Source organism: Leptosomus discolor, chromosome 22, assembly GCF_034619465.1.
Source record: "Leptosomus discolor isolate bLepDis1 chromosome 22, bLepDis1.hap2, whole genome shotgun sequence".
In the NCBI taxonomy this organism is placed as follows: domain Eukaryota; kingdom Metazoa; phylum Chordata; class Aves; order Leptosomiformes; family Leptosomidae; genus Leptosomus; species Leptosomus discolor.
The window spans coordinates 8800586-8872674 of NC_141412.1; positions in this window are offsets into that span (position 1 = coordinate 8800586).

Genomic DNA, 72089 nt, shown 5'->3' on the forward strand with positions numbered 1-72089 from the left:
GACGTAGAGCTGAAAGTTAGCTAACTACAGACGTAGAGCCCAACGCGCGTCCCGACGTAGAGCCCAACGCGTGTCCCTACGTAGCGCCCAACGCACGTCCCGACGTAGAGCTGAAAGTTAGCTAACTACAGACGTAGAGCCCAACGCACGTCCCGACGTAGAGCCCAACGCACGTCCCGACGTAGAGCCCAACGCACGTCCCGACGTAGAGCCCAACGCGCGTCCCGACGTGGAGCTGAAAGTAAGCTAAATCCCGACGTAGAGGCCAATGCACGTCCCGACGTAGAGCCCAACGCACGTCCCGACGTAGAGCCTAACGCACGTCCCGACGTAGAGCCCAACGCACGTCCCGACGTAGAGCTGAAAGTTAGCTAACTACAGACGTAGAGCCCAACGCACGTCCCGACGTAGAGCAGAAAGTAAGCTAAATCCCGACGTAGATCCCAACGCACGTCCCGACGTAGAGCCCAACGCACGTCCCGACGTAGAGCTGAAAGTTGGCTAACTACAGACTTAGAGCCCAACGCACGTCCCGACGTAGAGCCTAACGGACGTCCCGATGTAGAGCTGAAGGTTAGCTAACTACAGACGTAGAGCCCAACGCACGTCCCGACGTAGAGCCCAACGCACGTCCCGACGTAGAGCCCAACGCACGTCCCGACGTAGAGCTGAAAGTAAGCTAAATCCCAACGTAGAGCCCAACGCACGTCCCGACGTAGAGCCCAACGCACGTCCCGACGTAGAGCCCAACGCACGTCCCGAAGTAGAGCCCAACGCACGTCCCGACGTAGACCTGAAAGTAAGCTAAATCCCGACGTAGAGCCCAACGCACGTCCCGACGTAGAGCCCAACGCACGTCCCGACGTAGAGCCCAACGCACGTCCCGACGTAGAGCTGAAAGTAAGCTAAATCCCGACGTAGAGCCCAACGCACGTCCCGACGTAGAGCCCAACGCACGTCCCGACGTAGACCTGAAAGTAACCTAAATCCCGACGTAGAGCCCAAAGCACGTCCCGACGTAGACCCCAACGCACGTCCCGACGTAGAGCCCAATGCACGTCCCGACGTAGAGCCCATTGCACGTCCCGACGTAGAGCTGAAAGTAAGCTAAATCCCGACGTAGAGCCCAACGCACGTCCCGACGTAGAGCCCAACGCACGTCCCGTCATAGAGCCCAAAGCACGTCCCGACGTAGAGCCCAACGCACGTCCCGACGTAGAGATGAAAGTTAGCTAACTACAGACGAAGAGCCCAACGCGCGTCCCGACGTAGAGCTGAAAGTTAGCTAACTACAGACGTAGAGCCCAACGCGCGTCCCGACGTAGAGCCCAATGCGTGTCCCTACGTAGCGCCCAACGCACGTCCCGACGTAGAGGCCAACGCACGTCTTGACGTAGAGCTGAAAGTAAGCTAAATCCCGACGTAGAGGCCAACGCACGTCCCGACGTAGAGGCCAACGCACGTCCCGACGTAGCGCCCAACGCACGTCCCGACGTAGAAGCCAACGCACGTCCCGACGTAGAGCTGAAAGTAAGCTAAATCCCGACGTAGAGCCCAACGCACGTCCCGACGTAGAGCCCAACACACGTCCCGACGTAGAGCCCAACGCACGTCCCGACGTAGAGCTGAAAGTTAGCTAACTACAGACGTAGAGCCCAACGCACGTCCCGACGTAGAACCCAACGCACGTCCCGACGTAGAGCCCAACGCACGTCCCGACGTAGAGCCCAACGCACGTCCCGACGTAGAGCCCAACGCACGTCCCGACGTAGAGCTGAAAGTAAGCTAAATGCCGACGTAGAGGCCAACGCACGTCCCGACGTAGAGCTGAAAGTAAGCTAAATCCCGACGTAGAGCCCAACGCACGTCCCGACGTAGAGCCCAACGCACGTCCCGACGTAGAGCTGAAAGTAAGCTAAATCCCGACGTAGAGCCAAACGCACGTCCCGACGTAGAGCTGAAAGTTAGATAACTACAGACGTAGAGCCGAACGCGCGTCCCGACGTAGAGCTAAAAGTTAGCTACCTACAGACATAGAGCCCAACGCGCGTCCCGACGTAGACCCCAACGCACGTCCCGACGTAGAGCCCAACGCACGTCCCGACGTAGAGCCCAATGCACGTCCTGACGTAGAGCTGAAAGTAAGCTAAATCCCGACGTAGAGCCCAACGCACGTCCCGACGTAGAGCCCAACGCACGTCCCGACGTAGAGCCCAAAGCACGTCCCGACGTAGAGCCCAAAGCACGTCCGGACGTAGAGCCCAACGCACGTCCCGACGTAGAGCTGAAAGTTAGCTAACTACAGACGAAGAGCCCAACGCGCGTCCCGACGTAGAGCCCAACGCGTGTCCCGACGTAGAGCTGAAAGTAAGCTAAATCCCGACGCAGAGCCCAACGCACGTCCCGACGTAGAGCCCAACGCACGTCCCGACGTAGAGCCCAACGCACGTCCCGACGTAGAGCCCAACGCACCTCCCGACGTAGAGCCCAACGCACGTCCCGACGTAGAGCCCAACGCACGTCCCGACGTAGAGCTGAAAGTAAGCTAAATGCCGACGTAGAGGCCAATGCACGTCCCGACGTAGAGCTGAAAGTAAGCTAAATCCCGACGTAGAGCCCAACGCACGTCCCGACGTAGAGCCCAACGCACGTCCCAACGTAGAGCTGAAAGTAAACTAAATCCCGACGTGGAGCCCAACGCACGTCCCGACGTAGAGCTGAAAGTAAGCTAAATCCCGACGTAGAGGCCAACGCACGTCCCGACGTAGAGCCCAAAGCACGTCCCGACGTACAGCCCAACGCACGTCCCGACGTAGAGCTGAAAGTTAGCTAACTACATACGTAGAGCCCAACGCACGTCCCGACGTAGAGCAGAAAGTTAGCTAACTACAGACGTACAGCCCAACGCACGTCCCGACGTAGAGCCCAACGCACGTCCCGACGTAGAGCCCAACGCACGTCCCGACGTAGAGCTGAAAATTAGCTGACTACAGACGTAGAGCCCAACGCACGTCCCGACGTAGAGCCCAACGCACGTCCCGACGTAGAGCTGAAAGTAAGCAAAATCCCGACGTAGAGCCCAACGCACGTCCCGACGTAGACCCCAAAGCACGTCCCGACGTAGAGCCCAACGCACGTCCCGACGTAGAGCTTGAAGTAAGCTAAATCCCGACTTAGAGCCCAACGCACGTCCCGACGTAGAGCCCAACGCACGTCCCGACGTAGAGCTGAAAGTTAGCTAACTACAGACGAAGAGCCCAACGCGCGTCCCGACGTAGACCTGAAAGTTAGCTAACTACAGACGTAGAGCCCAACGCGCGTCCCGACGTAGAGCCCAACGCGTGTCCCGACGTAGAGCCCAACGCACGTCCCGACGTAGAGGCCAACGCATGTCCCGACGTAGAGCTGAAAGTAAGCTAAATCCCGACGTAGAGGCCAACGCACTTCCCGACGTAGAGGCCAACGCACGTCCCGACGTAGCGCCCAACGCACGTCCCGACGTAGAGGCCAACGCACGTCCCGACATAGAGCTGAAAGTAAGCTAAATCCCGACGTAGAGCCCAACGCACGTCCCGACGTAGAGCCCAACGCACGTCCCGACGTAGAGCTGAAAGTAAGCTAAATCCCAACGTAGAGCCCAACGCACGTCCCGACGTAGAGCCCAACGCACGTCCCGAAGTAGAGCCCAACGCACGTCCCGACGTAGACCTGAAAGTAAGCTAAATCCCGACGTAGAGCCCAACGCACGTCCCGACGTAGTGCCCAACGCACGTCCCGACGTAGAGCCCAACGTACGTCCCGATGTAGAGCTGAAAGTAAGCTAAATCCCGACGTAGAGCCCAACGCACGTCCCGACGTAGAGCCCAACGCACGTCCCGACGTAGAGCCCAACGCACGTCCCGACGTAGAACTGAAAGTAAGCTAAATCCCGACGTAGAGCCCAACGCATGTCCCGACGTAGACCCCAACGCACGTCCCGACGTAGAGCCCAATGCACGTCCCGACGTAGAGCTGAAAGTAAGCTAAATCCCGACGTAGAGCCCAACGCACGTCCCGATGTAGAGCCCAACGCACGTCCCGATGTAGAGCCCAAAGCACGTCCCGACGTAGAGCCCAACGCACGTCCCGACGTAGAGCTGAAAGTTAGCTAACTACAGACGAAGAGCCCAACGCGCGTCCCGACGTAGAGCCCAACGCGTGTCCCGACGCAGAGCCCAACGCACGTCCCGACGTAGAGGCCAACGCACGTCCCGACGTAGAGCTGAAAGTAAGCTAAATCCCGACGTAGAGGCCAACGCACGTCCCGACGTAGAGGCCAACGCACGTCCCGACGTAGCGCCCAACGCATGTCCCGACGTAGCGCCCAACGCACGTCCCGACGTAGAGCTGAAAGTAAGCTAAAACCCGACGTAAGTCCAACGCACGTCCCGACGTAGAGCCCAACGCACGTCCCGACGTACAGCCCAACGCACGTCCCGACGTAGAGCTGAAAGTTACCTAACTACAGACGTAGAGCCCAACGCACGTCCCGACGTAGAGCAGAAAGTTAGCTAACTACAGATGTACAGCCCAACGCACGTCCCGACGTAGAACCCAACGCACGTCCCGACGTAGAGCCCAACGCACGTCCCGACGTAGAGCCCAACGCACGTCCCGACGTAGAGCTGAAAGTAAGCTAAATGCCGACGTAGAGGCCAATGCACGTCCCGACGTAGAGCTGAAAGTAAGCTAAATCCCGACGTAGAGCCCAACGCACGTCCCGACGTAGAGCCCAACGCACGTCCCGACGTAGAGCCCAACGCACGTCCCGACGTAGAGCCCAACGCACGTCCCGACGTAGAGCTAAAAGTTAGCTAACTTCAGACGTAGAGCCCAACGCACGTCCCGACGTAGAGCCCAACGCACGTCCCGACGTAGAGCTGAAAGTTAGCTAACTTCAGACGTAGAGCCCAACGCACGTCCCGACGTAGACCCAACGCACGTCCCGACGTAGAGCTGAAAGTTAGCTAACTACAGACGTAGAGCCCAACGCACGTCCCGACGTAGAGCCCAACGCACGTCCCGACGTAGAACCCAACGCACGTCCCGACGTAGAGCTGAAAGTAAACTAAATACCGACGTAGAGTCCAACGCACGTCCCGACGTAGAGCTGAAAGTAAGCTAAATCCCGACGTAGAGGCCAACGCACGTCCCGACGTAGAGGCCAACGCACGTCTCGACGTAGACCTGAAAGTAAGCTAAATCCCGACGTAGAGGCCAACGCACGTCCTGACGTAGAGGCCAACGCACGTCCCGACGTAGAGCTGAAAGTAAGCTAAATCCCGACGTAGAGCCCAACGCACGTCCCGACGTAGAGCCCAACACACATCCCGACATAGAGCCCAACGCACATCCCGACGTAGAGCTGAAAGTAAGCTAAATTCCGACCTAGCGCCCAACGCACGTCCCGAAGTAGCGCCCAACGCACGTCCCGACGTAGCATCCAACGCACGTCCCGACGTAGCATCCAACGCACGTCCCGACGTAGAGCTGAAAGTAAGCTAAATCCCGACGTAAAGGCCAACGCACGTCCCGACGTAGAGGCCAACGCACGTCCCGACGTAGAGGACAACGCACGTCCCGACGTAGAGCTGTAAGTAAGCTAAATCCCGACGTAGAGCCCAACGCACGTCCCGACGTAGAGCCCAACGCACGTCCCGACGTAGAGCCCAACGCACGTTCCGACGTAGCGCCCAACGCACGTCTTGACGTAGAGCTGAAAGTTAGCTAACTACAGATGTAGAGCCCAACGCACGTCCCGACGTAGATCTGAAAGTTAGCTACCTACAGATGTAGAGCCCAACGCACGTCCCGACATAGAGCCCAACGCACGTCCCGACGTAGAGCCCAACGCACGTCCCGACGAAGACCTGAAAAGTAAGCTAAATCCCGACGTAGAGCCCGACGTAGAGCCCAACGCACGTCCCGACGTAGACCTGAAAGTAAGCTAAATCCCGACGCAGAGCCCAATGCACGTCCGGACGTAGACCCCAACGCACGTCCCGACGTAGAGCCCAACGCACGTCCCGACGTAGAGCTTAAAGTAAGCTAAATCCCGACGTAGAGCCCAACGCACGTCCCGACGTAGAGCTGAAAGTTAGCAAACTACAGACGTAGAGCCCAACGCACGTCCCGACGTAGAGCCCAACGCACGTCCCGACGTAGAGCCCAACGCACGTCCCGACGTAGAGCCCAACGCACGTCCCGACGTAGAGCTGAAAGTAAGCTAAATGCCGACGTAGAGGCCAACGCACGTCCCGACGTAGAGCTGAAAGTAAGCTAAATCCCGACGTAGAGCCCAACGCACGTCCCGACGTAGAGCCCAACGCACGTCCCGACATAGAGCTGAAAGTAAGCTAAATCCCGACGTAGAGCCCAACGCACGTCCCGACGTAGAGCCCAACGCACGTCCCGACGTAGAGCTGAAAGTTAGCTAACTACAGACGTAGAGGCCAACGCACGTCCCGACGTAGAGCCCAACGCACGTCCCGACGTAGAGCCCAACGCACGTCCCGACGTAGAGCTGAAAGTAAGCTAAATCCCGACGTAGAGGCCAACGCACGTCCCAACGTAGAGCCCAACGCACGTCCCGACGTAGAGCTGAAAGTAAGCTAAATCCCGACATAGAGGCCAACGCATGTCCCGACGTAGAGGCCAACGCACGTCCCGACGTAGAGCTGAAAGTAAGCTAAATCCCGACGTAGAGCCCAACGCACGTCCCGACGTAGAGCCCAACGCACGTCCCGACGTAGAGCCCAACGCACATCCCGACATAGAGCCCAACGCACGTCCCGACGTAGAGCTGAAAGTAAGCTAAATCCCGACATAGCGACCAACACACGTCCCGAAGTAGCGCCCAACGCACGTCCCGACGTAGCGCCCAACGCACGTCCCGACGTAGCGTCCAACGCACGCCCCGACGTAGAGCTGAAAGTAAGCTAAATCCCGACGTAGAGGCCAACGCATGTCCCGACGTAGAGGCCAACGCACGTCCCGACGTAGAGGCCAACGCACGTCCCGACGTAGAGCTGAAAGTAAGCTAAATCCCGACGTAGAGCCCAACGCACGTCCCGACGTAGACCCCAACGCACGTCCCGACGTAGAGCCCAACGCACGTCCCGACGTAGAGCTTAAAGTAAGCTAAATCCCGACGTAGAGCCCAACGCACGTCCCGACGTAGAGCCCAACGCACGTCCCGACGTAGAGCTGAAAGTTAGCAAACTACAGACGTAGAGCCCAACGCACGTCCCGACGTAGAGCCCAACGCACGTCCCGACGTAGAGCTGAAAGTTAGCAAACTACAGACGTAGAGCCCAACGCACGTCCCGACGTAGAACCCAACGCACGTCCCGACGTAGAGCCCAACGCACATCCCGACGTAGAGCCCAACGCACGTCCCGACGTAGAGCTGAAAGTAAGCTAAATGCCGACGTAGAGGCCAACGCACGTCCCGACGTAGAGCTGAAAGTAAGCTAAATCCCGACGTAGAGCCCAACGCACGTCCCGACGTAGAGCCCAACGCACGTCCCGACGTAGAGCTGAAAGTAAGCTAAATCCCGACGTAGAGCCCAACGCACGTCCCGACGTAGAGCCCAACGCACGTCCCGACGTAGAGCTGAAAGTAAGCTAAATCCCGACGTAGAGCCCAACGCACGTCCCGACGTAGAGCCCAACGCACGTCCCGACGTAGAGCTGAAAGTTAGCTAACTACAGACGTAGAGCCCAACGCACGTCCCGACGTAGAGCCCAACGCACGTCCCGACGTAGAGCCCAACGCACGTCCCGACGTAGAGCCCAACGCACGTCCCGACGTAGAGCTGAAAGTAAGCTAAATCCCGACGTAGAGCCCAACGCACGTCCCGACGTAGAGCCCAACGCACGTCCCGACGTAGAGCCCAACGCACGTCCCGACGTAGAGCTGAAAATTAGCTGACTACAGACGTAGAGCCCAACGCACGTCCCGACGTAGAGCCCAACGCACGTCCCGACGTAGAGCTGAAAGTTAGCTAACTTCAGACGTAGAGCCCAACGCACGTCCCGACGTAGAGCCCAACGCACGTCCCGACGTAGAGCCCAACGCACGTCCCGACGTAGACCTGAAAAGTAAGCTAAATCCCGACGTAGAGCCCAACGCACGTCCCGACGTAGAGCCCAACGCACGTCCCGACGTAGAGCCCAACGCACGTCCCGACGTAGACCTGAAAGTAAGCTAAATCCCGACGTAGAGCCCAACGCACGTCCCGACGTAGAGCCCAACGCACGTCCCGACGTAGAGCCCAACGCACGTCCCGACGTAGAGCTGAAAATTAGCTGACTACAGACGTAGAGCCCAACGCACGTCCCGACGTAGAGCCCAACGCACGTCCCGACGTAGAGCTGAAAGTTAGCTAACTTCAGACGTAGAGCCCAACGCACGTCCCGACGTAGAGCCCAACGCACGTCCCGACGTAGAGCCCAACGCACGTCCCGACGTAGACCTGAAAGTAAGCTAAATCCCGACGTAGAGCCCAACGCACGTCCCGACGTAGAGCCCAACGCACGTCCCGACGTAGAGCCCAACGCACGTCCCGACGTAGACCTGAAAGTAAGCTAAATCCCGACGTAGAGCCCAACGCACGTCCCGACGTAGAGCCCAACGCACGTCCCGACGTAGAGCCCAACGCACGTCCCGACGTAGAGCTGAAAGTTAGCTAACTACAGACGAAGAGCCCAACGCGCGTCCCGACGTAGACCTGAAAGTTAGCTAACTACAGACGTAGAGCCCAACGCGCGTCCCGACGTAGAGCCCAACGCGTGTCCCGACGTAGAGCCCAACACACGTCCCGACGTAGAGGCCAACGCATGTCCCGACGTAGAGCTGAAAGTAAGCTAAATCCCGACGTAGAGACCAACGCACTTCCCGACGTAGAGGCCAACGCACGTCCCGACGTAGCGCCCAACGCACGTCCCGACGTAGAGGCCAACGCACGTCCCGACGTAGAGCTGAAAGTAAGCTAAATCCCGACGTAGAGCCCAACGCACGTCCCGACGTAGAGCCCAACGCACGTCCCGACGTAGAGCTGAAAGTAAGCTAAATCCCAACGTAGAGCCCAACGCACGTCCCGACGTAGAGCCCAACGCACGTCCCGAAGTAGAGCCCAACGCACGTCCCGACGTAGTGCCCAACGCACGTCCCGACGTAGAGCCCAACGCACGTCCCGACGTAGAGCTGAAAGTAAGCTAAATCCCGACGTAGAGCCCAACGCACGTCCCGACGTAGAGCCCAACGCACGTCCCGACGTAGAACTGAAAGTAAGCTAAATCCCGACGTAGAGCCCAACGCATGTCCCGACGTAGACCCCAACGCACGTCCCGACGTAGAGCCCAACGCACGTCCCGACGTAGAGCTGAAAGTTAGCAAACTACAGACGTAGAGCCCAACGCACGTCCCGACGTAGAGCCCAACGCACGTCCCGACGTAGAGCTGAAAGTTAGCAAACTACAGACGTAGAGCCCAACGCACGTCCCGACGTAGAACCCAACGCACGTCCCGACGTAGAGCCCAACGCACATCCCGACGTAGAGCCCAACGCACGTCCCGACGTAGAGCTGAAAGTAAGCTAAATGCCGACGTAGAGGCCAACGCACGTCCCGACGTAGAGCTGAAAGTAAGCTAAATCCCGACGTAGAGCCCAACGCACGTCCCGACGTAGAGCCCAACGCACGTCCCGACGTAGAGCTGAAAGTAAGCTAAATCCCGACGTAGAGCCCAACGCACGTCCCGACGTAGAGCCCAACGCACGTCCCGACGTAGAGCTGAAAGTAAGCTAAATCCCGACGTAGAGCCCAACGCACGTCCCGACGTAGAGCCCAACGCACGTCCCGACGTAGAGCTGAAAGTTAGCTAACTACAGACGTAGAGCCCAACGCACGTCCCGACGTAGAGCCCAACGCACGTCCCGACGTAGAGCCCAACGCACGTCCCGACGTAGAGCTGAAAGTAAGCTAAATCCCGACGTAGAGCCCAACGCACGTCCCGACGTAGAGCTGAAAGTAAGCTAAATCCCGACGTAGAGCCCAACGCACGTCCCGACGTAGAGCCCAACGCACGTCCCGACGTAGAGCCCAACGCACGTCCCGACGTAGAGCTGAAAATTAGCTGACTACAGACGTAGAGCCCAACGCACGTCCCGACGTAGAGCCCAACGCACGTCCCGACGTAGAGCTGAAAGTTAGCTAACTTCAGACGTAGAGCCCAACGCACGTCCCGACGTAGAGCCCAACGCACGTCCCGACGTAGAGCCCAACGCACGTCCCGACGTAGACCTGAAAAGTAAGCTAAATCCCGACGTAGAGCCCAACGCACGTCCCGACGTAGAGCCCAACGCACGTCCCGACGTAGAGCCCAACGCACGTCCCGACGTAGACCTGAAAGTAAGCTAAATCCCGACGTAGAGCCCAACGCACGTCCCGACGTAGAGCCCAACGCACGTCCCGACGTAGAGCCCAACGCACGTCCCGACGTAGAGCTGAAAATTAGCTGACTACAGACGTAGAGCCCAACGCACGTCCCGACGTAGAGCCCAACGCACGTCCCGACGTAGAGCTGAAAGTTAGCTAACTTCAGACGTAGAGCCCAACGCACGTCCCGACGTAGAGCCCAACGCACGTCCCGACGTAGAGCCCAACGCACGTCCCGACGTAGACCTGAAAAGTAAGCTAAATCCCGACGTAGAGCCCAACGCACGTCCCGACGTAGAGCCCAACGCACGTCCCGACGTAGAGCCCAACGCACGTCCCGACGTAGACCTGAAAGTAAGCTAAATCCCGACGTAGAGCCCAACGCACGTCCCGACGTAGAGCCCAACGCACGTCCCGACGTAGAGCCCAACGCACGTCCCGACGTAGAGCTGAAAATTAGCTGACTACAGACGTAGAGCCCAACGCACGTCCCGACGTAGAGCCCAACGCACGTCCCGACGTAGAGCTGAAAGTTAGCTAACTTCAGACGTAGAGCCCAACGCACGTCCCGACGTAGAGCCCAACGCACGTCCCGACGTAGAGCCCAACGCACGTCCCGACGTAGACCTGAAAAGTAAGCTAAATCCCGACGTAGAGCCCAACGCACGTCCCGACGTAGAGCCCAACGCACGTCCCGACGTAGAGCCCAACGCACGTCCCGACGTAGACCTGAAAGTAAGCTAAATCCCGACGTAGAGCCCAACGCACGTCCCGACGTAGAGCCCAACGCACGTCCCGACGTAGAGCCCAACGCACGTCCCGACGTAGAGCTGAAAGTTAGCTAACTACAGACGAAGAGCCCAACGCGCGTCCCGACGTAGACCTGAAAGTTAGCTAACTACAGACGTAGAGCCCAACGCGCGTCCCGACGTAGAGCCCAACGCGTGTCCCGACGTAGAGCCCAACACACGTCCCGACGTAGAGGCCAACGCATGTCCCGACGTAGAGCTGAAAGTAAGCTAAATCCCGACGTAGAGACCAACGCACTTCCCGACGTAGAGGCCAACGCACGTCCCGACGTAGCGCCCAACGCACGTCCCGACGTAGAGGCCAACGCACGTCCCGACGTAGAGCTGAAAGTAAGCTAAATCCCGACGTAGAGCCCAACGCACGTCCCGACGTAGAGCCCAACGCACGTCCCGACGTAGAGCTGAAAGTAAGCTAAATCCCAACGTAGAGCCCAACGCACGTCCCGACGTAGAGCCCAACGCACGTCCCGAAGTAGAGCCCAACGCACGTCCCGACGTAGTGCCCAACGCACGTCCCGACGTAGAGCCCAACGCACGTCCCGACGTAGAGCTGAAAGTAAGCTAAAACCCGACGTAGAGCCCAACGCACGTCCCGACGTAGAGCCCAACGCACGTCCCGACGTAGAACTGAAAGTAAGCTAAATCCCGACGTAGAGCCCAACGCATGTCCCGACGTAGACCCCAACGCACGTCCCGACGTAGAGCCCAATGCACGTCCCGACGTAGAGCTGAAAGTAAGCTAAATGCCGACGTAGAGCCCAACGCACGTCCCGACGTAGAGCCCAACGCACGTCCCGACGTAGAGCCCAAAGCACGTCCCGACGTAGAGCCCAACGCACGTCCCGACGTAGAGCTGAAAGTTAGCTAACTACAGACGAAGAGCCCAACGCACGTCCCGACGTAGAGCCCAACGCGTGTCCCGACGCAGAGCCCAACGCACGTCCCGACGTAGAGGCCAACGCACGTCCCGACGTAGAGCTGAAAGTAAGCTAAATCCCGACGTAGAGGCCAACGCACGTCCCGACGTAGAGGCCAACGCACGTCCCGATGTAGCGCCCAACGCATGTCCCGACGTAGAGGCCAACGCACGTCCCGACGTAGAGCTGAAAGTAAGCTAAATCCCGACGTAGAGCCCAACGCACGTCCCGACGTAGAGCCCAACGCACGTCCCGACGTATAGCCCAACGCACGTCCCGACGTAGAGCTGAAAGTTAGCTAACTACATACGTAGAGCCCAACGCACGTCCCGACGTAGAGCAGAAAGTTAGCTAACTACAGACGTACAGCCCAACGCACGTCCCGACGTAGAACCCAACGCACGTCCCGACGTAGAGCCCAACGCACGTCCCGACGTAGAGCCCAACGCACGTCCCGACGTAGAGCCCAACGCACGTCCCGACGTAGAGCTGAAAGTAAGCTAAATCCCGACGTAGAGCCCAACGCACGTCCCGACGTAGAGCCCAACGCACGTCCCGACGTAGAGCTGAAAGTTAGCTAACTTCAGACGTAGAGCCCAACGCACGTCCCGACGTAGAGCCCAACGCACGTCCCGACGTAGAGCTGAAAGTTAGCTAACTACAGACGTAGAGCCCAACGCACGTCCCGACGTAGAGCCCAACGCACGTCCCGACGTAGAGCCCAACGCACGTCCCGACGTAGAGCCCAACGCACGTCCCGACGTAGAGCTGAAAGTAAACTAAATCCCGACGTAGAGCCCAACGCACGTCCCGACGTAGAGCTGAAAGTAAGCTAAATCCCGACGTAGAGGCCAACGCACGTCCCGACGTAGAGGCCAACGCACGTCCCGACGTAGAGCTGAAAGTAAGCTAAATCCCGACGTAGAGGCCAACGCACGTCCCGACGTAGAGGCCAACGCACGTCCCGACGTAGAGCTGAAAGTAAGCTAAATCCCGACGTAGAGCCCAACGCACGTCCCGACGTAGAGCCCAACGCACGTCCCGACGTAGAGCCCAACACACATCCCGACGTAGAGCTGAAAGTAAGCTAAATTCCGACGTAGCGCCCAACGCACGTCCCGAAGTAGCACCCAACGCACGTCCCGACGTAACGCCCAACGCACGTCCCGACGTAGCATCCAACGCACGTCCCGACGTAGAGCTGAAAGTAAGCTAAATCCCGACGTAAAGGCCAACGCATGTCCCGACATAGAGGCCAACGCACGTCCCGACGTAGAGGCCAACGCACGTACCGACGTAGAGCTGAAAGTAAGCTAAATCCCGACGTAGAGCCCAACGCACGTCCCGACGTAGAGCCCAACGCACGTCCCGACGTAGAGCCCAACGCACGTTCCGACGTAGCGCCCAACGCACGTCTTGACGTAGAGCTGAAAGTTAGCTAACTACAGATGTAGAGCCCAACGCACGTCCCGACGTAGAGCTGAATGTTAGCTAACTACAGACGTAGAGCCCAACGCACGTCCCGACATAGAGCCCAACGCACGTCCCGACGTAGAGCCCAACGCACGTCCCGACGTAGACCTGAAAAGTAAGCTAAATCCCGACGTAGAGCCCAACGCACGTCCCGACGTAGAGCCCAACGCACGTCCCGACGTAGACCTGAAAGTAAGCTAAATCCCGACGTAGAGCCCAACGCACGTCCGGACGTAGACCCCAACGCACGTCCCGACGTAGAGCCCAACGCACGTCCCGACGTAGAGCTTAAAGTAAGCTAAATCCCGACGTAGAGCCCAACGCACGTCCCGACGTAGAGCCCAACGCACGTCCCGACGTAGAGCTGAAAGTTAGCAAACTACAGACGTAGAGCCCAACGCACGTCCCGACGTAGAGCCCAACGCACGTCCCGACGTAGAGCTGAAAGTTAGCAAACTACAGACGTAGAGCCCAACGCACGTCCCGACGTAGAACCCAACGCACGTCCCGACGTAGAGCCCAACGCACATCCCGACGTAGAGCCCAACGCACGTCCCGACGTAGAGCTGAAAGTAAGCTAAATGCCGACGTAGAGGCCAACGCACGTCCCGACGTAGAGCTGAAAGTAAGCTAAATCCCGACGTAGAGCCCAACGCACGTCCCGACGTAGAGCCCAACGCACGTCCCGACGTAGAGCTGAAAGTAAGCTAAATCCCGACGTAGAGCCCAACGCACGTCCCGACGTAGAGCCCAACGCACGTCCCGACGTAGAGCTGAAAGTTAGCTAACTACAGACGTAGAGCCCAACGCACGTCCCGACATAGAGCCCAACGCACGTCCCGACGTAGAGCCCAACGCACGTCCCGACGTAGAGCTGAAAGTAAGCTAAATCCCGACATAGCGCCCAACACATGTCCCGAAGTAGCGCCCAACGCACGTCCCGACGTAGCGCCCAACGCACGTCCCGACGTAGCGTCCAACGCACGTCCCGACGTAGAGCTGAAAGTAAGCTAAATCCCGACGTAGAGGCCAACGCACGTCCCGACGTAGAGGCCAACGCACGTCCCGACGTAGAGGCCAACGCACGTCCCGACGTAGAGCTGAAACTTAGCTAACTACAGACGAAGAGCCCAACGCGGGTCCCGACGTAGAGCTGAAAGTTAGCTAACTACAGACGTAGAGCCCAACGCGCGTCCCGACGTAGAGCCCAACGCGTGTCCCGACGTAGAGCCCAACGCACGTCCCAACGTAGAGGCCAACGCATGTCCCGACGTAGAGCTGAAAGTAAGCTAAATCCCGACGTAGAGGCCAACGCACGTCCCGACGTAGAGGCCAACGCACGTCCCGACGTAGCGCCCAACTCACGTCCCGACGTAGAGGCCAACGCACGTCCCGACGTAGAGCTGAAAGTAAGCTAAATCCCGACGTAGAGCCCAACGCACGTCCCGACGTAGAGCCCAACGCACGTCCCGACGTAGAGCTGAAAGTAAGCTAAATCCCAACGTAGAGCCCAACGCACGTCCCGACGTAGAGCCCAACGCACGTCCCGAAGTAGAGCCCAACGCACGTCCCGACGTAGACCTGAAAGTAAGCTAAATCCCGAAGTAGAGCCCAACGCACGTCCCGACGTAGTGCCCAACGCACGTCCCGACGTAGAGCCCAACGCACGTCCCGACGTAGAGCTGAAAGTAAGCTAAATCCCGACGTAGAGCCCAACGCACGTCCCGACGTAGAGCCCAACGCACGTCCCGACGTAGAGCCCAACGCACGTCCCGACGTAGACCTGAAAGTAAGCTAAATCCCGACGTAGAGCCCAACGCACGTCCCGACGTAGCGCCCAACGCACGTCCCGACGTAGAGGCCAACGCACGTCCCGACGTAGAGCTGAAAGTAAGCTAAATCCCGACGTAGAGGCCAACGCACGTCCCGACGTAGAGGGCAACGCACGTCCCGACGTAGAGCTGAAAGTAAGCTAAATCCCGACGTAGAGCCCAACGCACGTCCCGACGTAGAGCCCAACGCACGTCCCGAAGTAAAGCCCAACGCACGTCCCGACGTAGAGCTGAAAGTAAGCTAAATCCCGACGTAGAGCCCAACGCACGTCCCGACGTAGAGCCCAACGCACGTCCCGACGTAGAGCCCAACGCACGTCCCGACGTAGACCTGAAAGTAAGCTAAATCCCGACGTAGAGCCCAACGCACGTCCCGACGTAGCGCCCAACGCACGTCCCGAAGTAGAGCCCAACGCACGTCCCGACGTAGACCTGAAAGTAAGCTAAATCCCGAAGTAGAGCCCAACGCACGTCCCGACGAAGTGCCCAACGCACGTCCCGACGTAGAGCCCAACACACGTCCCGACGTAGAGCTGAAAGTAAGCTAAATCCCGACGTAGAGCCCAACGCACGTCCCGACGTAGAGCCCAACGCACGTCCCGACGTAGAGCCCAACGCACGTCCCGACGTAGACCTGAAAGTAAGCTAAATCCCGACGTAGAGCCCAACGCACGTCCCGACGTAGAGCCCAACGCACGTCCCGACGTAGAGCTGAAAGTTAGCTAACTACAGATGAAGAGCCCAACGCACGTCCCGACGTAGAGCTGAAAGTTAGCTAACTACAGACGTAGAGCCCAACGCGCGTCCCGACGTAGAGCCCAACGCGTGTCCCGACGTAGAGCCCAACGCACGTCCCGACGTAGAGGCCAACGCACGTCCTGACGTTGAGCTGAAAGTAAGCTAAATCACGACGTAGAGGCCAACGCACGTCCCGACGTAGAGGCCAACGCACGTCCCGACGTAGCGCCCAACGCATGTCCCGACGTAGAGGCCAACGCACGTCCCGACGTAGAGCTGAAATTAAGCTAAATCCCGACGTAGAGCCCAACGCACGTCCCAACGTAGAGCCCAACGCACGTCCGACGTACAGCCCAACGCACGTCCCGACGTAGAGCTGAAACTTAGCTAACTACAGACGTAGAGCCCAACGCACCCCGACGTAGAGCAGAAAGTTACCTAACTACAGACGTAGAGCCCAACGCAGGTCCCGACGTAGAACCCAACGCACGTCCCGACGTAGAGCCCAACGCACCTCCCGACGTAGAGCCCAACGCACCTCCCGACGTAGAGCCCAACGCACGTCCCGACGTAGAGCTGAAAGTAAGCTAAATGCCGACGTAGAGGCCAATGCACGTCCCGACGTAGAGCTGAAAGTAAGCTGAATCCCGACGTAGAGCCCAACGCAAGTCCCGACGTAGAGCCCAACGCACGTCCCGACGTAGAGCTGAAAGTAAGCTAAATCCCGACGTAGAGCCCAACGCACGTCCCGACGTAGAGCCCAACGCACGTCCCGACGTAGAGCTGAAAATTAGCTGACTACAGACGTAGAGCCCAACGCACGTCCCGACGTAGAGCCCAACGCACGTCCCGACGTAGAGCTGAAAGTTAGCTAACTTCAGACGTAGAGCCGAACACACGTCCCGACGTAGAGCCCAACGCACGTCCCGACGTAGAGCTGAAAAGTAAGCTAAATCCCGACGTAGAGCCCAACGCACGTCCCGACGTAGAGCCCAACGCACGTCCCGAAGTAGAGCCCAACGCACGTCCCGACGTAGACCTGAAAGTAAGCTAAATCCCGACGTAGAGCCCAACGCACGTCCCGACGTAGACCCCAACGCATGTCCCGACGTAGAGCCCAACGCACGTCCCGACGTAGGTCTTAAAGTAAGCTAAATCCCGACGTAGAGCCCAACGCACGTCCCGACGTAGAGCCCAACGCACGTCCCGACGTAGAGCCCAACGGACGTCCCGACGTAGAGCTGAAAGTAAGCTAAATCCCGACGTAGAGGCCAACGCACGTCCCGACGTAGAGGCCAACGCACGTCCCGATGTAGAGCTGAAAGTAAGCTAAATCCCGACGTAGAGGCCAACGCACGTCCCGACGTAGAGACCAACGCATGTCCCGACGTAGAGCTGAAAGTAAGCTAAATCCCGACGTAGAGCCCAACGCACGTCCCGACGTAGAGCCCAACGCGCGTCCCTACGTAGAGCCCAACGCACGTCCCGACGTAGAGCTGAAAGTAAGCTAAATGCCGACGTAGAGGCCAACGCACGTCCCGACGTAGAGCTGAAAGTAAGCTAAATCCCGAAGTAGAGCCCAACGCACGTCCCGACGTAGCGGCCAACGCACGTCCCGACGTAGAGCTGAAAGTAAGCTAAATCCCGACATAGCGCCCAACACATATCCCGAAGTAGCGCCCAACGCACGTCCCGACGTAGCGCCCAACGCACGTCCCGACGTAGCGTCCAACGCACGTCCCGACGTAGAGATGAAAGTAAGCTAAATCCCGACGTAGAGGCCAACGCACGTCCCGACGTAGAGGCCAACGCACGTCCCGACGTAGAGCTGAAAGTAAGCTAAATCCCGACGTAGAGCCCAACGCACGTCCCGACGTAGAGCTGAAACTTAGCTAACTACAGACGAAGAGCCCAACGCGCGTCCCGACGTAGAGCTGAAAGTTAGCTAACTACAGACGAAGAGCCCAACGCGCATCCCGACGTAGAGCCCAACGCGTGTCCCGACGTAGAGCCCAACGCACGTCCCGAAGTAGAGCCCAACGCACGTCCCGACGTAGACCTGAAAGTAAGCTAAATCCCGAAGTAGAGCCCAACGCACGTCCCGACGTAGTGCCCAACGCACGTCCCGACGTAGAGCCCAACGCACGTCCCGACGTAGAGCTGAAAGTAAGCTAAATGCCGACGTAGAGCCCAACGCATGTCCCGACGTAGAGCCCAACGCACGTCCCGAAGTAGAGCCCAACGCACGTCCCGACGTAGAGCTGAAAGTAAGCTAAATCCCGACGTAGAGCCCAACGCACGTCCCGACGTAGAGCCCAACGCACGTCCCGACGTAGAGCCCAACGCACGTCCCGACGTAGACCTGAAAGTAAGCTAAATCCCGACGTAGAGCCCAACGCACGTCCCGACGTAGCGCCCAACGCACGTCCCGAAGTAGAGCCCAACGCACGTCCCGACGTAGACCTGAAAGTAAGCTAAATCCCGAAGTAGAGCCCAACGCACGTCCCGACGTAGTGCCCAACGCACGTCCCGACGTAGAGCCCAACGCACGTCCCGACGTAGAGCTGAAAGTAAGCTAAATCCCGACGTAGAGCCCAACGCACGTCCCGACGTAGAGCCCAACGCACGTCCCGACGTAGAGCCCAACGCACGTCCCGACGTAGACCTGAAAGTAAGCTAAATCCCGACGTAGAGCCCAACGCACGTCCCGACGTAGAGCCCAACGCACGTCCCGACGTAGATCTGAAAGTTAGCTAACTACAGACGAAGAGCCCAACGCACGTCCCGACGTAGAGCTGAAAGTTAGCTAACTACAGACGTAGAGCCCAACGCGCGTCCCGACGTAGAGCCCAACGCGTGTCCCGACGTAGAGCCCAACGCACGTCCCGACGTGGAGGCCAACGCACGTCCTGACGTTGAGCTGAAAGTAAGCTAAATCACGACGTAGAGGCCAACGCACGTCCCGACGTAGAGGCCAACGCACGTCCCGACGTAGCGCCCAACGCATGTCCCGACGTAGAGGCCAACGCACGTCCCGACGTAGAGCTGAAATTAAGCTAAATCCCGACGTAGAGCCCAACGCACGTCCCAACGTAGAGCCCAACGCACGTCCGACGTACAGCCCAACGCACGTCCCGACGTAGAGCTGAAAGTTAGCTAACTACAGACGTAGAGCCCAACGCACCCCGACGTAGAGCAGAAAGTTAGCTAACTACAGACGTAGAGCCCAACGCAGGTCCCGACGTAGAACCCAACGCACGTCCCGACGTAGAGCCCAACGCACCTCCCGACGTAGAGCCCAACGCACCTCCCGACGTAGAGCCCAACGCACGTCCCGACGTAGAGCTGAAAGTAAGCTAAATGCCGACGTAGAGGCCAATGCACGTCCCGACGTAGAGCTGAAAGTAAGCTGAATCCCGACGTAGAGCCCAACGCACGTCCCGACGTAGAGCCCAACGCACGTCCCGACGTAGAGCTGAAAGTAAGCTAAATCCCGACGTAGAGCCCAACGCACGTCCCGACGTAGAGCCCAACGCATGTCCCGACGTAGAGCCCAACGCACGTCCCGACGTAGAGCTGAAAATTAGCTGACTACAGACGTAGAGCCCAACGCATGTCCCGACGTAGAGCCCAACGCACGTCCCGACGTAGAGCTGAAAGTTAGCTAACTTCAGACATAGAGCCCAACACACGTCCCGACGTAGAGCCCAACGCACGTCCCGACGTAGAGCTGAAAAGTAAGCTAAATCCCGACGTAGAGCCCAACGCACGTCCCGACGTAGAGCCCAACGCACGTCCCGACGTAGAGCCCAACGCACGTCCCGACGTAGACCTGAAAGTAAGCTAAATCCCGACGTAGAGCCCAACGCACGTCCCGACGTAGACCCCAACGCACGTCCCGACGTAGAGCCCAACGCACGTCCCGACGTAGGTCTTAAAGTAAGCTAAATCCCGACGTAGAGCCCAACGCACGTCCCGACGTAGAGCCCAACGCACGTCCCGACGTAGAGCCCAACGGACGTCCCGACGTAGAGCTGAAAGTAAGCTAAATCCCGACGTAGAGGCCAACGCACGTCCCGACTTAGAGGCCAACGCACGTCCCGATGTAGAGCTGAAAGTAAGCTAAATCCCGACGTAGAGGCCAACGCACGTCCCGACGTAGAGACCAACGCACGTCCCGACGTAGAGCTGAAAGTAAGCTAAATCCCGACGTAGAGCCCAACGCACATCCCGACGTAGAGCCCAACGCACGTCCCGACGTAGAGCCCAACGCACGTCCCGACGTAGAGCTGAAAGTAAGCTAAATGCCGACGTAGAGGCCAACGCACGTCCCGACGTAGAGCTGAAAGTAAGCTAAATCCCGACGTATAGCCCAACGCACGTCCCGAAGTAGAGCCCAACGCACGTCCCGACGTAGACCTGAAAGTAAGCTAAATCCCGACGTAGAGCCCAACGCACGTCCCGACGTAGCGCCCAACGCACGTCCCGACGTAGAGGCCAACGCACGTCCCGACGTAGAGCTGAAAGTAAGCTAAATCCCGACGTAGAGGCCAACGCACGTCCCGACGTAGAGGCCAACGCACGTCCCGACGTAGAGCTGAAGATAAGCTAAATCCCGACATAGAGCCCAACGCACGTCCCGACGTAGAGCCCAACGCACGTCCCGAAGTAGAGCCCAACGCACGTCCCGACGTAGAGCTGAAAGTAAGCTAAATCCCGACGTAGAGCCCAACGCACGTCCCGACGTAGAGCCCAACGCACGTCCCGACGTAGACCTGAAAGTAAGCTAAATCCCGACGTAGAGCCCAACGCACGTCCCGACGTAGAGCCCAACGCACGTCCCGACGTAGAGCTGAAAGTTAGCTAACTACAGACGAAGAGCCCAACGCGCGTCCCGACGTAGAGCTGAAAGTTAGCTAACTACAGACGTAGAGCCCAACGCGCGTCCCGACGTAGAGCCCAACGCGTGTCCCGACGTAGAGCCCAACGCACGTCCCGACGTAGAGGCCAACGCACGTCCCGACGTAGAGCTGAAAGTAAGCTAAATCCCGACGTAGAGGCCAACGCACGTCCCGACGTAGAGGCCAACGCACGTCCCGATTTAGAGCTGAAAGTAAGCTAAATCCCGACGTAGAGCCCAAGGCACGTCCCGACGTAGAGCCCAACGCACGTCCCGACGTAGAGGCCAACGCACGTCCCGACGTAGAGCTGAAAGTAAGCTAAATCCCGACGTAGAGGCCAACGCACGTCCCGACGTAGAGGCCAACGCACGTCCCGATTTAGAGCTGAAAGTAAGCTAAATCCCGACGTAGAGCCCAAGGCACGTCCCGACGTAGAGCCCAACGCACGTCCCGACGTAGAGCTGAAAGTTAGCTAACTACAGACGTAGAGCCCAACGCACGTCCCGACGTAGAGCTGAAAGTTAGCTAACTACAGACGAAGAGCCCAACGCACGTCCCGACGTAGAGCTGAAAGTTAGCTAACTACAGACGTAGAGCCCTACGCGCGTCCCGACGTAGAGCCCAACGCGTGTCCCGACGTAGAGCCCAACGCACGTCCCGACGTAGAGGCCAACGCACGTCCTGACGTTGAGCTGAAAGTAAGCTAAATCACGACGTAGAGGCCAACGCACGTCCCGACGTAGAGGCCAACGCACGTCCCGACGTAGCGCCCAACGCATGTCCCGACGTAGAGGCCAACGCACGTCCCGACGTAGAGCTGAAATTAAGCTAAATCCCGACGTAGAGCCCAACGCACGTCCCAACGTAGAGCCCAACGCACGTCCGACGTACAGCCCAACGCACGTCCCGACGTAGAGCTGAAAGTTAGCTAACTACAGACGTAGAGCCCAACGCACCCCGACGTAGAGCAGAAAGTTAGCTAACTACAGACGTAGAGCCCAACGCAGGTCCCGACGTAGAACCCAACGCACGTCCCGACGTAGAGCCCAACGCACCTCCCGACGTAGAGCCCAACGCACCTCCCGACGTAGAGCCCAACGCACGTCCCGACGTAGAGCTGAAAGTAAGCTAAATGCCGACGTAGAGGCCAATGCACGTCCCGACGTAGAGCTGAAAGTAAGCTGAATCCCGACGTAGAGCCCAACGCACGTCCCGACGTAGAGCCCAACGCACGTCCCGACGTAGAGCTGAAAGTAAGCTAAATCCCGACGTAGAGCCCAACGCACGTCCCGACGTAGAGCCCAACGCATGTCCCGACGTAGAGCCCAACGCACGTCCCGACGTAGAGCTGAAAATTAGCTGACTACAGACGTAGAGCCCAACGCACGTCCCGACGTAGACCCCAACGCACGTCCCGACGTAGAGCTGAAAGTTAGCTAACTTCAGACGTAGAGCCCAACACACGTCCCGACGTAGAGCCCAACGCACGTCCCGACGTAGAGCTGAAAAGTAAGCTAAATCCCGACGTAGAGCCCAACGCACGTCCCGACGTAGAGCCCAACGCACGTCCCGACGTAGAGCCCAACGCACGTCCCGACGTAGACCTGAAAGTAAGCTAAATCTCGACGTAGAGCCCAACGCACGTCCCGACGTAGACCCCAACGCACGTCCCGACGTAGAGCCCAACGCACGTCCCGACGTAGGTCTTAAAGTAAGCTAAATCCCGACGTAGAGCCCAACGCACGTCCCGACGTAGAGCCCAACGCACGTCCCGACGTAGAGCCCAACGGACGTCCCGACGTAGAGCTGAAAGTAAGCTAAATCCCGACGTAGAGGCCAACGCACGTCCCGACGTAGAGGCCAACGCACGTCCCGATGTAGAGCTGAAAGTAAGCTAAATCCCGACTTAGAGGCCAACGCACGTCCCGACGTAGAGACCAACGCACGTCCCGACGTAGAGCTGAAAGTAAGCTAAATCCCGACGTAGAGCCCAACGCACATCCCGACGTAGAGCCCAACGCACGTCCCGACGTAGAGCCCAACGCACGTCCCGACGTAGAGCTGAAAGTAAGCTAAATGCCGACGTAGAGGCCAACGCACGTCCCGACGTAGAGCTGAAAGTAAGCTAAATCCCGACGTATAGCCCAACGCACGTCCCGAAGTAGAGCCCAACGCACGTCCCGACGTAGACCTGAAAGTAAGCTAAATCCCGACGTAGAGCCCAACGCACGTCCCGACGTAGCGCCCAACGCACGTCCCGACGTAGAGGCCAACGCACGTCCCGACGTAGAGCTGAAAGTAAGCTAAATCCCGACGTAGAGGCCAACGCACGTCCCGACGTAGAGGCCAACGCACGTCCCGACGTAGAGCTGAAGATAAGCTAAATCCCGACATAGAGCCCAACGCACGTCCCGACGTAGAGCCCAACGCACGTCCCGAAGTAGAGCCCAACGCACGTCCCGACGTAGAGCTGAAAGTAAGCTAAATCCCGACGTAGAGCCCAACGCACGTCCCGACGTAGAGCCCAACGCACGTCCCGACGTAGACCTGAAAGTAAGCTAAATCCCGACGTAGAGCCCAACGCACGTCCCGACGTAGAGCCCAACGCACGTCCCGACGTAGAGCTGAAAGTTAGCTAACTACAGACGAAGAGCCCAACGCGCGTCCCGACGTAGAGCTGAAAGTTAGCTAACTACAGACGTAGAGCCCAACGCGCGTCCCGACGTAGAGCCCAACGCGTGTCCCGACGTAGAGCCCAACGCACGTCCCGACGTAGAGGCCAACGCACGTCCCGACGTAGAGCTGAAAGTAAGCTAAATCCCGACGTAGAGGCCAACGCACGTCCCGACGTAGAGGCCAACGCACGTCCCGATTTAGAGCTGAAAGTAAGCTAAATCCCGACGTAGAGCCCAAGGCACGTCCCGACGTAGAGCCCAACGCACGTCCCGACGTAGAGGCCAACGCACGTCCCGACGTAGAGCTGAAAGTAAGCTAAATCCCGACGTAGAGGCCAACGCACGTCCCGACGTAGAGGCCAACGCACGTCCCGATTTAGAGCTGAAAGTAAGCTAAATCCCGACGTAGAGCCCAAGGCACGTCCCGACGTAGAGCCCAACGCACGTCCCGACGTAGAGCTGAAAGTTAGCTAACTACAGACGTAGAGCCCAACGCACGTCCCGACGTAGAGCAGAAAGTTAGCTAACTACAGACGTAGAGCCCAACGCACGTCCCGACGTAGAGCTGAAGGTAAGCTAAATCCCGACGTAGAAGCCAACGCACGTCCCGACGTAGAGGCCAACGCACGTCCCGACGTAGAGCCCAACGCACGTCCCGACATAGAGGCCAAAGCACGTCCCGACGTAGAGCTGAAAGTAAACTAAATCCCGACGTAGAGCCCAACGCACGTCCCGACGTAGAGCCCAACGCACGTCCCGACGTAGAGCCCAACGCACGTCCCGACGTAGAGCTGAAAGTTAGCTAACTACAAACGTAGAGCCCAACGCACGTCCCGACGTAGAGCAGAAAGTTAGCTAACTACAGAGGTAGAGCCCAACGCACGTCCCGACGTAGAGCCCAACGCACGTCCCGACGTGGAGCCCAACGCACGTCCCGACGTAGAGCTGAAAGTAAGCTAAATCCCGACGTAGAGCCCAAGGCACGTCCCGACGTAGAGCCCAACGCACGTCCCGACATAGAGCCCAACGCACGTCCCGACGTAGAGCTGAAAGTTAGCTAACTACAGACGTAGAGCCCAACGCACGTCCCGAAGTAGAGCCGAACGCACGTCCCGACGTAGAGCCCAACGCACGTCCCGACGTAGAGCTGAAAGTAAGCTAAATCCCGACGTAGAGCCCAACACACGTCCCGACGTAGAGCTGAAAGTAAGCTAAATCCCGACGTAGAGGCAAACGCACGTCCCGACGTAGAGGCCAACGCACGTCCCGACGTAGAGCTGAAAGTAAGCTAAATCCCGAAGTAGAGGCCAACGCACGTCCCGAAGTAGAGGCCAACGCACGTCCCGACGTAGAGCTGAAAGTAAGCTAAATCCCGACGTAGAGCCCAACGCACGTCCCGACGTAGAGCCCACCGCACGTCCCAACGTAGAGCCCAACGCACGTCCCGACGTAGAGCTGAAAGTAAGCTAAATCCCGACGTAGCGCCCAACGCACGTCCCGAAGCAACGCCCAACGCACGTCCCGACGTAGCGCCCAACGCACGTCCCGACGTAGAGCTGAAAGTAAGCTAAATCCCGACGTAGAGGCCAACGCACGTCCCGACGTAGAGGCCAACGCACGTCCCGACTTAGAGGCCAACGCACGTCCCGGCGTAGAGGACAACGCACGTCCCGACGTAGCGCCCAACGCACGTCCCGACGTAGAGCTGAAAGTAAGCTAAATCCCGACGTAGAGCCCAACGCACGTCCCGACGTAGAGCTGAAAGTTAGCTAACTACAGACGTAGAGCCCAACGAACGTCCCGACGTAGAGCTGAAATTAGTTAACTACAGACGTAGAGCCCAACGCACGTCCCGACGTACAGCTCAAAGTTAGCTAACTACAGATGTAGAGCCCAACGAACGTCCCGACGTAGAGCCCAACGCACGTCCCGACGTAGAGCCCAACGGACGTCCCGACGTAGAGCTGAAAGTAAGCTAAATCCCGACGTAGAGGCCAACGCACGTCCCAACATAGAGCTGAAAGTAAGCTAAATCCCGACGTAGAGCCCAACGCACGTCCCGACCTAGAGCCCAACGCACGTCCCGACGTAGAGCCCAACGCACGTCCCGACGTAGAGCTGAAAGATAGCTAAATCCCGACGTAGACCCCAACGCACGTCCCGACGTAGAGCCCAACGCAAGTCCCGACGTAGAGCTGAAAGTAAGCTAAATCCCGACGTAGCGCCCAACGCACGTCCCGACGTAGAGCCCAACGCACGTCCCGACGTAGAGCTGAAAGTTAGCTAACTACAGACGTAGAGCCCAACGCACGTCCCGACGTAGAGCAGAAAGTTAGCTAACTACAGACGTAGAGCCCAACGCACGTCCCGACGTAGAGCTGAAGGTAAGCTAAATCCCGACGTAGAAGCCAACGCACGTCCCGACGTAGAGGCCAACGCACGTCCCGACGTAGAGCCCAACGCACGTCCCGACATAGAGGCCAAAGCACGTCCCGACGTAGAGCTGAAAGTAAACTAAATCCCGACGTAGAGCCCAACGCACGTCCCGACGTAGAGCCCAACGCACGTCCCGACGTAGAGCCCAACGCACGTCCCGACGTAGAGCTGAAAGTTAGCTAACTACAAACGTAGAGCCCAACGCACGTCCCGACGTAGAGCAGAAAGTTAGCTAACTACAGAGGTAGAGCCCAACGCACGTCCCGACGTAGAGCCCAACGCACGTCCCGACGTGGAGCCCAACGCACGTCCCGACGTAGAGCTGAAAGTAAGCTAAATCCCGACGTAGAGCCCAAGGCACGTCCCGACGTAGAGCCCAACGCACGTCCCGACATAGAGCCCAACGCACGTCCCGACGTAGAGCTGAAAGTTAGCTAACTACAGACGTAGAGCCCAACGCACGTCCCGAAGTAGAGCCGAACGCACGTCCCGACGTAGAGCCCAACGCACGTCCCGACGTAGAGCTGAAAGTAAGCTAAATCCCGACGTAGAGCCCAACACACGTCCCGACGTAGAGCTGAAAGTAAGCTAAATCCCGACGTAGAGGCAAACGCACGTCCCGACGTAGAGGCCAACGCACGTCCCGACGTAGAGCTGAAAGTAAGCTAAATCCCGAAGTAGAGGCCAACGCACGTCCCGAAGTAGAGGCCAACGCACGTCCCGACGTAGAGCTGAAAGTAAGCTAAATCCCGACGTAGAGCCCAACGCACGTCCCGACGTAGAGCCCACCGCACGTCCCAACGTAGAGCCCAACGCACGTCCCGACGTAGAGCTGAAAGTAAGCTAAATCCCGACGTAGCGCCCAACGCACGTCCCGAAGCAACGCCCAACGCACGTCCCGACGTAGCGCCCAACGCACGTCCCGACGTAGAGCTGAAAGTAAGCTAAATCCCGACGTAGAGGCCAACGCACGTCCCGACGTAGAGGCCAACGCACGTCCCGACTTAGAGGCCAACGCACGTCCCGGCGTAGAGGACAACGCACGTCCCGACGTAGCGCCCAACGCACGTCCCGACGTAGAGCTGAAAGTAAGCTAAATCCCGACGTAGAGCCCAACGCACGTCCCGACGTAGAGCTGAAAGTTAGCTAACTACAGACGTAGAGCCCAACGAACGTCCCGACGTAGAGCTGAAATTAGTTAACTACAGACGTAGAGCCCAACGCACGTCCCGACGTACAGCTCAAAGTTAGCTAACTACAGATGTAGAGCCCAACGAACGTCCCGACGTAGAGCCCAACGCACGTCCCGACGTAGAGCCCAACGGACGTCCCGACGTAGAGCTGAAAGTAAGCTAAATCCCGACGTAGAGGCCAACGCACGTCCCAACATAGAGCTGAAAGTAAGCTAAATCCCGACGTAGAGCCCAACGCACGTCCCGACCTAGAGCCCAACGCACGTCCCGACGTAGAGCCCAACGCACGTCCCGACGTAGAGCTGAAAGATAGCTAAATCCCGACGTAGACCCCAACGCACGTCCCGACGTAGAGCCCAACGCAAGTCCCGACGTAGAGCTGAAAGTAAGCTAAATCCCGACGTAGCGCCCAACGCACGTCCCGACGTAGCGCCCAACGCACGTCCCGACTTAGAGCTGAAAGTAAGCTAAATCTGGACGTAGAGGCCAACGCACGTCCCGAAGTAGAGGCCAACGCACGTCCCGACGTAGAGGCCAACGCACGTCCCGACGTAGAGGACAACGCACGTCCCGACGTAGAGGCCAACGCACGTCCTGACGTAGAGCTGAAAGTAAGCTAAATCCCGACGTAGACCCCAACGCACGTCCCGACGTAGAGCCCAACGCACGTCCCTACGTAGCGCCCAACGCACGTCCCGACGTAGAGCTGAAAGTTAGCTAACTACAGACGTAGAGCCCAACGCACGTCCCGACGTAGAGCTGAAATTAGCTAACTACAGACGTAGAGCCCAACGCACGTCCCGACGTAGAGCTGAAAGTAAGCTAAATCCCGACGTAGAGGCCAACGCACGTCACAACATAGAGCTGAAAGTAAGCTAAATCCCGACGTAGAGCCCAACGCACGTCCCGACGTAGAGCCCAACGCACGTCCCGACGTAGAGCCCAACGCACGTCCCGACGTAGAGCTGAAAGTTAGCTAAATCCCGACGTAGAGCCCAACGCACGTCCCGACGTAGAGCCCAACACACGTCCCGACGTAGAGCTGAAAGTAAGCTAAATCCCGACTTAGAGCCCAATGCACGTCCCGACGTAGAGCTGTAAGTAAGCTAAATCCCGACGTAGAGGCCAACGCACGTCCCGACGTACAGGCCAAGGCACGTCCCGACGTAGAGCTGAAAGTAAGCTAAATCCCGACGTTAAGGCCAACGCACGTCCCGACGTAGAGACCAGCGCACGTCCCGACGTAGAGGCCAGCGCACGTCCCGACGTAGAGCCCAACGCACGTCCCGACGTAGAGCTTAAAGTAAGCTAAATCCCGACGTAGAGCCCAACACACGTCCCGACGTAGACCTGAAAGTAAGCTAAATCCCGACGAAGAGGCCAACGCACGTCCCGACGTAGAGGCCAACGCACGTCACGACGTAGAGCTGAAAGTAAGCTAAATACCGACGTACGGGCCAACGCACGTCCCGACGTAGAGGCCAACGCACGTCCCGACGTAGAGCTGAAAGTAAGCTAAATCCCGACGTAGAGCCCAACGCACGTCCCGACGTAGAGCCCAACACACGTCCCGACGTAGAGCTGAAAGTAAGGTAAATCCCGACGTAGAGCCCAACACACGTCCCGACGTAGAGCTGAAAGTAAGCTAAATCCCGACGTAGAGGCCAACGCACGTCCCGACGTAGAGCCCAACGCACGTCCCAACGTAGAGCTGAAAGTAAGCTAAATCCCGACGTAGAGCCCAACACACGTCCCGACGTAGAGCTGAAAGTAAGCTAAATCCCGACGTAGAGCCCAACGCACGTCCCGACGTAGAGCCCAACGCACGTCCCGACGTAGAGCTGAAAGTAAGCTAAATCCCGACGTAGAGCCCAACGCACATCCCGACGTAGAGCCCAACGCACGTCCCGACGTAGACCTGAAAGTAAGCTAAATCCCGACGTAGAGCCCAACGCACGTCCCGACGTAGAGCTCAACGCACGTCCCGACGTAGAGCCCAACGCACGTTCCGACGTAGCTCCCAACGCACGTCTTGACGTAGAGCTGAAAGTTAGCTAACTACAGATGTAGAGCCCAACGCACGTCCCGACGTAGAGCTGAAAGTTAGCTAAATCCCGACTTAGAGCCCAACGCACGTCCCGACGTAGAGCCCAACGCACGTCCCGACGTAGAGCTGAAAGTTAGCTAACTACAGACGTAGAGCCCAACGCACGTCCCGACATAGAGCTGAAACTTAGCTAACTACAGACGTAGAGCCCAACGCACGTCCCGACGTAGAGCCCAACGCACGTCCCGACGTAGAGCCCAACGCACGTCCCGACGTAGACCTGAAGGTAAGCTAAATCCCGACCTAGAGCCCAACGCACGTCCCGACCTAGAGCCCAACGCACGTCCCGACGTAGAGCCCAACGCACGTCCCGACGTAGAGCTGAAAGTTAGCTAACTACAGACGAAGAGCCCAACGCGCGTCCCGACGTAGAGCTGAAAGTTAGCTAACTACAGACGAAGAGCCCAACGCGCGTCCCGACGTAGAGCTGAAAATTAGCTAACTACAGACGTAGAGCCCAACGCGCGTCCCGACGTAGAGCCCAACGCGCGTCCCGACGTAGAGCTGAAAATTAGCTAACTACAGACGTAGAGCCCAACACACGTCCCGACGTAGAGCTGAAAGTAAGCTAAATCCCGACGTGGAGGCCAACGCACGTCCCGACGTAGAGCCCAACGCACGTCCCGACGTACAGCTGAAAGTAAGCTAAATCCCGACGTAGAGCCCAACACACGTCCCGACGTAGAGCTGAAAGTAAGCTAAATCCCGACGTAGAGCCCAACGCACATCCCGACGTAGAGCCCAACGCACGTCCCGACGTAGACCTGAAAGTAAGCTAAATCCCGACGTAGAGCCCAACGCAGGTCCCGACGTAGAGCCCAACGCACGTCCCGACGTAGAGCCCAACGCACGTCCCAACTTAGAGCCCACCGCACGTCCCGACATAGAGAGCCCAACGTACGTCCCGACGTAGAGCTGAAAGTAAGCTAAATCCCGACGTAGCGCCCAAGGCACGTCCCGAAGTAGCGCCCAACGCACGTCCCGACGTAGCGCCCAACGCACGTCCCGACGTAGAGCTGAAAGTAACCTAAATCCCGACGTAGAGGCCAACGCACGTCCCGACGTAGAGGCCAACGCACGTCCCGACGTAGAGGCCAACGCACGTCCCGACGTAGAGCTGAAAGTAAGCTAAATCCCGACGTAGAGCCCAACGCACGTCTCGACGTAGAGCCCAACGCACGTCCCGACCTAGAGCCCAACGCACGTCCCGACGTAGAGCTGAAAGTTAGCTAACTACAGACGTAGAGCCCAACGCACGTCCCGACGTAGAGCTGAAAGTTAGCTAACTACAGATGTAGAGCCCAACGCACGTCCCGACGTAGAGCCCAACACACGTCCCAACGTAGAGCCCAACGAAAGTCCCAACATAGAGCCCAACGCACGTATCGACATAGAGCTGAAAGTTAGCTAACTACAGACGTAAAGCCCAACGCAGGTCCCGACGTAGAGCCCAACGCACGTCCCGACGTAGAGCCGAGCGCACGTCCCGACGTAGAGCCGAGCGCACGTCCCGACGTATATCCCAAAACATGTCCCGACGTAGAGCCCAACGCACGTCCCGACGTAGACCTGAAAGTAAGCTAAATCCCGACGTAGAGCCCAACGCACGTCCCGACGTAGAGCCCAACGCACGTCCCGACGTAGAGCCCAACGCACGTCCCGACGTAGAGCCCAACGCACGTCCCGACGTAGAGCTGAAAGTTAGCTAACTACAGACGTAGAGACCAACGCACGTCCCGACGTAGAGCCCAACGCATGTCCCGACGTAGAGCCCAACGCACGTCCCGACGTAGAGCTGAAAGTAAGCTAAATCCCGACGTAGAGCCCAACGCACGTCCCGACGTAGAGGCCAACGCACGTCCCGACGTAGAGCTGAAAGAAACTAAATCCCGACGTAGAGGCCAACGCACGTCCCGACGTAGAGGCCAACGCACGTCCCGACGTAGAGCTGAAAGTAAACTAAATCCCGACGTAGAGCCCAACGCAAGTCCCGACGTAGCGCCCAACGCACGTCCCGACATAGAGCTGAAAGTTAGCTAACTACAAACGTAGAGCCCAACGCACGTCCCGACGTAGAGCAGAAAGTTAGCTAACTACAGACGTAGAGCAAAACGCACGTCCCGACGTAGAGCCCAACACACGTCCCGACGTAGAGCCCAACGCACGTCCCGACGTAGAGCTGAAAGTAAGCTAAATCCCGACGTAGAGCTCAACGCACGTCCCGACGTAGAGCCCAACGCACGTCCCGACGTAGAGCCCAACGCACGTCCTGACGTAGAGCTGAAAGTAAGCTAAATCCCGACGTAGAGCCCAACACACGTCCCGACGTAGAGCTGAAAGTAAGATAAATCCCGACGTAGAGGCCAACGCACGTCCCGACGTAGAGGCCAACGCAAGTCCCGACGTAGAGCTGAAAGTAAGCTAAATCCCGACGTAGAGGCCAACGCACGTCCCGACGTAGAGCTGAAAGTAAGCTAAATCCCGACGTAGAGCCCAACGCACGTCCCGACGTAGAGCCCAACGCACGTCCCGACGTAGAGCCCAACGCACGTCCCGACGTAGAGCCCAACGCACGTCCCGACGTAGAGCTGAAAGTAAGCTAAATCCCGACGTAGCGCCCAACGCACGTCCCGAAGTAGCGCCCAACGCACGTCCCGATGTAGCGCCCAACGCACGTCCCGACGTAGAGCTGAAAGTAAGCTAAATCCCGACGTAGAGGCCAACGCACGTCCCAAAGTAGAGGCCAACGCACGTCCCGACTTAGAGGCCAACGCACGTCCCAACGTAGAGGACAACGCACGTCCCGACGTAGCGCCCAACGCACGTCCCGACGTAGAGCTGAAAGTAAGCTAAATCCCGACGTAGAGCCCAACGCACGTCGCGACGTAGAGCCCAACGCACGTCCCGACGTAGCGCCCAACGCACGTCCCGACATAGAGCTGAAAGTTAGCTAACTACAGACGTAGAGCCCAACGCACGTCCCGACGTAGAGCTGAAATTAGCTAACTACAGACGTAGAGCCCAACGCACGTCCCGACGTAGAGCTGAAAGCTAGCTAACTACAGATGTAGAGCCCAACGCACGTCCCGACGTAGAGCCCAACGCACGTCCCGACGTAGAGCCCAACGCACGTCCCGACGTAGAGCTGAAAGTAAGCTAAATCCCGACGTAGCGCCCAACACACGTCCCGAAGTAGCGCCCAACGCACGTCCCGACGTAGCGCCCAACGCACGTCCCGACTTAGAGCTGAAAGTAAGCTAAATCCCGACGTAGAGGCCAACGCACGTCCCGACGTAGAGGCCAACGCACGTCCCGACGTAGAGGACAACGCACGTCCCGACGTAGAGGACAACGCACGTCCCGACGTAGAGCTGAAAGTAAGCTAAATCCCGACGTAGAGCCCAACGCACGTCCCGACGTAGAGCCCAACGCACGTCCCGACGTAGCGCCCAACGCACGTCCCGACGTAGAGCTGAAAGTTAGCTAATTACAGACGTAGAGCCCAACGCACGTCCCGACGTAGAGCTGAAATTAGCTAACTACAGACGTAGAGCCCAACGCACGTCCCGACGTAGAGCTGAAAGTAAGCTAAATCCCGACGTAGAACCCAACGCACGTCCCAACATAGAGCTGAAAGTAAGCTAAATCCCGACGTAGAGCCCAACGCACGTCCCGACGTAGAGCCCAACGCACGTCCCGACGTAGAGCTGAAAGTTAGCTAACTACAGACGTAGAGCCCAACGCACGTCCCGACGTAGAGCCCAACGCACGTCCCGACGTAGAGCCCAACGCACGTCCCGACGTAGAGCTGAAAGTAAGCTAAATCCCCACGTAGAGCCCAACGCACGTCCCGACGTAGAGCTGTAAGTAAGCTAAATCCCGACGTAGAGGCCAACGCACGTCCCGACGTACAGGCCAAGGCACGTCCCGACGTAGAGCTGAAAGTAAGCTAAATCCCGACGTTAAGGCCAACGCACGTCCCGACGTAGAGGCCAGCGCACGTGCCGACGTAGAGGCCAGCGCACGTCCCGACGTAGAGGCCAGCGCACGTCCCGACGTAGAGCCCAACGCACGTCCCGACGTAGAGCTTAAAGTAAGCTAAATCCCGACGTAGAGCCCAACGCACGTCCCGACGTAGAGCTGAAAGTTAGCTAACTACAGACGTAGAGCCCAACGCACGTCCCGACGTAGAGCCCAACGCACGTCCCGACGTAGAGCCCAACGCACGTCCCGACGTAGAGCTAAAAGTAAGCTAAATCCCGACGTAGAGCCCAACACACGTCCCGACGTAGAGCTGAAAGTAGGCTAAATCCCGACGTAGAGGCCAACGCACGTCCCGACGTAGAGGCCAACGCACGTCCCGACGTAGAGCTGAAAGTAAGCTAAATACCGACGTAGAGGCCAACGCACGTCCCGACGTAGAGGCCAACGCACGTGCCGACGTAGAGCTGAAAGTAAGCTAAATCCCGACGTAGAGCCCAACACACGTCCCGACGTAGAGCTGAAAGTAAGCTAAATCCCGATGTAGAGCCCAACGCACGTCCCGACGTAGAGCCCAACGCAGGTCCCGACGTAGAGCCCAACGCACGTCCCGACGTAGAGCCCAACGCACGTCCCGACGTAGAGCCCAACGCACGTCCCGACGTAGAGCCCAACGCACGTCCCAACGTAGAGCCCACCGCACGTCCCGACATAGAGAGCCCAAAGCACGTCCCGACATAGAGCTGAAAGTAAGCTAAATCCCGACGTAGCGCCCAACGCGCGTCCCGACGTAGCGCCCAACGCACGTCCCGACGTAGAGCTGAAAGTAAGCTAAATCCCGACGTAGAGGCCAACGCACGTCCCGACGTAGAGCTCAACGCACGTCCCGACGTAGAGCCCAACGCACGTCCCGACGTAGAGCAGAAAGTAAGCTAAATCCCGACGTAGAGCCCAACGCACGTCCCGACGTAGAGCCCAACGCCCGTCCCGACGTAGAGCTGAAAGTTTGCTAACTACAGACGTAGAGCCCAACGCACGTCCCGACGTAGAGCTGAAAGTTAGCTAACTACAGATGTAGAGCCCAACGCACGTCCCGACGTAGAGCCCAACGCACGTCCCAACGTAGAGCCCAACGAAAGTCCCAACGTAGAGCCCAACGCACGTCCTGACGTAGAGCTGAAAGTTAGCTAACTACAGACGTAGAGCCCAACGCACGTCCCGACGTAGAGCCCAAAGCACGTCCCGACGTAGAGCCCAGCGCACGTCCCGACGTATATCCAAAAGCATGTCCCGACGTAGAGCCCAACGCACATCCCGACGTAGACCTGAAAGTAAGCTAAATCCCGACGTAGAGCCCAACGCACGTCCCGACGTAGAGCCCAACACACGTCCCGACGTAGAGCTGAAAGCAAGCTAAATCCCGACGTAGAGCCCAACGCACGTCCCGACGTAGAGCCCAACGCACGTCCCGACGTAGAGCCCAACGCACGTCCCGACGTAGAGCCCAACGCACGTCCCGACGTAGAGCTGAAAGTTAGCTAACTACAGACGTAGAGACCAACGCACGTCCCGACGTAGAGCCCAACGCATGTCCCGACGTAGAGCCCAACGCACGTCCCGACGTAGAGCTGAAAGTAAGTTAAATCCCGACGTAGCGCCCAACGCACGTCCCGACGTAGAGCCCAACGCACGTCCCGACGTAGAGCTGAAAGTAAGCTAAATCCCGACGTAGAGGCCAACGCACGTCCCGACGTAGAGGCCAACGCACGTCCCGACGTAGAGCTGAAAGTAAGCTAAATCCCGACGTAGAGCCCAACGCACGTCCCGACGTAGAGCCCAACGCACGTCCCGACGTAGAGCCCAACGCACGTCCCGACGTAGAGCTGAAAGCAAGCTAAATCCCGACGTAGAGCCCAACGCACGTCCCGACGTAGAGCCCAACGCACGTCCCGACGTAGAGCCCAACGCACGTCCCGACGTAGAGCTGAAAGTTAGCTAACTACAGACCTAGAGACCAACGCACATCCCGACGTAGAGCCCAACGCATGTCCCGACGTAGAGCCCAACGCACGTCCCGACGTAGAGCTGAAAGTAAGTTAAATCCCGACGTAGCGCCCAACGCACGTCCCGACGTAGAGCCAAACGCACGTCCCGACGTAGAGCTGAAAGTAAGCTAAATCCTGACGTAGAGGCCAACGCACGTCCCGACGTAGAGGTCAACGCACGTCCCGACGTAGAGCTGAAAGTAAGCTAAATCCCGACGTAGAGCCCAACGCACGTCCCGACGTAGAGCCCAACGCACGTCCCGACGTAGAGCCCAACGCACGTCCCGACATAGAGCCCAACGCACGTCCCAACGTAGAGCTGAAAGTAAGCTAAATCCCGACGTACAGGCCAACGCACGTCCCGACGTAGAGGCCAACGCACGTCCCGACGTAGAGCTGAAAGTAAGCTAAATCCCGACGTAGAGGCCAACGCACGTCCCGACGTAGAGGCCAACGCACGTCCCGACGTAGAGCCCAAAGCATGTCCCGACGTTAAGGCCAACGCACGTCCCGACGTAGAGGCCAGCGCACGTCCCGACGTAGAGGCCAGCGGACGTCCCGACGTAGAGGCCAGTGCACGTCCCGACGTAGAGGCCAGCGCACGTCCCGACGTAGAGCTTAAAGTAAGCTAAATCCCGACATAGAGCCCAACACACTTCCCGACGTAGAGCCCAACGCACGTCCCTACATAGAGCCCAACGCACGTCCCGACGTAGAGCTGAAAGTAAGCTAAATCCCGACGTAGAGGCCAACGCACGTCCCGACGTAGAGGCCAACGCACGTCCCGACGTAGAGCTGAAAGTAAGCTAAATCCCGACGTAGAGGCCAACGCACGTCCCGACGTAGAGGCCAACGCACGTCCCGACGTAGAGCTGAAAGTAAGCTAAATCCCGACGTAGAGGCCAACGCACGTCCCGACGTAGAGGCCAACGCACGTCCCGACGTAGAGCTGAAAGTAAGCTAAATCCCGACGTAGAGGCCAACGCACGTCCCGACGTAGAGTCCAACGCACGTCCCGACGTAGAGCCCAACGCACGTCCCGACGTAGAGCTGAAAATAAGCTAAATCCCGACGTAGAGCCCAACGCACGTCCCGACGTAGAGCTGAAAGTAAGATAAATCCCGACGTAGAGGCCAACGCACGTCCCGACGTAGAGGCCAACGCACGTCCCGACGTAGAGGCCAAAGCACGTCCCGATGTAGAGGCCAACGCACGTCCCGACGTAGAGCTGAAAGTAAGCTAAATCCCGACGTAGAGCCCAACGCACGTCCCGACGTAGAGCCCAACGCACGTCCCGACGTAGAGCCCAACGCACGTCCCGACGTAGCGCCCAACGCACGTCCCGACGTAGAGCTGAAAGTTAGCTAACTACAGACGTAGAGCCCAACGCACGTCCCGACGTAGAGCTGAAATTAGCTAACTACAGACATAGAGCCCAACGCACGTCCCGACGTAGAGCTGAAAGTTAGCTAACTACAGATGTAGAGCCCAACGCACGTCCCGACGTAGAGCCCAACGCACGTCCCGACGTAGAGCATAACACACGTCCTGACGTAGAGCTGAAAGTAAGCTAAATCCCGACGTAGAGGCGAACGCACGTCCCAACATAGAGCTGAAAGTAAGCTAAATCGCGACGTAGAGGCGAACGCACGTCCCGACGTAGAGCCCAACGCACGTCCCGATGTAGAGCTGAAAGTTAGCTAAATCCCGACGAAGAGCCCAACGCACGTCCCGACATAGAGCTGAAAGTTAGCTAACTACAGACGTAGAGCCCAACGCACGTCCCGACGTAGAGCCCAACGCACGTCCCGACTTAGAGCCCAGCGCACGTCCCGACGTATATCCCAAAGCATGTGCTGACGTAGAGCCCAACGCACGTCCCGACGTAGACCTGAAAGTAAGCTAAATCCCGACGTAGAGCCCAACGCACGTCCCGACGTAGAGCCCAACGTACGTCCCGACGTAGAGCCCAACGCACGTCCCGACGTAGAGCTGAAAGTAAGCTAAATCCCGACGTAGAGCCCAACGCACGTCCCGACGTAGAGACCAACGCACGTCCCGACGTAGCGCCCAACGCACGTCCCGACGTAGAGCTGAAAGTTAGCTAAATCCCGACGTAGAGCCCAACGCACGTCCCGACGTAGAGCACAACGCATGTCCCGACGTAGAGCCCAACGCACGTCCCGACGTAGAGCTGAAAGTAAGCTAAATCCCGACGTAGAGGCCAACGGACGTCCCAACGTAGAGCTGAAAGTAAGCTAAATTCCAACGTAGAGGCCAACGCACGTCCCGACGTAGAGCCCAACGCACGTCCCGACGTAGAGCTGAAAGTAAGCTAAATCCCGACGTAGAGCCCAACGCACGTCCCGACGTACAGGCCAAGGCACGTCCCGACGTAGAGCTGAAAGTAAGCTAAATCCCGACGTAGAGGCCATCGCACGTCCCGACGTAGAAGCCAGCGCACGTCCCGACGTAGAGGCCAGCGCACGTCCCGACGTAGAGGCCAGCGCACGTCCCGACGTAGAGCACAACGCACGTCCTGACGTAGAGCTTAAAGTAAGCTAAATCCCTACGTAGAGCCCAACGCACGTCCCGACGTAGAGCCCAACGCACGTCCCGACGTAGAGCTGAAAGTAAGCTAAATCCCGACGTAGCGCCCAACGCACGTCCCGACGTAGCGCCCAACGCACGTCCCGATGTAGAGCTGAAAGTTAACTAACTACAGACGTAGAGCCCAACGCACATCCCGACGTAGAGCTGAAAGTTAGCTAACTACAGACGTAGAGCCCAACGCGCGTCCCGACGTAGAGCCCAACGTGTGTCCCGACGTAGAGTCCAACGCACGTCCCGACGTAGAGCCCAACGCACGTCCCGACGTAGAGCTGAAAGTAAGCTAAATCCCAACGTAGAGGCCAACGCACGTCCCGACGTAGAGGCCAACGCACGTCCCGACGTAGAGCTGAAAGTAAGCTAAATCCCGACGTAGAGGCCAACGCACGTCCCGACGTAGAGGCCAACGCACGTCCCGACGTAGAGCTGAAAGTAAGCTAAATCCCGACGTAGAGCCCAACGCACGTCCCGACGTAGAGCCCAACGCACGTCCCGACGTAGAGCCCAACGCACGTCCCGACGTAGAGCCCAACGCACGTCCCGACGTAGAGCCCAACGCACGTCCCGATGTAGAGCTGAAAGTAAGCTAAATCCCGACGTAGCGCCCAACGCACTTCCCGAAGCAGCGCCCAACACACGTCCCGACGTAGCGCCCAACGCACGTCCCGACGTAGCGCCCAACGCACGTCCCGACGTAGGGCTGAAAGTAAGCTAAATCCCGACGTAGAGGCCAACGCACGTCCCGACGTAGAGGCCAACGCACGTCCCGACGTAGAGCCCAACGCACGTCCCGACGTAGCGCCAAACGCACGTCCCGACGTAGAGCTGAAACTTAGCTAACTACAGACGTAGAGCCCAACGCACGTCCCGACGTAGAGCTGAAAGTTAGCTAACTACAGATGTAGAGCCCAACGCACGTCCCGACGTAGAGCCCAACGCAAGTCCCGACGTAGAGCCCAACGAAAGTCCCAACGTAGAGCCCAACGCACGTCCCGACGTAGAGCTGAAAGTTAGCTAACTACAGACGTAGAGCCCAACGCACGTCCCGACGTAGAGCCCAACGCACGTCCCGACGTATATCCCAAAGCATGTCCCGACGTAGAGCCCAACGCACGTCCCGACGTAGACCTGAAAGTAAGCTAAATCCCGACGTAGAGCCCAACGCACGTCCCGACGTAGAGCCCAACGTACGTCCCGACGTAGAGCCCAACGCACGTCCCGACGTAGAGCTGAAAGTAAGCTAAATCCCGACGTAGAGCCCAACGAACGTCCCGACATAGAGCCCAACGCACGTCCCGAAGTAGAGCCCAACGCACGTCCCGACGTAGAGCTGAAAGTTAGCTAAATCCCGACGTAGAGCCCAACGCACGTCCCGACGTAGAGCACAACGCATGTCCCGACGTAGAGCCCAACGCACGTCCCGACGTAGAGCTGAAAGTAAGCTAAATCCCGACGTAGAGGCCAACGGACGTCCCGACGTAGAGCTGAAAGTAAGCTAAATCCCAACGTAGAGGCCAACGCACGTCCCGACGTAGAGGCCAACGCACGTCCCGACGTAGAGCTGAAAGTAAGCTAAATCCCGACGTAGAGCCCAACGCACGTCCCAATGTAGAGGCCAACGCAGGTCCCGACGTAGAGCTGAAAGTAAGCTAAATCCCGACGTAGAGCCCAATGCACGTCCCGACGTAGAGCCCAACGCACGTCCCGACGTAGAGCGCAACGCACGGCCCGACATAGAGCCCAACGCACGGCCCGACATAGAGCTGAAAGTAAGCTAAATCCCGACGTAGCGCCCAACGCACGTCCCGAAGTAGCGGCCAACACACATCCCGACGTAGCGCCCAACGCACGTCCCGACGTAGAGCTGGAAGTAAGCTAAATCCCGACGTAGAGGCCAACGCACGTCCCAACGTAGAGCTGAAAGTAAGCTAAATCCCGACGTAGAGCCCAACGCACGTCCCGACGTAGAGCCCAACGCATGTCCCGACGTAGAGCTGAAAGTTCGCTAAATCCTGACGTAGAGCCCAACGCACGTCCCGACGTAGAGCCCAACGCACGTCCCGACGTAGAGCCCAACGCACGTCCCGACGTAGAGCTTGAAGTTAGCTAACTACAGACGTAGAGCCCAACGCACGTCCCGACGTAGAGCCCAACGCACGTCCCGACGTAGAGCTGAAAGTAAGCTAAATCCCGACGTAGAGCCCAACGCACGTCCCGACGTAGAGCTGAAAGTTAGCTAACTACAGACGTAGAGGCCAACGCACGTCCCGACGTACAGGCCAACGCACGTCCCGACGTATAGCTGAAAGTAAGCTAAATCCCGACGTAGAGCCCAACGCACGTCCCGACCTAGAGGCCAGCGCACGTCCCGACGTAGAGGCCAGCGCACGTCCCGACGTAGAGCCCAACGCACGTCCCGACGTAGAGCTGAAAGTAAGCTAAATCCCGACGTAGAGCCCAACGCACGTCCCGACGTAGAGCCCAACGCACGTCCCGACGTAGAGCCCAACGCACGTCCCGACGTAGAGCCCAACGCACGTCCCGACGTAGAGCTGAAAGTAAGCTAAATCCCGACGTAGCGCCCAACGCACGTCCCGACGTAGCGCCCAACGCACGTCCCGACGTAGAGCTGAAAGTTAGCTAACTACAGACGTAGAGCCCAACGCACGTCCCGACGTAGAGGTGAAAGTTAGCTAACTACAGACGAAGAGCTCAACGCGCGTCCCGACGTAGAGCTGAAAGTTAGCAAACTACAGACGTAGAGTCCAACGCGCGTCCCGACGTAGAGCCCAACGCGTGTCCCGACGTAGAGCTCAACGCACGTCCCGACGTAGAGCCCAACGTACGTCCCGACGTAGAGCTGAAAGTAAGCTAAATCCCGACGTAGAGCCCAACGCACGTCCCGACGTAGAGCCCAACGCACGTCCCGACGTAGAGCCCAACGCACGTCCCGACGTAGAGCCCAACGCACATCTAGACGTAGCGCCCAACGCACGTCCCGACGTAGAGCTGAAAGTTAGCTAACTACAGACGTAGAGCCCAACGCACGTCCCGACGTAGAGCAGAAAGTTAGCTAACTACAGACGTAGAGCCCAACGCACGTCCCGACGTAGAGCCCAACGCACGACCCGACGTAGAGGCCAACGCACGTCCCGACGTAGCGCCCAACGCACGTCCCGACGTAGAGCTGAAAGTAAGTTAAATCCCGACGTAGAGGCCAACGCACGTCCCGACGTAGAGGCCAACGCACGTCCTGACTTAGAGGCCAACGCACGTCCCGACGTAGAGGACAACGCACGTCCCGACGTAGAGCCCAACGCACGTCCCGACGTAGAGCTGAAAGTAAGCTAAATCCCGACGTAGAGCCCAACGCACGTCCCGACGTAGAGCCCAACGCACGTCCCGACGTAGAGCCCAACGCACGTCCCGACGTAGAGCTGAAAGTTAGCTAACTACAGACGTAGAGCCCAACGCACGTCCCGACGTAGAGCCCAACGCACGTCCCGACGTAGAGCTGAAAGTAAGCTAAATCCCGAAGTAGAGCCCAACACACGTCCCGACGTAGTGCTGAAAGTAAGCTAAATCCCGACGTAAAGGCCAACGCACGTCCCGACGTAGAGGCCAACGCACGTCCCGACGTAGAGCTGAAAGTAAGCTAAATCCCGACGTAGAGCCCAACGCACGTCCCGACGTAGAGGCCAACGTACGTCCCGACGTAGAGCTGAAAGTAAGCTAAATCCCGACGTAGAGCCCAACGCACGTCCCGACGTAGAGCCCACCGCACGTCCCGACGTAGAGCCCACCGCACGTCCCGACGTAGAGCCCACCGCACGTCCCGACGTAGAGCTGTAAGTAAGCTAAATCCCAACGTAGTGCCCAACGCACGTCCCGACATAGCGCCCAACGCACGTCCCGACGTAGAGCTGAAAGTAAGCTAAATCCCGACGTAGAGGCCAACGCACGTCCCGACGTAGAGGCCAACGCACGTCCCGACGTAGAGGTGAAAGTAAGCTAAATCCCGAAGTAGAGCCCAACGCACGTCCCGAAGTAGAGCCCAACGCACGTCCCGACGTAGAGCCCAACGCACGTCCCGACGTAGAGCCCAACGCACGTCCCGACGTAGCGCCAAACGCACGTCCCGACGTAGAGCTGAAAGTTAGCTAACTACAGACGTAGAGCCCAACGCACGTCCCGACGTAGAGCCCAACGCACGTCCCGACGTAGCGCCCAACGCACGTCCCGACGTAGAGCTGAAAGTAAGTTAAATCCCGACGTAGAGGCCAACGCACGTCCCGACGTAGAGGCCAACGCACGTCCCGACTTAGAGGCCAACGCACGTCCCGACGTAGAGGCCAACGCACGTCCCGACGTAGAGCTGAAAGTAAGCTAAATCCCGACGTAGAGCCCAACGCACGTCCCGACGTAGAGCCCAACGCACGTCCCGACGTAGAGCTGAAAGTAAGCTAAATCCCGACGTAGAGCCCAACACACGTCCCGACGTAGAGCGGAAAGTAAGCTAAATCCCGACGTAGAGGCCAACGCACGTCCCGACGTAGAGGCCAACGCACGTCCCGACGTAGAGCTGAAAGTAAGCTAAATCCCGACGTAGAGGCCAACGCACGTCCCGACGTAGAGGCCAACGCACGTCCCGACGTAGAGCTGAAAGTAAGCTAAATCCCGACGTAGAGCCCAACGCACGTCCCGACGTAGAGCCCAACGCACGTCCCGACGTAGAGCCCACCGCACGTCCCGACGTAGAGCCCACCGCACGTCCCGACGTAGAGCTGAAAGTAAGCTAAATCCCGACGTAGCGCCCAACGCACGTCCCGACGTAGCGCCCAACGCACGTCCCGACGTAGAGCTGAAAGTAAGCTAAATCCCGACGCAGAGGCTAACGCACGTCCCGACGTAGAGGCCAACGCACGTCCCGACATAGAGGCCAACGCACGTCCCGATGTAGAGCTGAAATTAAGCTAAATCCCGACGTAGAGCCCAACGCATGTCCCGACGTAGAGCCCAACGCACGTCCCGACATAGAGCCCAACGCACGTCCCGACGTAGAGCTGAAAGTAAGCTAAATCCCGACGTAGCGCCCAACGCACATCCCGAAGTAGCGCCCAACACACGTCCCAACGTAGCGCCCAACGCACGTCCCAACGTAGAGCTGAAAGTAAGCTAAATCCCGACGTAGAGCCCAACGCACGTCCCGACGTAGAGCTGAAAGTAAGCTAAATCCCGACGTAGAGCCCAAAGCACGTCCCGACGTAGAGCCCAACGCACGTCCCGACGTAGAGCCCAACGCACGTCCCGACGTAGCGCCCAACACACGTCCCGACGTAGAGCTGAAAGTTAGCTAACTACAGTTGTAGAGCCCAACGCACGTCCCGACGTAGAGCTGAAAGTTAGCTAACTACAGACGTAGAGCCCAACGCACGTCCCGACGTAGAGCTGAAAGTTAGCTAACTACAGACGTAGAGCCCAACGCACGTCCCGACGTAGAGCTGAAAGTTAGCTAACTACAGACGTAGAGCCCAACGCACGTCCCGACGTAGAGCCCAACGCACGTCCCGACGTAGAGCCCAACGCACGTCCCAACGTAGACCTGAAAGTAAGCTAAATCCCGACGTAGAGCCCAACGCACGTCCCGACGTAGAGCCCAACGCACGTCCCGACGTAGAGCTGAAAGTAAGCTAAATCCCGACGTAGAGCCCAACGCACGTCCCGACGTAGAGCCCAACGCACGTCCCGACGTAGAGCTGAAAGTTAGATAACTACAGACGTAGAGCCCAACGCGCGCCCCGACTTAGAGCCCCACGCGTGTCCCGACGTAGAGCCCAACGCACGTCCCGACGTAGAGCCCAACGCACGTCCCGACGTAGAGCTGAAAGTAAGCTAAATCCCGACGTAGAGGCGAACGCACGTCCCGACGTAGAGGCCAACGCACGTGGCGACGTAGAGCCCAAAGCACGTCCCGACGTAGAGGCCAACGCACGTCCCGACGTAGAGGCCAACGCACGTCCCGACGTAGAGGCCAACGCACGTCCCGACGTAGAGCTGAAAGTAAGCTAAATCCCGACGTAGAGCCCAACGCACGTCCCGACGTAGAGCCCAACGCACGTCCCGACGTAGCGCCCAACGCACGTCCCGACGTAGAGCTGAAAGTTAGCTGACTACAGACATAGAGCCCAACGCACGTCCCGACGTAGAGCAGAAAGTTAGCTAACTACAGACATAGAGCCCAACGCACGTCCCGACGTAGAGCCCAACGCACGTCCCGACCTAGAGCCCAACGCACGTCCCGACGTAGAGCTGAAAGTAAGCTAAATCCCGACGTAGACCCCAACGCACGTCCCGACGTAGAGCCCAACGCACGTCCCGACGTAGAGCTGAAAGTAAGCTAAATCCCGAAGTAGAGCCCAACACACGTCCCGACGTAGAGGCCAACGCAGGTCCCGACTTAGAGGCCAACGCACGTCCCGACATAGAAGACAACGCACGTCCCGACGTAGAGGCCAACGCACGTCCCGACGTAGAGCTGAAAGTAAGTTAAATCCCGACGTAGAGCCCAACGCACGTCCCGACGTAGAGCCCAACGCACGTCCCGACGTAGACCCCAACGCACGTCTCGACGTAGCGGCCAACGCACGTCCCGACGTAGAACTGAAAGTTAGCTAACTACAGACGTAGAGCCCAACGCACGTCCCGACGTAGAGCTGAAAGTTAGCGAACAACAGACGTAGAGCCCAACGCACGTCCCGACGTAGAGCTGAAAGTTACCTAACTACAGACGTAGAGCCCAACGCACGTCCCGACGTAGAGCCCAACGCACGTCCCGACGTAGAGCCCAACGCACGTCCTGACGTAGAGCCCAACGCACGTCCCGACGTAGAGCTGAAAGTAAGCTAAATCCCGACGTAGAGGCCAACGCACGTCCCAACGTAGAGCTGAAAGTAAGCTAAATCCCGACGTAGAGCCCAACACACGTCCCGACGTAGAGCCCAACGCATGTCCCGACGTAGAGCTGAAAGTTAGCTAAATCCTGACGTAGAGCCCAACGCACGTCCCGAAGTAGAGCCCAACGCACGTCCCGACGTAGAGCCCAACGCACGTCCCGACGTAGAGCTGAAAGTTAGCTAACTACAGACGTAGAGCCCAACGCACGTCCCGACGTAGAGCCCAACGCACGTCCTGACGTAGAGCCCAACGCACGTCCCGACGTAGAGCTGAAAGTAAGCTAAATCCCGACGTAGAGCCCAACGCACGTCCCGACGTAGAGCTGAAAGTAAGCTAAATACCGACGTAGAGGCCAACGCACATCCCGACGTACAGGCCAAAGCACGTCCCGACGTAGAGCTGAAAGTAAGATAAATCCCGACGTAGAGGCCAACGCACGTCCCGACGTAGAGGCCAGCGCACGTCCCGACGTAGAGGCCAGCACACGTCCCGACGTAGAGGCCAGCGCACGTCCCGACGTAGAGGCCAGCGCACGTCCCGACGTAGAGCCCAACGCACGTCCCGACGTAGAGCTTAATGTAAGCTAAATCCCGACGTAGAGCCCAACGCACGTCCCGACGTAGAGCCCAACGCACGTCCCGACGTAGAGCCCAACGCACGTCCCGACGTAGAGCCCAACGCACGTCCCGACGTAGAGCTGAAAGTAAGCTAAATCCCGACGTAGAGCCCAACGCACGTCCCGACGTAGCGCCCAACGCACGTCCCGACGTAGCGCCCAACGCACGTCCCGACGTAGAGCTGAAAGTTAGCTAACTACAGACGTAGAGCCCAACGCACGTCCCGACGTAGAGCTGAAAGTTAGCTAACTACAGACGTAGAGCCCAACGCACGTCCCGACGTAGAGCCCAACGCACGTCCCGACGTAGAGCCCAACGCACGTCCCGACGTAGAGCCCAACGCACGTCCCGACGTAGAGCTGAAAGTAAGCTAAATCCCGACGTAGAGCCCAACGCACGTCCCGACGTAGAGCCCAACGCACGTCCCGACGTAGAGCTGAAAGTCAGCTAACTACAGACGAAGAGTCCAACGCGCGTCCCGACGTAGAGCTGAAAGTTAGCTTACTACAGACGTAGAGCCCAACGCGCGCCCCGACGTAGAGCCCCACGCGTGTCCCGACATAGAGCCCAACGCACGTCCCGACGTAGAGCCCAACGCACGTCCCGACGTAGAGCTGAAAGTAAGCTAAATCCCGACGTAGAGGCCAACGCACGTCCCGACGTAGAGGCCAACGCACGTGGCGACGTAGAGCCCAAAGCACGTCCCGACGTAGAGGCCAACGCACGTCCCGACGTAGAGGCCAACGCACGTCCCGACGTAGAGGCAAACACACGTCCCGACGTAGAGCTGAAAGTAAGCTAAATCCCGACGTAGAGCCCAACGCACGTCCCGACGTAGAGCCCATCGCACGTCCCGACGTAGCGACCAACGCACGTCCCGACGTAGAGCTGAAAGTTAGCTAACTACAGACATAGAGCCCAACGCACGTCCTGACGTAGAGCCCAACGCACGTCCCGACCTAGAGCCCAACGCACGTCCCGACGTAGAGCTGAAAGTAAGCTAAAACCCGACGTAGAGCCCAACGCACGTCCCGACAAAGAGCTGAAAGTAAGCTAAATCCCGACGTAGAGGCCAATGCACGTCCCGACGTAGAGGCCAACGCACGTCCCGACGTAGAGCTGAAAGTAAGCTAAATCCCGAAGTAGAGGCCAACGCACGTCCCGACGTAGAGGCCAACGCACGTCCCGACGTAGAGCTGAAAGTAAGCTAAATCCCGAAGTAGAGGCCAACGCACGTCCCGACGTAGAGGCCAACGCACGTCCCGACGTAGAGCTGAAAGTTAGCTAACTACAGACGTAGAGCCCAACGCACGTCCCGACGTAGAGCCCAACGCACGTCCCGACGTAGAGCCCAACGCACGTCTTGACGTAGAGCTGAAAGTAAGCTAAATCCCGATGTAGAGGCCAACGCACGTCCCGACGTAGAGGACAACGCACGTCCCGACGTAGAGGCCAACGCACGTCCCGACGTAGAGCTGAAAGTAAGTTAAATCCCGACGTAGAGCCCAACGCACGTCCCGACGTAGAGCCCAACGCACGTCCCGACGTAGAGCCCAACGCACGTCCCGACGTAGAGCCCAACGCACGTCCCGACGTAGAGCTGAAAGTTAGCTAACTACAGACGTAGAGCCCAACGCACGTCCCGACGTAGAGCTGAAAGTTAGCTAACAACAGACGTAGAGCCCAACGCACGTCCCGACGTAGAGCTGAAAGTTACCTAACTACAGACTTAGAGCCCAACGCACGTCCCGACGTAGAGCCCAACGCACGTCCCGACGTAGAGCCCAACGCACGTCCCGACGTAGAGCTGAAAGTAAGCTAAATCCCGACGTAGAGGCCAACGCACGTCCCAACGTAGAGCTGAAAGTAAGCTAAATCCCGACGTAGAGCCCAACGCATGTCCCGACGTAGAGCTGAAAGTTAGCTAAATCCTGACGTAGAGCCCAACGCACGTCCCGACGTAGAGCCCAACGCACGTCCCGACGTAGAGCCCAACGCACGTCCCGACGTAGAGCTGAAAGTTAGCTAACTACAGACGTAGAGCACAACGCACGTCCCGACGTAGAGCCCAACGCACGTCCCGACGTAGAGCCCAACGCACGTCCCGACGTAGAGCTGAAAGTAAGCTAAATCCCGACGTAGAGCCCAACGCACGTCCCGACGTAGAGCTGAAAGTAAGCTAAATCCCGACGTAGAGCCCAACGCACGTCCCGACGTACAGGCCAAAGCACGTCCCGACGTAGAGCTGAAAGTAAGATAAATCCCGACGTAGAGGCCAACGCACGTCCCGACGTAGAGGCCAGCGCACGTCCCGACGTAGAGGCCAGCACACGTCCCGACGTAGAGGCCAGCGCACGTCCCGACGTAGAGCCCAACGCACGTCCCGACGTAGAGCTTAATGTAAGCTAAATCCCGACGTAGAGCCCAACGCACGTCCCGACGTAGAGCCCAACGCACGTCCCGACGTAGAGCTGAAAGTAAGCTAAATCCCGACGTAGAGCCCAACGCACGTCCCGACGTAGCGCCCAACGCACGTCCCGACGTAGCGCCCAACGCACGTCCCGACGTAGAGCTGAAAGTTAGCTAACTACAGACGTAGAGCCCAACGCACGTCCCGACGTAGAGCTGAAAGTTAGCTAACTACAGACGTAGAGCCCAACGCACGTCCCGACGTAGAGCCCAACGCACGTCCCGACGTAGAGCCCAACGCACGTCCCGACGTAGAGCCCAACGCACGTCCCAACGTAGACCTGAAAGTAAGCTAAATCCCGACGTAGAGCCCAACGCACGTCCCGACGTAGAGCCCAACGCACGTCCCGACGTAGAGCTGAAAGTAAGCTAAATCCCGACGTAGAGCCCAACGCACGTCCCGACGTAGAGCCCAACGCACGTCCCGACGTAGAGCTGAAAGTCAGCTAACTACAGACGAAGAGCCCAACGCGCGTCCCGACGTAGAGCTGAAAGTTAGCTAACTACAGACGTAGAGCCCAACGCGCGCCCCGACGTAGAGCCCCACGCGTGTCCCGACATAGAGCCCAACGCACGTCCCGACGTAGAGGCCAACGCACGTCCCGACGTAGAGGCCAACGCACGTGGCGACGTAGAGCCCAAAGCACGTCCCGACGTAGAGGCCAACGCACGTCCCGACGTAGAGGCCAACGCACGTCCCGACGTAGAGGCAAACGCACGTCCCGACGTAGAGCTGAAAGTAAGCTAAATCCCGACGTAGAGCCCAACGCACGTCCCGACGTAGAGCCCATCGCACGTCCCGACGTAGCGACCAACGCACGTCCCGACGTAGAGCTGAAAGTTAGCTAACTACAGACATAGAGCCCAACGCACGTCCCGACGTAGAGCCCAACGCACGTCCCGACCTAGAGCCCAACGCACGTCCCGACGTAGAGCTGAAAGTAAGCTAAAACCCGACGTAGAGCCCAACGCACGTCCCGACAAAGAGCTGAAAGTAAGCTAAATCCCGACGTAGAGGCCAACGCACGTCCAGACGTAGAGGCCAACGCACGTCCCGACGTAGAGCTGAAAGTAAGCTAAATCCCGAAGTAGAGGCCAACGCACGTCCCGACGTAGAGGCCAACGCACGTCCCGACGTAGAGCTGAAAGTAAGCTAAATCCCGACGTAGAGGCCAACGCACGTCCCGACGTAGAGGCCAACGCACGTCCCGACGTAGAGCTGAAAGTTAGCTAACTACAGACGTAGAGCCCAACGCACGTCCCGACGTAGAGCCCAACGCACGTCCCGACGTAGAGCCCAACGCACGTCCCGACGTAGAGCTGAAAGTAAGCTAAATCCCGATGTAGAGGCCAACGCACGTCCCGACGTAGAGGACAACGCACGTCCCGACGTAGAGGACAACGCACGTCCCGACGTAGAGGCCAACGCACGTCCCGACGTAGAGCTGAAAGTAAGTTAAATCCCGACGTAGAGCCCAACGCACGTCCCGACGTAGAGCCCAACGCACGTCCCGATGTAGAGCCCAACGCACGTCCCGACGTAGAGCCCAACGCACGTCCCGACGTAGAGCCCAACGCACGTCCCGACGTAGAGCTGAAAGTTAGCTAACTACAGACGTAGAGCCCAACGCACGTCCCGACGTAGAGCTGAAAGTTAGCTAACAACAGACGTAGAGCCCAACGCACGTCCCGACGTAGAGCTGAAAGTTACCTAACTACAGACGTAGAGCCCAACGCACGTCCCGACGTAGAGCCCAACGCACGTCCCGACGTAGAGCCCAACGCACGTCCCGACGTAGAGCTGAAAGTAAGCTAAATCCCGACGTAGAGGCCAACGCACGTCCCAACGTAGAGCTGAAAGTAAGCTAAATCCCGACGTAGAGCCCAACGCACGTCCCGACGTAGAGCCCAACGCATGTTCCGACGTAGAGCTGAAAGTTAGCTAAATCCTGACGTAGAGCCCAACGCACGTCCCGACGTAGAGCCCAACGCACGTCCCGACGTAGAGCCCAACGCACGTCCCGACGTAGAGCTGAAAGTTAGCTAACTACAGACGTAGAGCCCAACGCACGTCCCGACGTAGAGCCCAACGCACGTCCCGACGTAGAGCCCAACGCACGTCCCGACGTAGAGCCCAACGCACGTCCCGACGTAGAGCTGAAAGTAAGCTAAATCCCGACGTAGAGCCCAACGCACGTCCCGACGTAGAGCTGAAAGTAAGCTAAATCCCGACGTAGAGCCCAACGCACGTCCCGACGTACAGGCCAAAGCACGTCCCGACGTAGAGCTGAAAGTAAGATAAATCCCGACGTAGAGGCCAGCGCACGTCCCGACGTAGAGGCCAGCGCACGTCCCGACGTAGAGGCCAGCGCACGTCCCGACGTAGAGGCCAGCGCACGTCCCGACGTAGAGGCCAGCGCACGTCCCGACGTAGAGTCCAACGCACGTCCCGACGTAGAGCTTAATGTAAGCTAAATCCCGACGTAGAGCCCAACGCACGTCCCGACGTAGAGCCCAACGCACGTCCCGACGTAGAGCTGAAAGTAAGCTAAATCCCGACGTAGAGCCCAACGCACGTCCCGACGTAGCGCCCAACGCACGTCCCGACGTAGAGCTGAAAGTTAGCTAACTACAGACGTAGAGCCCAACGCACGTCCCGACGTAGAGCTGAAAGTTAGCTAACTACAGACGTAGAGCCCAACGCACATCCCGACGTAGAGCCCAACGCACATCCCGACGTAGAGCCCAACGCACGTCCCGACGTAGCGCCCAACGCACGTCCCGACGTAGAGCTGAAAGTAAGTTAAATCCCGACGTAGAGGCCAACGCACGTCCCGACGTAGAGGCCAACGCACGTCCCGACGTAGAGGCCAACGCACGTCCCGACGTAGAGGACAACGCACATCCCGACGTAGAGGCCAACGCACGTCCCGACGTAGAGCTGAAAGTAAGCTAAATCCCGACGTAGCGCCCAACGCACGTCCCGACGTAGCGCCCAACGCACGTCCCGACGTAGCGCCCAACGCACGTCCCGACGTAGAGCTGAAAGTTAGCTAACTACAGACGTAGAGCCCAACGCACGTCCCGACATAGAGCCCAACGCACGTCCCGACGTAGAGCTGAAAGTAAGCTAAATCCCGAAGTAGAGCCCAACACACGTCCCGACGTAGAGCTGAAAGTAAGCTAAATCCCGACGTAGAGGCCAACGCACGTCCCGACGTAGAGGCCAACGCACGTCCCGACCTAGAGGCCAACGCACGTCCCGACCTAGAGGCCAACGCACGTCCCGACGTAGAGGCCAACGCACGTCCCGACGTAGAGCTGAAAGTAAGCTAAATCCCGACGTAGAGCCCAACGCACGTCCCGACGTAGAGCCCAACGCACGTCCCGACGCAGAGCCCAACGCACGTCCCGACGTAGAGCCCAACGCACGTCCCGACGTAGAGCCCAACGCACGTCCCAACGTAGACCTGAAAGTAAGCTAAATCCCGACGTAGAGCCCAACGCACGTCCTGACGTAGAGCCCAACGCACGTCCCGACGTAGAGCTGAAAGTAAGCTAAATCCCGACGTAGAGCCCAACGCACGTCCCGACGTAGAGCCCAACGCACGTCCCGACGTAGAGCTGAAAGTCAGCTAACTACAGACGAAGAGCCCAACGCGCGTCCCGACGTAGAGCTGAAAGTTAGCTAACTACAGACGTAGAGCCCAACGCGCGCCCCGACATAGAGCCCCACGCGTGTCCCGACATAGAGCCCAACGCACGTCCCGACGTAGAGCCCAACGCACGTCCCGACGTAGAGCTGAAAGTAAGCTAAATCCCGACGTAGAGGCCAACGCACGTCCCGACGTAGAGGCCAACGCACGTCCCGACGTAGAGCCCAAAGCACGTCCCGACGTAGAGGCCAACGCACGTCCCGACGTAGAGGCCAACGCACGTCCCGACGTAGAGGCAAACGCACGTCCCGACGTAGAGCTGAAAGTAAGCTAAATCCCGACGTAGAGCCCAACGCACGTCCCGACGTAGAGCCCATCGCACGTCCCGACGTAGCGACCAACGCACGTCCCGACGTAGAGCTGAAAGTTAGCTAACTACAGACATAGAGCCCAACGCACGTCCCGACGTAGAGCCCAACGCACGTCCCGACCTAGAGCCCAACGCACGTCCCGACGTAGAGCTGAAAGTAAGCTAAAACCCGACGTAGAGCCCAACGCACGTCCCGACAAAGAGCTGAAAGTAAGCTAAATCCCGACGTAGAGGCCAACGCACGTCCAGACGTAGAGGCCAACGCACGTCCCGACGTAGAGCTGAAAGTAAGCTAAATCCCGAAGTAGAGGCCAACGCACGTCCCGACGTAGAGGCCAACGCACGTCCCGACGTAGAGCTGAAAGTAAGCTAAATCCCGAAGTAGAGGCCAACGCACGTCCCGACGTAGAGGCCAACGCACGTCCCGACGTAGAGCTGAAAGTTAGCTAACTACAGACGTAGAGCCCAACGCACGTCCCGACGTAGAGCCCAACGCACGTCCCGACGTAGAGCCCAACGCACGTCCCGACGTAGAGCTGAAAGTAAGCTAAATCCCGATGTAGAGGCCAACGCACGTCCCGACGTAGAGGACAACGCACGTCCCGACGTAGAGGCCAACGCACGTCCCGACGTAGAGCTGAAAGTAAGTTAAATCCCGACGTAGAGCCCAACGCACGTCCCGACGTAGAGCCCAACGCACGTCCCGACGTAGAGCCCAACGCACGTCCCGACGTAGAGCCCAACGCACGTCCCGACGTAGCGCCCAACGCACGTCCCGACGTAGAGCTGAAAGTTAGCTAACTACAGACGTAGAGCCCAACGCACGTCCCGACGTAGAGCCCAACGCACGTCCCGACGTAGAGCTGAAAGTAAGCTAAATCCCGACGTAGAGCCCAACGCACGTCCCGACGTAGCGCCCAACGCACGTCCCGACGTAGAGCTGAAAGTTAGCTAACTACAGACGTAGAGCCCAACGCACGTCCCGACGTAGAGCTGAAAGTTAGCTAACTACAGACGTAGAGCCCAACGCACATCCCGACGTAGAGCCCAACGCACGTAACGACGTAGAGCCCAACGCACGTCCCGACGTAGAGCCCAACGCACGTCCCGACGTAGCGCCCAACGCACGTCCCGACGTAGAGCTGAAAGTAAGTTAAATCCCGACGTAGAGGCCAACGCACGTCCCGACGTAGAGGCCAACGCACGTCCCGACGTAGAGGCCAACGCACGTCCCGACGTAGAGGACAACGCACATCCCGACGTAGAGGCCAACGCACGTCCCGACGTAGAGCTGAAAGTAAGCTAAATCCCGACGTAGCGCCCAACGCACGTCCCGACGTAGCGCCCAACGCACGTCCCGACGTAGCGCCCAACGCACGTCCCGACGTAGAGCTGAAAGTTAGCTAACTACAGACGTAGAGCCCAACGCACGTCCCGACATAGAGCCCAACGCACGTCCCGACGTAGAGCTGAAAGTAAGCTAAATCCCGAAGTAGAGCCCAACACACGTCCCGACGTAGAGCTGAAAGTAAGTTAAATCCCGACGTAGAGGCCAACGCACGTCCCGACGTAGAGGCCAACGCACGTCCCGACCTAGAGGCCAACGCACGTCCCGACCTAGAGGCCAACGCACGTCCCGACCTAGAGGCCAACGCACGTCCCGACGTAGAGGCCAACGCACGTCCCGACGTAGAGCTGAAAGTAAGCTAAATCCCGACGTAGAGCCCAACGCACGTCCCGACGTAGAGCCCAACGCACGTCCCGACGCAGAGCCCAACGCACGTCCCGACGTAGAGCCCAACGCACGTCCCGACGTAGAGCCCAACGCACGTCCAAACGTAGACCTGAAAGTAAGCTAAATCCCGACGTAGAGCCCAACGCACGTCCCGACGTAGAACCCAACGCACGTCCCGACGTAGAGCTGAAAGTAAGCTAAATCCCGACGTAGAGCCCAACGCACGTCCCGACGTAGAGCCCAACGCACGTCCCGACGTAGAGCTGAAAGTCAGCTAACTACAGACGAAGAGCCCAACGCGCGTCCCGACGTAGAGCTGAAAGTTAGCTAACTACAGACGTAGAGCCCAACGCGCGCCCCGACGTAGAGCCCCACGCGTGTCCCGACATAGAGCCCAACGCACGTCCCGACGTAGAGCCCAACGCACGTCCCGACGTAGAGCTGAAAGTAAGCTAAATCCCGACGTAGAGGCCAACGCACGTCCCGACGTAGAGGCCAACGCACGTGGCGATGTAGAGCCCAAAGCACGTCCCGACGTAGAGGCCAACGCACGTCCCGACGTAGAGGCCAACGCACGTCCCGACGTAGAGCTGAAAGTAAGCTAAATCCCGACGTAGAGCCCAACGCACGTCCCGACGTAGAGCCCATCGCACGTCCCGACGTAGCGACCAACGCACGTCCCGACGTAGAGCTGAAAGTTAGCTAACTACAGACATAGAGCCCAACGCACGTCCCGACGTAGAGCCCAACGCACGTCCCGACCTAGAGCCCAACGCACGTCCCGACGTAGAGCTGAAAGTAAGCTAAAACCCGACGTAGAGCCCAACGCACGTCCCGACAAAGAGCTGAAAGTAAGCTAAATCCCGACGTAGAGGCCAACGCACGTCCAGACGTAGAGGCCAACGCACGTCCCGACGTAGAGCTGAAAGTAAGCTAAATCCCGAAGTAGAGGCCAACGCACGTCCCGACGTAGAGGCCAACGCACGTCCCGACGTAGAGCTGAAAGTAAGCTAAATCCCGAAGTAGAGGCCAACGCACGTCCCGACGTAGAGGCCAACGCACGTCCCGACGTAGAGCTGAAAGTTAGCTAACTACAGACGTAGAGCCCAACGCACTTCCCGACGTAGAGCCCAACGCACGTCCCGACGTAGAGCCCAACGCACGTCCCGACGTAGAGCTGAAAGTAAGCTAAATCCCGATGTAGAGGCCAACGCACGTCCCGACGTAGAGGACAACGCACGTCCCGACGTAGAGGCCAACGCACGTCCCGACGTAGAGCTGAAAGTAAGTTAAATCCCGACGTAGAGCCCAACGCACGTCCCGACGTAGAGCCCAACGCACGTCCCGACGTAGAGCCCAACGCACGTCCCGACGTAGCGCCCAACGCACGTCCCGACGTAGAGCTGAAAGTTAGCTAACTACAGACGTAGAGCCCAACGCACGTCCCGACGTAGAGCTGAAAGTTACCTAACTACAGACGTAGAGCCCAACGCACGTCCCGACGTAGAGCCCAACGCACGTCCCGACGTAGAGCTGAAAGTTAGCTAACAACAGACGTAGAGCCCAACGCACGTCCCGACGTAGAGCTGAAAGTTACCTAACTACAGACGTAGAGCCCAACGCACGTCCCGACGTAGAGCCCAACGCACGTCCCGACGTAGAGCCCAACGCACGTCCCGACGTAGAGCTGAAAGTAAGCTAAATCCCGACGTAGAGGCCAACGCACGTCCCAACGTAGAGCTGAAAGTAAGCTAAATCCCGACGTAGAGCCCAACGCACGTCCCGACGTAGAGCCCAACGCATGTCCCGACGTAGAGCTGAAAGTTAGCTAAATCCTGACGTAGAGCCCAACGCACGTCCCGACGTAGAGCCCAACGCACGTCCCGACGTAGAGCCCAACGCACGTCCCGACGTAGAGCTGAAACTTAGCTAACTACAGACGTAGAGCCCAACGCACGTCCCGACGTAGAGCCCAACGCACGTCCCGACGTAGAGCCCAACGCACGTCCCGACGTAGAGCCCAACGCACGTCCCGACGTAGAGCTGAAAGTAAGCTAAATCCCGACGTAGAGCCCAACGCACGTCCCGACGTAGAGCTGAAAGTAAGCTAAATCCCGACGTAGAGCCCAACGCACGTCCCGACGTACAGGCCAAAGCACGTCCCGACGTAGAGCTGAAAGTAAGATAAATCCCGACGTAGACGCCAACACACGTCCCGACGTAGAGGCCAGCGCACGTCCCGACGTAGAGGCCAGCACACGTCCCGACGTAGAGGCCAGCGCACGTCCCGACGTAGAGCCCAACGCACGTCCCGACGTAGAGCTTAATGTAAGCTAAATCCCGACGTAGAGCCCAACGCACGTCCCGACGTAGAGCCCAACGCACGTCCCGACGTAGAGCCCAACGCACGTCCCGACGTAGAGCCCAACGCACATCCCGACGTAGAGTTGAAAGTAAGCTAAATCCCGACGTAGAGCCCAACGCACGTCCCGACGTAGCGCCCAACGCACGTCCCGACGTAGAGCTGAAAGTTAGCTAACTACAGACGTAGAGCCCAACGCACGTCCCGACGTAGAGCTGAAAGTTAGCTAACTACAGACGTAGAGCCCAACGCACGTCCCGACGTAGAGCCCAACGCACGTCCCGACGTAGAGCCCAACGCACGTCCCGACGTAGAGCCCAACGCACGTCCTGACGTAGAGCCCAACGCACGTCCCAACGTAGACCTGAAAGTAAGCTAAATCCCGACGTAGAGCCCAACGCACGTCCCGACGTAGAGCCCAACGCACGTCCCGACGTAGAGCTGAAAGTAAGCTAAATCCCGACGTAGAGCCCAACGCACGTCCCGACGTAGAGCCCAACGCACGTCCCGACGTAGAGCTGAAAGTCAGCTAACTACAGACGAAGAGCCCAACGCGCGTCCCGACGTAGAGCTGAAAGTTAGCTAACTACAGACGTAGAGCCCAACGCGCGCCCCGACGTAGAGCCCCACGCGTGTCCCGACATAGAGCCCAACGCACGTCCCGACGTAGAGCCCAACGCACGTCCCGACGTAGAGCTGAAAGTAAGCTAAATCCCGACGTAGAGGCCAACGCACGTCCCGACGTAGAGGCCAAGGCACGTGGCGACGTAGAGCCCAAAGCACGTCCCGACGTAGAGGCCAACGCACGTCCCGACGTAGAGGCCAACGCACGTCCCGACGTAGAGGCAAACGCACGTCCCGACGTAGAGCTGAAAGTAAGCTAAATCCCGACGTAGAGCCCAACGCACGTCCCGACGTAGAGCCCATCGCACGTCCCGACGTAGCGACCAACGCACGTCCCGACGTAGAGCTGAAAGTTAGCTAACTACAGACATAGAGCCCAACGCACGTCCCGACGTAGAGCCCAACGCACGTCCCGACCTAGAGCCCAACGCACGTCCCGACGTAGAGCTGAAAGTAAGCTAAAACCCGACGTAGAGCCCAACGCACGTCCCGACAAAGAGCTGAAAGTAAGCTAAATCCCGACGTAGAGGCCAACGCACGTCCAGACGTAGAGGCCAACGCACGTCCCGACGTAGAGCTGAAAGTAAGCTAAATCCCGAAGTAGAGGCCAACGCACGTCCCGACGTAGAGGCCAACGCACGTCCCGACGTAGAGCTGAAAGTAAGCTAAATCCCGAAGTAGAGGCCAACGCACGTCCCGACGTAGAGGCCAACGCACGTCCCGACGTAGAGCTGAAAGTTAGCTAACTACAGACGTAGAGCCCAACGCACGTCCCGACGTAGAGCCCAACGCACGTCCCGACGTAGAGCCCAACGCACGTCCCGACGTAGAGCTGAAAGTAAGCTAAATCCCGATGTAGAGGCCAACGCACGTCCCGACTTAGAGGCCAACGCACGTCCCGACTTAGAGGCCAACGCACGTCCCGACTTAGAGGCCAACGCACGTCCCGACGTAGAGGACAACGCACGTCCCGACGTAGAGGCCAACGCACGTCCCGACGTAGAGCTGAAAGTAAGTTAAATCCCGACGTAGAGCCCAACGCACGTCCCGACGTAGAGCCCAACGCACGTCCCGACGTAGAGCCCAACGCACGTCCCGACGTAGAGCCCAACGCACGTCCCGACGTAGCGCCCAACGCACGTCCCGACGTAGAGCTGAAAGTTAGCTAACTACAGACGTAGAGCCCAACGCACGTCCCGACGTAGAGCTGAAAGTTAGCTAACAACAGACGTAGAGCCCAACGCACGTCCCGACGTAGAGCTGAAAGTTACCTAACTACAGACGTAGAGCCCAACGCACGTCCCGACGTAGAGCCCAACGCACGTCCCGACGTAGAGCCCAACGCACGTCCCGACGTAGAGCTGAAAGTAAGCTAAATCCCGACGTAGAGGCCAACGCACGTCCCAACGTAGAGCTGAAAGTAAGCTAAATCCCGACGTAGAGCCCAACGCACGTCCCGACGTAGAGCCCAACGCATGTCCCGACGTAGAGCTGAAAGTTAGCTAAATCCTGACGTAGAGCCCAACGCACGTCCCGACGTAGAGCCCAACGCACGTCCCGACGTAGAGCCCAACGCACGTCCCGACGTAGAGCCCAACGCACGTCCCGACGTAGAGCTGAAAGTTAGCTAACTACAGACGTAGAGCCCAACGCACGTCCCGACGTAGAGCCCAACGCACGTCCCGACGTAGAGCCCAACGCACGTCCCGACGTAGAGCCCAACGCACGTCCCGACGTAGAGCTGAAAGTAAGCTAAATCCCGACGTAGAGGCCAACGCACGTCTCGACGTAGAGCTGAAAGTAAGCTAAATCCGGACGTAGAGCCCAACGCACGTCCCGACGTACAGGCCAAAGCACGTCCCGACGTAGAGCTGAAAGTAAGATAAATCCCGACGTAGAGGCCAACGCATGTCCCGACGTAGAGGCCAGCGCACGTCCCGACGTAGAGGCCAGCGCACGTCCCGACGTAGAGGCCAGCGCACGTCCCGACGTAGAGCCCAACGCACGTCCCGACGTAGAGCTTAATGTAAGCTAAATCCCGACGTAGAGCCCAACGCACGTCCCGACGTAGAGCCCAACGCACGTCCCGACGTAGAGCCCAACGCACGTCCCGACGTAGAGGCCAACGCACGTCCAGACGTAGAGGCCAACGCACGTCCCGACGTAGAGCTGAAAGTAAGCTAAATCCCGAAGTAGAGGCCAACGCACGTCCCGACGTAGAGGCCAACGCACGTCCCGACGTAGAGCTGAAAGTAAGCTAAATCCCGAAGTAGAGGCCAACGCACGTCCCGACGTAGAGGCCAACGCACGTCCCGACGTAGAGCTGAAAGTTAGCTAACTACAGACGTAGAGCCCAACGCACTTCCCGACGTAGAGCCCAACGCACGTCCCGACGTAGAGCCCAACGCACGTCCCGACGTAGAGCTGAAAGTAAGCTAAATCCCGATGTAGAGGCCAACGCACGTCCCGACGTAGAGGACAACGCACGTCCCGACGTAGAGGCCAACGCACGTCCCGACGTAGAGCTGAAAGTAAGTTAAATCCCGACGTAGAGCCCAACGCACGTCCCGACGTAGAGCCCAACGCACGTCCCGACGTAGAGCCCAACGCACGTCCCGACGTAGCGCCCAACGCACGTCCCGACGTAGAGCTGAAAGTTAGCTAACTACAGACGTAGAGCCCAACGCACGTCCCGACGTAGAGCTGAAAGTTACCTAACTACAGACGTAGAGCCCAACGCACGTCCCGACGTAGAGCCCAACGCACGTCCCGACGTAGAGCTGAAAGTTAGCTAACAACAGACGTAGAGCCCAACGCACGTCCCGACGTAGAGCTGAAAGTTACCTAACTACAGACGTAGAGCCCAACGCACGTCCCGACGTAGAGCCCAACGCACGTCCCGACGTAGAGCCCAACGCACGTCCCGACGTAGAGCTGAAAGTAAGCTAAATCCCGACGTAGAGGCCAACGCACGTCCCAACGTAGAGCTGAAAGTAAGCTAAATCCCGACGTAGAGCCCAACGCACGTCCCGACGTAGAGCCCAACGCATGTCCCGACGTAGAGCTGAAAGTTAGCTAAATCCTGACGTAGAGCCCAACGCACGTCCCGACGTAGAGCCCAACGCACGTCCCGACGTAGAGCCCAACGCACGTCCCGACGTAGAGCTGAAACTTAGCTAACTACAGACGTAGAGCCCAACGCACGTCCCGACGTAGAGCCCAACGCACGTCCCGACGTAGAGCCCAACGCACGTCCCGACGTAGAGCCCAACGCACGTCCCGACGTAGAGCTGAAAGTAAGCTAAATCCCGACGTAGAGCCCAACGCACGTCCCGACGTAGAGCTGAAAGTAAGCTAAATCCCGACGTAGAGCCCAACGCACGTCCCGACGTACAGGCCAAAGCACGTCCCGACGTAGAGCTGAAAGTAAGATAAATCCCGACGTAGACGCCAACACACGTCCCGACGTAGAGGCCAGCGCACGTCCCGACGTAGAGGCCAGCACACGTCCCGACGTAGAGGCCAGCGCACGTCCCGACGTAGAGCCCAACGCACGTCCCGACGTAGAGCTTAATGTAAGCTAAATCCCGACGTAGAGCCCAACGCACGTCCCGACGTAGAGCCCAACGCACGTCCCGACGTAGAGCCCAACGCACGTCCCGACGTAGAGCCCAACGCACATCCCGACGTAGAGTTGAAAGTAAGCTAAATCCCGACGTAGAGCCCAACGCACGTCCCGACGTAGCGCCCAACGCACGTCCCGACGTAGCGCCCAACGCACGTCCCGACGTAGAGCTGAAAGTTAGCTAACTACAGACGTAGAGCCCAACGCACGTCCCGACGTAGAGCTGAAAGTTAGCTAACTACAGACGTAGAGCCCAACGCACGTCCCGACGTAGAGCCCAACGCACGTCCCGACGTAGAGCCCAACGCACGTCCCGACGTAGAGCCCAACGCACGTCCTGACGTAGAGCCCAACGCACGTCCCAACGTAGACCTGAAAGTAAGCTAAATCCCGACGTAGAGCCCAACGCACGTCCCGACGTAGAGCCCAACGCACGTCCCGACGTAGAGCTGAAAGTAAGCTAAATCCCGACGTAGAGCCCAACGCACGTCCCGACGTAGAGCCCAACGCACGTCCCGACGTAGAGCTGAAAGTCAGCTAACTACAGACGAAGAGCCCAACGCGCGTCCCGACGTAGAGCTGAAAGTTAGCTAACTACAGACGTAGAGCCCAACGCGCGCCCCGACGTAGAGCCCCACGCGTGTCCCGACATAGAGCCCAACGCACGTCCCGACGTAGAGCCCAACGCACGTCCCGACGTAGAGCTGAAAGTAAGCTAAATCCCGACGTAGAGGCCAACGCACGTCCCGACGTAGAGGCCAAGGCACGTGGCGACGTAGAGCCCAAAGCACGTCCCGACGTAGAGGCCAACGCACGTCCCGACGTAGAGGCCAACGCACGTCCCGACGTAGAGGCAAACGCACGTCCCGACGTAGAGCTGAAAGTAAGCTAAATCCCGACGTAGAGCCCAACGCACGTCCCGACGTAGAGCCCATCGCACGTCCCGACGTAGCGACCAACGCACGTCCCGACGTAGAGCTGAAAGTTAGCTAACTACAGACATAGAGCCCAACGCACGTCCCGACGTAGAGCCCAACGCACGTCCCGACCTAGAGCCCAACGCACGTCCCGACGTAGAGCTGAAAGTAAGCTAAAACCCGACGTAGAGCCCAACGCACGTCCCGACAAAGAGCTGAAAGTAAGCTAAATCCCGACGTAGAGGCCAACGCACGTCCAGACGTAGAGGCCAACGCACGTCCCGACGTAGAGCTGAAAGTAAGCTAAATCCCGAAGTAGAGGCCAACGCACGTCCCGACGTAGAGGCCAACGCACGTCCCGACGTAGAGCTGAAAGTAAGCTAAATCCCGAAGTAGAGGCCAACGCACGTCCCGACGTAGAGGCCAACGCACGTCCCGACGTAGAGCTGAAAGTTAGCTAACTACAGACGTAGAGCCCAACGCACGTCCCGACGTAGAGCCCAACGCACGTCCCGACGTAGAGCCCAACGCACGTCCCGACGTAGAGCTGAAAGTAAGCTAAATCCCGATGTAGAGGCCAACGCACGTCCCGACTTAGAGGCCAACGCACGTCCCGACTTAGAGGCCAACGCACGTCCCGACTTAGAGGCCAACGCACGTCCCGACGTAGAGGACAACGCACGTCCCGACGTAGAGGCCAACGCACGTCCCGACGTAGAGCTGAAAGTAAGTTAAATCCCGACGTAGAGCCCAACGCACGTCCCGACGTAGAGCCCAACGCACGTCCCGACGTAGAGCCCAACGCACGTCCCGACGTAGAGCCCAACGCACGTCCCGACGTAGCGCCCAACGCACGTCCCGACGTAGAGCTGAAAGTTAGCTAACTACAGACGTAGAGCCCAACGCACGTCCCGACGTAGAGCTGAAAGTTAGCTAACAACAGACGTAGAGCCCAACGCACGTCCCGACGTAGAGCTGAAAGTTACCTAACTACAGACGTAGAGCCCAACGCACGTCCCGACGTAGAGCCCAACGCACGTCCCGACGTAGAGCCCAACGCACGTCCCGACGTAGAGCTGAAAGTAAGCTAAATCCCGACGTAGAGGCCAACGCACGTCCCAACGTAGAGCTGAAAGTAAGCTAAATCCCGACGTAGAGCCCAACGCACGTCCCGACGTAGAGCCCAACGCATGTCCCGACGTAGAGCTGAAAGTTAGCTAAATCCTGACGTAGAGCCCAACGCACGTCCCGACGTAGAGCCCAACGCACGTCCCGACGTAGAGCCCAACGCACGTCCCGACGTAGAGCCCAACGCACGTCCCGACGTAGAGCTGAAAGTTAGCTAACTACAGACGTAGAGCCCAACGCACGTCCCGACGTAGAGCCCAACGCACGTCCCGACGTAGAGCCCAACGCACGTCCCGACGTAGAGCCCAACGCACGTCCCGACGTAGAGCTGAAAGTAAGCTAAATCCCGACGTAGAGGCCAACGCACGTCTCGACGTAGAGCTGAAAGTAAGCTAAATCCGGACGTAGAGCCCAACGCACGTCCCGACGTACAGGCCAAAGCACGTCCCGACGTAGAGCTGAAAGTAAGATAAATCCCGACGTAGAGGCCAACGCATGTCCCGACGTAGAGGCCAGCGCACGTCCCGACGTAGAGGCCAGCGCACGTCCCGACGTAGAGGCCAGCGCACGTCCCGACGTAGAGCCCAACGCACGTCCCGACGTAGAGCTTAATGTAAGCTAAATCCCGACGTAGAGCCCAACGCACGTCCCGACGTAGAGCCCAACGCACGTCCCGACGTAGAGCCCAACGCACGTCCCGACGTAGAGCCCAACGCACGTCCCGACGTAGAGCTGAAAGTAAGCTAAATCCCGACGTAGAGCCCAACGCACGTCCCGACGTAGCGCCCAACGCACGTCCCGACGTAGAGCTGAAAGTTAGCTAACTACAGACGTAGAGCCCAACGCACGTCCCGACGTAGAGCTGAAAGTTAGCTAACTACAGACGTAGAGCCCAGCGCACATCCCGACGTAGAGCCCAACGCACGTCCCGACGTAGAGCCCAACGCACGTCCCGACGTAGCGCCCAACGCACGTCCCGACGTAGAGCTGAAAGTAAGTTAAATCCCGACGTAGAGGCCAACGCACGTCCCGACGTAGAGGCCAACGCACGTCCCGACGTAGAGGCCAACGCACGTCCCGACGTAGAGCCCAACGCACGTCCCGACGTAGAGCCCAACGCACGTCCCGACGTAGAGCTTAATGTAAGCTAAATCCCGACGTAGAGCCCAACGCACGTCCCGACGTAGAGCCCAACGCACGGCACGACGTAGAGCCCAACGCACGTCCCGACGTAGAGCCCAACGCACGTCCCGACGTAGAGCTGAAAGTAAGCTAAATCCCGACGTAGAGCCCAACGCACGTCCCGACGTAGCGCCCAACGCACGTCCCGACGTAGAGCTGAAAGTTAGCTAACTACAGACGTAGAGCCCAACGCACGTCCCGACGTAGAGCTGAAAGTTAGCTAACTACAGACGTAGAGCCCAGCGCACATCCCGACGTAGAGCCCAACGCACGTCCCGACGTAGAGCCCAACGCACGTCCCGACGTAGAGCCCAACGCACGTCCCGACGTAGCGCCCAACGCACGTCCCGACGTAGAGCTGAAAGTAAGTTAAATCCCGACGTAGAGGCCAACGCACGTCCCGACGTAGAGGCCAACGCACGTCCCGACGTAGAGGCCAACGCACGTCCCGACGTAGAGGACAACGCACATCCCGACGTAGAGGCCAACGCACGTCCCGACGTAGAGCTGAAAGTAAGCTAAATCCCGACGTAGCGCCCAACGCACGTCCCGACGTAGCGCCCAACGCACGTCCCGACGTAGCGCCCAACGCACGTCCCGACGTAGAGCTGAAAGTTAGCTAACTACAGACGTAGAGCCCAACGCACGTCCCGACATAGAGCCCAACGCACGTCCCGACGTAGAGCTGAAAGTAAGCTAAATCCCGAAGTAGAGCCCAACACACGTCCCGACGTAGAGCTGAAAGTAAGCTAAATCCCGACGTAGAGGCCAACGCACGTCCCGACGTAGAGGCCAACGCACGTCCCGACCTAGAGGCCAACGCACGTCCCGACGTAGAGGCCAACGCACGTCCCGACGTAGAGCTGAAAGTAAGCTAAATCCCGACGTAGAGCCCAACGCACGTCCCGACGTAGAGCCCAACGCACGTCCCGACGCAGAGCCCAACGCACGTCCCGACGTAGAGCCCAACTCACGTCCCGACGCAGCGCCAAACGCACATCCCGACGTAGAGCTGAAAGTTAGCTAACTACAGACGTAGAGCCCAACGCACGTCCCGACGTAGAGCCCAACGCACGTCCCGACGTAGCGCCCAACGCACGTCCCGACGTAGAGCCCAACGAAAGTCCCAACGTAGAGCCCAACGCACGTCCCGACGTAGAGCTGAAAGTTAGCTAACTACAGACATAGAGCCCAACGCACGTCCCGACGTAGAGCCCAAAGCACGTCCCGACGTAGAGCCCAGCGCACGTCCCGACGTATATCCCAAAGAATGTCCCGACGTAGAGCCCAACGCAAGTCCCGACGTAGACCTGAAAGTAAGCTAAATCCCGACGTAGAGCCCAACGCACGTCCCGACGTAGAGCCCAACACACGTCCCGACGTAGAGCTGAAAGCAAGCTAAATCCCGACGTAGAGCCCAACGCACTTCCCGACGTAGAGCCCAACGCACGTCCCGACGTAGAGCCCAACGCACGTCCCGACGTAGAGCCCAACGCACGTCCCGACGTAGAGCCCAACGCACGTCCCGACGTAGAGCTGAAAGCAAGCGAAATCCCGACGTACAGCCCAACGCACGTCCCGACGTAGAGCCCAACGCACGTCCCGACGTAGAGCCTAACGCACGTCCCGACGTAGAGCCCAACGCACGTCCCGACGTAGAGCTGAAAGTTAGCTAACTACAGACGTAGAGACCAACGCACGTCCCGACGTAGAGCCCAACGCATGTCCCGACGTAGAGCCCAACGCACGTCCCGACGTAGAGCTGAAAGTAAGTTAAATCCCGACGTAGCGCCCAACGCACGTCCCGACGTAGAGCCCAACGCACGTCCCGACGTAGAGCTGAAAGTAAGCTAAATCCCGACGTAGAGGCCAACGCACGTCCCGACGTAGAGCCCAACGCACGTCCCGACGTAGAGCTGAAAGTAAGCTAAATCCCGACGTAGAGCCCAACGCACGTCCCGACGTAGAGCCCAACGCACGTCCCGACGTAGAGCCCAACGCACGTCCCGACGTAGAGCCCAACGCACGTCCCGACGTAGAGCCCAACGCATGTCCCGACGTAGAGCCCAACGCACGTCCCGACGTAGAGCCCAACGCACGTCCCGACGTAGAGCTGAAAGTAAGCTAAATCCTGACGTAGCGCCCAACGCACGTCCCGACGTAGCGCCCAACGCACGTCCCGACGTAGCACCCAACGCACGTCCCGACGTAGCGCCCAACGCACGTCCCGACGTAGAGCTCAACGCACGTCCCGACGTAGAGCCCAACGCACGTCCCAACGTAGAGCTGAAAGTAAGCTAAATCCCGACGTAGAGGCCAACGCACGTCCCGACGTAGAGGCCAACGCACGTCCCGAAGTAGAGGCCAACGCACGTCCCGACGTAGAGCTGAAAGTAAGCTAAATCCCGACGTAGAGCCCAACGCATGTCCCGACGTAGACCCCAACGCACGTCCCGACGTAGAGCTGAAAGTAAGTTAAATCCCGACGTAGCGCCCAACGCACGTCCCGACGTAGAGCCCAACGCACGTCCCGACTTAGAGGCCAACGCACGTCCCGACGTAGAGGACAACGCACGTCCCGACGTACAGGCCAACGCACGTCCCGACGTAGAGCTGAAAGTAAGCTAAATCCCGAAGTAGAGCCCAACACACATCCCGACGTAGAGCTGAAAGTAAGCTAAATCCCGACGTAGAGGCCAACGCACGTCCCGACGTAGAGGCCAACGCACGTCCCGACGTAGAGCTGAAAGTAAGCTAAATCCCGACGTAGAACCCAACGCACGTCCCGACGTAGAGGCCAACGCATGTCCCGACGTAGAGCTGAAAGTAAGCTAAATCCCGACGTAGAGCCCAACGCACATCCCGACGTAGAGCCCAACGCATGTCCCGATGTAGAGCCCACCGCACGTCCCGACGTAGAGCCCACCGCACGTCCCGACGTAGAGCTGAAAGTAAGCTAAATCCCGACGTTGCGCCCAACGCACGTCCCGACATAGCGCCCAACGCACGTCCCGACGTAGAGCCAAACGCACGTCCCGACGTAGCGCCCAACGCACGTCCTGACGTAGAGCTGAAAGTTAGCTAACTACAGACGTAGAGCCCAACGCACGTCCCGACGTAGAGCCCAACGCACGTCCCGACGTAGAGCCCAACGCACGTCCCGACGTAGCGCCCAACGCACGTCCCGACGTAGAGCTGAAAGTAAGTTAAATCCCGACGTAGAGACCAACGCACGTCCCGACGTAGAGGCCAACGCACGTCCCGACTTAGAGGCCAACGCACGTCCCGACTTAGAGGCCAACGCACGTCCCGACGTAGAGCCCAACGCATGTCCCGACGTAGAGCTGAAAGTTAGCTAAATCCTGACGTAGAGCCCAACGCACGTCCCGACGTAGAGCCCAACGCACGTCCCGACGTAGAGCCCAACGCACGTCCCGACGTAGAGCTGAAAGTTAGCTAACTACAGACGTAGAGCCCAACGCACGTCCCGACGTAGAGCCCAACGCACGTCCCGACGTAGAGCCCAACGCACGTCCCGACGTAGAGCCCAACGCACGTCCCGACGTAGAGCCCAACGCACGTCCCGACGTAGAGCTGAAAGTAAGCTAAATCCCGACGTAGAGGCCAACGCACGTCTCGACGTAGAGCTGAAAGTAAGCTAAATCCGGACGTAGAGCCCAACGCACGTCCCGACGTACAGGCCAAAGCACGTCCCGACGTAGAGCTGAAAGTAAGATAAATCCCGACGTAGAGGCCAACGCACGTCCCGACGTAGAGGCCAGCGCACGTCCCGACGTAGAGGCCAGCGCACGTCCCGACGTAGAGGCCAGCGCACGTCCCGACGTAGAGGCCAGCGCACGTCCCGACGTAGAGCCCAACGCACGTCCCGACGTAGAGCTTAATGTAAGCTAAATCCCGACGTAGAGCCCAACGCACGTCCCGATGTAGAGCCCAACGCACGTCCCGACGTAGAGCCCAACGCACGTCCCGACGTAGAGCCCAACGCACGTCCCGACGTAGAGCTGAAAGTAAGCTAAATCCCGACGTAGAGCCCAACGCACGTCCCGACGTAACGCCCAACGCACGTCCCGACGTAGAGCTGAAAGTTAGCTAACTACAGACGTAGAGCCCAACGCACGTCCCGACGTAGAGCTGAAAGTTAGCTAACTACAGACGTAGAGCCCAGCGCACATCCCGACGTAGAGCCCAACGCACGTCCCGACGTAGAGCCCAACGCACGTCCCGACGTAGCGCCCAACGCACGTCCCGACGTAGAGCTGAAAGTAAGTTAAATCCCGACGTAGAGGCCAACGCACGTCCCGACGTAGAGGCCAACGCACGTCCCGACGTAGAGGCCAACGCACGTCCCGACGTAGAGCCCAACGCACGTCCCGACGTAGAGCTTAATGTAAGCTAAATCCCGACGTAGAGCCCAACGCACGTCCCGACGTAGAGCTGAAAGTAAGCTAAATCCCGACGTAGAGCCCAACGCACGTCCCGACGTAGCGCCCAACGCACGTCCCGACGTAGAGCTGAAAGTTAGCTAACTACAGACGTAGAGCCCAACGCACGTCCCGACGTAGAGCTGAAAGTTAGCTAACTACAGACGTAGAGCCCAGCGCACATCCCGACGTAGAGCCCAACGCACGTCCCGACGTAGAGCCCAACGCACGTCCCGACGTAGAGCCCAACGCACGTCCCGACGTAGAGGCCAACGCACGTCCCGACGTAGAGGACAACGCACATCCCGACGTAGAGGCCAACGCACGTCCCGACGTAGAGCTGAAAGTAAGCTAAATCCCGACGTAGCGCCCAACGCACGTCCCGACGTAGCGCCCAACGCACGTCCCGACGTAGAGCTGAAAGTTAGCTAACTACAGACGTAGAGCCCAACGCACGTCCCGACATAGAGCCCAACGCACGTCCCGACGTAGAGCTGAAAGTAAGCTAAATCCCGAAGTAGAGCCCAACGCACGTCCCGACGTAGAGCTGAAAGTAAGCTAAATCCCGACGTAGAGGCCAACGCACGTCCCGACGTAGAGGCCAACGCACGTCCCGACCTAGAGGCCAACGCACGTCCCGACGTAGAGGCCAACGCACGTCCCGACGTAGAGCTGAAAGTAAGCTAAATCCCGACGTAGAGCCCAACGCACGTCCCGACGTAGAGCCCAACGCACGTCCCGACGCAGAGCCCAACGCACGTCCCGACGTAGAGCCCAACTCACGTCCCGACGTAGCGCCAAACGCACGTCCCGACGTAGAGCTGAAAGTTAGCTAACTACAGACGTAGAGCCCAACGCACGTCCCGACGTAGAGCCCAACGCACGTCCCGACGTAGCGCCCAACGCACGTCCCGACGTAGCGCCCAACGCACGGCCCGACGTAGAGCCCAACGAAAGTCCCAACGTAGAGCCCAACGCACGTCCCGACGTAGAGCTGAAAGTTAGCTAACTACAGACGTAGAGCCCAACGCACGTCCCGACGTAGAGCCCAAAGCACGTCCCGACGTAGAGCCCAGCGCACGTCCCGACGTATATCCCAAAGAATGTCCCGACGTAGAGCCCAACGCAAGTCCCGACGTAGACCTGAAAGTAAGCTAAATCCCGACGTAGAGCCCAACGCACGTCCCGACGTAGAGCCCAACACACGTCCCGACGTAGAGCTGAAAGCAAGCTAAATCCCGACGTAGAGCCCAACGCACGTCCCGACGTAGAGCCCAACGCACGTCCCGACGTAGAGCCCAACGCACGTCCCGACGTAGAGCCCAACGCACGTCCCGACGTAGAGCCCAACGCACGTCCCGACGTAGAGCCCAACGCACGTCCCGACGTAGAGCTGAAAGCAAGCGAAATCCCGACGTACAGCCCAACGCACGTCCCGACGTAGAGCCCAACGCACGTCCCGACGTAGAGCCTAACGCACGTCCCGACGTAGAGCCCAACGCACGTCCCGACGTAGAGCTGAAAGTTAGCTAACTACAGACGTAGAGACCAACGCACGTCCCGACGTAGAGCCCAACGCATGTCCCGACGTAGAGCCCAACGCACGTCCCGACGTAGAGCTGAAAGTAAGTTAAATCCCGACGTAGCGCCCAACGCACGTCCCGACGTAGAGCCCAACGCACGTCCCGACGTAGAGCTGAAAGTAAGCTAAATCCCGACGTAGAGGCCAACGCACGTCCCGACGTAGAGCCCAACGCACGTCCCGACGTAGAGCTGAAAGTAAGCTAAATCCCGACGTAGAGCCCAACGCACGTCCCGACGTAGAGCCCAACGCACGTCCCGACGTAGAGCCCAACGCACGTCCCGACGTAGAGCCCAACGCACGTCCCGACGTAGAGCTGAAAGTAAGCTAAATCCTGACGTAGCGCCCAACGCACGTCCCGACGTAGCGCCCAACGCACGTCCCGACGTAGCACCCAACGCACGTCCCGACGTAGCGCCCAACGCACGTCCCGACGTAGAGCCCAACGCACGTCCCGACGTAGCGCCCAACGCACGTCCCGACGTAGAGCCCAACGCACGTCTCGACGTAGAGCCCAACGCACGTCCCAACGTAGAGCTGAAAGTAAGCTAAATCCCGACGTAGAGGCCAACGCACGTCCCGACGTAGAGGCCAACGCACGTCCCGAAGTAGAGGCCAACGCACGTCCCGAAGTAGAGGCCAACGCACGTCCCGACGTAGAGCTGAAAGTAAGCTAAATCCCGACGTAGAGCCCAACGCATGTCCCGACGTAGAGCCCAACGCACGTCCCGACGTAGAGCTGAAAGTAAGTTAAATCCCGACGTAGCGCCCAACGCACGTCCCGACGTAGAGCCCAACGCACGTCCTGACTTAGAGGCCAACGCACGTCCCGACGTAGAGGACAACGCACGTCCCGACGTACAGGCCAACGCACGTCCCGACGTAGAGCTGAAAGTAAGCTAAATCCCGAAGTAGAGCCCAACACACATCCCGACGTAGAGCTGAAAGTAAGCTAAATCCCGACGTAGAGGCCAACGCACGTCCCGACGTAGAGGCCAACGCACGTCCCGACGTAGAGCTGAAAGTAAGCTAAATCCCGACGTAGAACCCAACGCACGTCCCGACGTAGAGGCCAACGCATGTCCCGACGTAGAGCTGAAAGTAAGCTAAATCCCGACGTAGAGCCCAACGCACATCCCGACGTAGAGCCCAACGCACGTCCCGATGTAGAGCCCACCGCACGTCCCGACGTAGAGCCCACCGCACGTCCCGACGTAGAGCTGAAAGTAAGCTAAATCCCGACGTTGCGCCCAACGCACGTCCCGACATAGCGCCCAACGCACGTCCCGACGTAGAGCCCAACGCACGTCCCGACGTAGCGCCCAACGCACGTCCCGACGTAGAGCTGAAAGTTAGCTAACTACAGACGTAGAGCCCAACGCACGTCCCGACGTAGAGCCCAACGCACGTCCCGACGTAGAGCCCAACGCACGTCCCGACGTAGCGCCCAACGCACGTCCCGACGTAGAGCTGAAAGTAAGTTAAATCCCGACGTAGAGGCCAACGCACGTCCTGACGTAGAGGCCAACGCACGTCCCGACTTAGAGGCCAACGCACGTCCCGACTTAGAGGCCAACGCACGTCCCGACTTAGAGGCCAACGCACGTCCCGACGTAGAGCTGAAAGTAAGCTAAATCCCGACGTAGAGCCCAACGCACGTCCCGACGTAGAGCCCAACGCACGTCCCGACGTAGAGCCCAACGCACGTCCCGACGTAGAGCTGAAAGTTAGCTAACTACAGACGTAGAGCCCAACGCACGTCCCGACGTAGAGGCCAACGCACGTCCCGACGTAGAGCTAAAAGTAAGCTAAATCCCGACGTAGAGCCCAACACACGTCCCGACGTTGAGCTGAAAGTAAGCTAAATCCCGACGTAGAGGCCAACGCACGTCCCGACGTAGAGGCCAACGCACGTCCCGACGTAGAGCTGAAAGTAAGCTAAATCCCGACGTAGAGGCCAACGCACGTCCCGACGTAGAGGCCAACGCACGTCCCGACGTAGAGGCCAACGCACGTCCCGACGTAGAGCCCACCGCACGTCCCGACGTAGAGCCCACCGCACGTCCCGACGTGGAGGCCAACGCACGTCCTGACGTAGAGCTGAAAGTAAGCTAAATCCCGACGCAGAGGCCAACGCACGTCCCGACGTAGAGGCCAACGCACGTCCCGACATAGAGGCCAACGCACGTCCCGACGTAGAGCTGAAAGTAAGCTAAATCCCGACGTAGAG